The 72,089-nt window shown below is 45.4% G+C and overlaps 1 protein-coding gene across 1 annotated transcript; it reads left to right on the top strand.

The window, feature by feature from the left end:
• Window positions 1–44,705: 44,705 nt before the first annotated feature.
• Window positions 44,706–46,850, top strand: LRRN2 (leucine rich repeat neuronal 2). Its single transcript, XM_066625663.1, has one exon. The coding sequence runs from the start codon at window positions 44,706–44,708 to the stop codon at window positions 46,848–46,850; it is 2,145 nt and encodes a 714-aa protein (XP_066481760.1).
• The last annotated feature ends 25,239 nt before the right edge of the window (window positions 46,851–72,089 follow it).

Below are 72,089 nucleotides of genomic sequence, written 5' to 3'. Positions count from 1 at the left end.
ATTAAGGGCACAATCCTGACTTGTGCTGGAGTAGGCAAGCCTGTGCTGCATCCAGCGCAAGTTTGGGGCCGGACCTGGCGCAACACGAGGCAAGGGGAAAATTTCCCCCTTACCCTGTGTTGCGCTGCACTGGCCCCAATGGGTCTACTCAGATCTGAGTCACCTCAGGAGGTGGCACAAATCTGAGTAAAGCAGAGCAGCCAGAGACTCCTCTGTGCCGCTCAGGAGCGGGGTCAGTATCCGGCAGAACCGCCAGATCCTGGCCCGCCACCCACCCACCCACTCCTGGGAATGCACACCACCCACCCTGAAACACCGTTTCCCTACCTCCTCTTTGCCTTCCACACGCCCCGCCTCCAAACCCTGCGTTGGCCAAGCTTGGTCAATGCAAATTTACCCTGCTGGGCCTGGATCTGGCACGGGGAGGCCAGCACAACTCCTTGCGCTGGCCTCTCCGACTCTAAAGTCGACACAGTCGTGCCTTACAGCACGTTTGCAACACCCTGGGTCGGCACAAGTGACTCGTACTGACGTAATCCAGGGGTTAGGATTGTGCTACACGTTGGAATTTGGGCAAATCTTCTCCCACTCAAATATTTTGCACAATCACTGTATTAATCATACTTGGAGCAACCATGGAGTCTAACTTATTAATATATTGTGGTTGGGGAAAAATAAATCCTTTTCCCTAAGGTGGGTCCAAATACAAGTTTGTGGTGCTGATGTTTGCCTTGGAGCTTGCTTGATCCATCTGATCTTATCATTTTAGTCTTTCCCTATCAGCATGTCACCCTTGGTTCCTCCATCGTTGTAGAAGCGGCACAGTATAGTTTGAATAATTATAAGTGAAGTATTATATCAAATCATATATTAGGAAAACTTGGGTTCAAACACGGTTGTGTGTATTCTTCAGATCAGCAGATTCCAAAACAAGTTTCTAGTTTTTATGGCTACAAAACTAAGTTTGCTAACGTGTGTGCACAGCCTTTGAAGGGCTGGCAGAATAAGATTTCTAGGCAGTGTTTTTCCATCCTGAGAATTTCCCTGACCAGCTGGGATTTTTCCTTCATAATATTTGTTGCATAATAGTTGGAGTCAGTATGGTGAAGTGGTTGGTTAACTTGCTGGAGTTGGAGTAAAGAGGCTCAGATTCAAATTCAAAATCAACCATGATGTTTATTGGGAGACCTTGCCCATTACCTAGTTTGCATGGATGCGGTATCATACCAAGTGTGGGGCAGAGGACGCTCCATCCCAGGTGTCACATTCACCTGGGGTATCAAATGCACCACTGAATGGCCAATAGACTTGGCCTCCATTGGGCGAATCTCGAGATGGAGCTCAGGTCTATTCTTTGATTTGAATGGCTGATAGACCTGGCCTTTAACCAAGAATCTTGAGGTGGAGACCAGGTCTACCCGTGGCTTTGGGTAGCCTGCCCTAGGTGTCAAAGACCCACTGCTTGGATGTAATGTATTCCAGAACAGCCTCCCACTAATTCCAGCATGTGTTGGATTTGCTGAGTTTTTAAGCAGGGAGGGATATCTGCATCAAGTAATTATTTGTTGAGTTCTTCAGTAGATCAATACTTTCTCCACATGCTCAGAGCACTGTCAGCTCTGATTGCAGTGAACCTTGGCTCACAAAATTACACCTTGGTGGATGCTTAGATCCACTACACTCTTACGTTGTTGAAATGGAGTCCATCATTTATCAATGTTTCTCCAATAAACTGACACATGAAGGACATATTTGATCTTCAGCATGGTGCCAAAGGTGTTATTTCCACAAACATATGCTCCTGTCAGCATTAACCACAGGTGACTCATACAGTTTGATTGAAATTTAATAACATAGTTGTTTTATGTTAAACAAGAGGGTGGTCATTAAGAACATTTATTCAAGATTAACAACTTGGTAATAGGCGCTCCCATCATCACAACTATGGAACAGCTGATCCAGAACGCATAGGAATTAATCTGGAGTTAAATTCTCAAGGGATTTCAAATTTACCATTCAGCCTGTCTTCTTTAATCAGATTCTGTTTCACCTTGAACCTTGCAAGACTGTGTGCATACATTCTCAATGCATGTCCCACAGGAAGCACACATAATTTGATCTGGCAATATTTTTCCTCCACTTGTACAGTGAAATTTCCTAGATGCGCTTGACAAGCTGAAAAGGGACCCAGCTCTGTCCAAGAGATGGGTTAAACTCAAGAGTTTCCTACCTCCAAAACCAATGACCTTTCCAACAGAGAAAGATACTGATACGAAGCATTGCTCTGTCTAAATTAGTTCCAAATTAGTTCATGTCATTTGGTCCTGCATCTTTTCTCTTAAAATGTCAAGAGCAGCCCTGAGCCCATGATCCAGGTTAGAACCACAGCAGGTACAAAGGGTTAAATCTCCCCCCCCCCTTCAAGCCACAGTCTCACTCTGAATAGGTAAGGATAGGACACAAGAGATAGCAGCTGCTATTTACATTAACAGTGCAATCCTATCTTGTAGTGGAACAGGCAGGCCAGGAGGCCTGCACGGTATCCAGTGCAAGATAGGGTCCCAAAGTGGCTCAGCTGGAGGCAAGAGGAAACTCTTCCCCTTACGCCCAGATAAGTCACCATGGCCCCAATGGGTCTCCTTGAACTTGCACCACCTCAGGAGGTGGCATAAGTCTGAGGAGAGCAGAGCGGCTTGTAGCTGCTCCACGCTGCTTGGGGAACAGAGTTGGGATCTGGCATAACTGCTAGGTTCCAGTCCCGCTGCCCACCCACCCGCTCTCAGGACCACCCTTCACCCACCCTCTCCCCACCCTAGAACGCTTCCCTTCAGCCTCTTCTCCACCTCCTCCCCGTCCTCCCCAGACCTTCCCTACCCCAGTTGTTACAGAGGCTGGATTCAGCCTCCACGGGCCGGTGCGTGTCCCTTTGCCGGCTCAGCCAACTTTGGAGGAGGTGCAAATGTGTTTTACAGCATGTTTGCAACCCTTCTGGGCCGGCTCTAGGGACTTGCACTGGCACAAGGTGCACTCAGGATTGCACCCTAAAAAAAACAGAGAAACAAAAGCAAACCATATGATCAATGCCGTGTCTAGTTTGACTCTCAGCAAGTATTGAGAAATAGCAGTACAGTTGTGTGCCACGATACATTCTCTGATCCCTGTTGTTATGCAATTAGGTCATTAAGTGAACATTCAGTTCAATTTATTGCCTTTGTTGTGTAAACAGACACTCTCTGCCAGACACTAGCTGGCTGCACAGGCTTCTGGAGATGCACGCTTGTATTACCCTAACAAAGCGGTTCTGTGCATGTGTACTTGGGAATAAGTCCCACTATGTTCATTGTGGCTTACTTCCAGGTAAATGCGCATACGATTGCCATCTACTTACATTACAAGACATTTTAGGGCAACATGGAGCCAAAGGGTTCCTTTACTTTACAATGGGCATTGTGGTTCCTCACCAGATTTTCTTAGCTGAGGTTAGTTAGCACTGTGGGAAGGCGCTAGAACCCTGAAATAGTCCAATGTTGGACTATCAATATGAAGGACTCTTGCAAATCCTTAGCAACAAAAGGTTTACTGAAGCTTTATATCTTTTTAGAATAAATGTGTCATTTCAGAGAATTGTAATTCTTTGTGTTCTCATTATCATGCCATTTCTAACATAGTTGGAGTTTTTACGTCAACCATATCCTGTGGCGCTACCGTAGGCGCACACACATGCCCATGCAGGTATGGGTGGATCCTGGGGGGGCATGGGTGCATGACCCCCCCCCCGCCCAAAAAAAACTGTTGTGCCAGCAGGAGCAAAGTCGGACACCAGGAGAACAACCACTGGGCCGGACATTGGTGGCTGATGGAGCTGACTTGGAATGGGAGCCCAGATATACCTGTCCAATTCTGGATCCGAGCCCAACTCTACCTGCCCAGAAAACAGCCACAGAGGCCATAAGCTTGGCAGGGAGCCCAGATCTACCCAACTGGTAGATCTAGGCTCCAAGTCCAGATGGAAACCCAGATCTACCTGCCCACCAAATGGCCACAGAGGCCATAAGCTTAACCGGGAGTGCAGGTCTAACTGGCAGGTAGATCTGGATTCTAAGTCCAGGCAGAAGCCCAGGTCTAGTTAAGGTAGTGCTCATGCCCCCCCCCCCCAAATACAAACATTGGATCCACCCCTGCATGCAGGGTCTATTCTAGAGGTTAGACATGGCTGCATCAGTGCTGGAAAGTTGTTTAGGATCGGGCTGTTAGTTGTGAATCAGGACCTCTCCTGGTTTTTGACATGTTACACTGCTCACCATGGTGACACTTCATAGATCTCTTGACAGAAATGGGATGGAATTAGCACTTTCTGCATGCACTTTCTTGCAGGATTGCAGAATGGTGGCAGGTTCTCTATCAAACAGGACCATTCCAGACTTATTTCTACAGTCACATTCAGCTGCCATCAGTACAGGTATGTTTCTGCTTCGCTCCAACAAAATTTGGGAACATGTGTTTCCCCCATGGAACCTATGTACTCCAAGAGGGCCTCATTTCATTCACAGCACAGCTGTTCCCAGGTTATGCCAACTGACCTCCCACTCACTCCTGCTGCTGCCTGATCTCTTGGGAAGGGAACACAAGCTGCTCTCTTTTGCACTTAAAGCTGCCAAGCCTTAATGGAAATGATTTGGGCTTAAGTTAACAAAGTCCACTCTCTGTTCTCTTGCTGCCAACACTGATGGGTTACCTGAACCTGTTTCTTTTCTTGCTTATGCCTCATCCCTCCTGTCAGCCTGAGATTAAGATTGCTGAAGAATACCCTGATCCTATCTGAACCAGCCCAGCAGCTGAGATGAGAGCACTTGGATCTCTGGTGTTATATTTAAGATTGGGACAGGAGAGATGCACATGCTCAGTGAGGCCTTCTTTGCTGCACGTTTCTTTAGTTTGATCTTCACATGCATCGCTGGTGGAACTGCAAGGAATTTTTCCCCTCTCTCTCAGAGATGGCAAAGAGAGAAAGAGGGATATATATGCCCAGGGATGTGTTTTAAACTGGAGCTTTCAGAGAGAGTTCTTCCACATGGAAATTTGCAAATAGTTGTGTCATTTGAATGGATTATAAGAGGACTGACTCCAGTGTTGAGATTTCAGTGTTGCAAGTATAACTGTATCCCATACTGCTGATTCTAAATGTTTGAAAGGTACAGCATAAGCCCAAAACTCATAAGCAATACCAACACCCCCTCCTGATGCCTACCTGTTTCGACAGGCACTGCAGGATCCACCGCAACAGTACATGCAAAATGGCCACCAAATGCTCTGTGCTCCATTGGCAGCCATCGTATGTATGTATGTATGTATATCCCGCTTTATCTTCCAAGAGGGCTTTCAGATCTTACACACTGGAATTGACTTCCACTGTTGTAATGGGCTCTCTAGTGCAGCCCAATCCTGTCATAGTGTTTGTTTATTTACCTCCTTGTTAAAAAAAAAAAAAGGATAGTTTTCCATTAGTTTACTTCCATCTGCCAGTGATAGAACTGGGCTGGGAAAGAGAATGCTTAAATCCATGAAAATCAATAAGATTTCTTCAGAGAAAATACATTTAGGGTGGGAGACTTAATGTGAAATATACTGCTGATATTTCTCAAATTTAATGTGTAGAATGAAGGTGCCCATTGCACTTTACCCCTTCTTCGCCCGCAATTGTTTTTACTAAATGCACGGGAATGGGACTTAGGGAGACCATCAGCACAGGGTCCCACTTATTGGCCCACTCTCAGCTCCCCATCAGATAGACATTGTCCGCAAGAATGTAATTTCTGAACAGACCTCATATTGTCACCCAAACTGGAATACAGCACCTATCCGTGTGTAGGTTTAGATCAGGGGTCTCTAAACTTTTCGGCCAAAGGGCTGTGTCAAATATCTGGCATGGTGTGGAGGGCCAGAAAAAAAAATAAATATAAAATTTAAATAAATACATTAGAGATGGAACTTAGATAAATGACTGAAATGAATGAATGAATGAATGAATGGGCTCAAATGTCCAGGATTTCTCCAAGCACCAACACAGCCCAAGAAATAAAGCACACACACAAATGGACCCCCATTCGTCCATCCCACAAGTACAACTCTGGTTGTGTTTGGTCAACTGGGCCAGAGGCTCTCAGGGGATCAGAGGCTGACCACGGGCCAGATAGAGGCTCTTCGCAGGCTGCATCTGGCCCCCGGGCCAAGGTTTGGAGACCCCTGGCTTAGATAAATACAAAGAGGTTGGGGACAGAGACAGTATACATGAGTGAGCTTCCCCCTTGCCTCATCCATTTATCCTGCCTTAATTGGTGGTTGAAAAGGGCTAAGGACATTGAGAGCTCCCAGCAGGGAGCCCTGTGATCCATCACACCATTTCATTCTTCTGTTCCCAACTTCCCACACTCTCTAGTCCTTTCCAAAGAAACCCGAGGCACTGACTCCAAGCAATGGATAGTTTTCTTTTATTTCATGTTATGAATATATCCTTGTCTTGAATGTAAAAAAACCAATCAATAGTGGCTCAATTGTAATTAGTTTAATTCATACCACCTGAATATTATTGACTACACTGGCAGCTGTTTATAGTGGCCTCTGTTGAGCTACCCTTTACATTTCTGAAGACTCTCCTGATGAGACAAAAGTATGAAGTGCAACAAATTATAGAAGTGCTGCAACGTTGTCAATAGGTTTGCTTCCCTTTCCTGGCAGGGCTCCTGGGCCTTTCACAGCTATAATTTAATAGCAACTGAACAGGTGAGGCTCTTTCCTATCATTGTGCCTTTATGGAGGTCTGACACATGTGGCCCACAGTGCAAACGCAGCGTCTCAGGTTATCCTGGGAATAGGTGGTATCCCCAACTCAGCTGGCTGCCATTAGCTTTTCAAGGAATGTGTTGTTCCTTGGACTAGTGGGGGATTTTTTTCCTGTTTCTTTGTGGCCTATTTGTTTGTTTTTGGTTTTTGCTGCATTAGGATTTGCTTTTATTGCTTTCTGTGTTGTAGTTGTGTTAATTATTTGATTCTGTTGTTTTACATTTCTTACAGTATTTTTCAAAATCATTTTGTGAGCCGCCTTGGGTGTCTCCCAATATGGTAAAGTCTTTTAGAATTGTGTGTGTGTGTGTGTGTGTGTGTGTGTGTGTGTGTGAGAGAGAGAGAGAGAGAGAGAGAGAGAGAATATGTATGCACACTTTATAGTGTCAAGTATATTGTGCTATAATTCACACACATATTGAATATGGTGTACACAGAAGCAGTTGCTTGACCCATTAATTAATTAATTAATTATACCAAGTGCTCAAAATGTTCTTCATTGGCATCTATACACTGCTGACATTGTTGACTCAGGGCCCAAACCTATGGGCCGCAGCTCTGCTGGTGCCGCTGACCCGGGTTGTTGCAAAAGGTGCCATAAGGCACTTTTGCACCAGCAGTGCTCCGATTGCGCTCTCGGTGCTGAGCCTCAGTGCCCAAGAACTGACACAGAGAGCTCCTGGCAGCAGGGTTTTTCAGGGCAGGCGAGTGGGAAGGGCAGACCTGGGTGCGGGAGGGCAAGGGGAGAGGAGGAGTGGACCCGGAAGGGGGCAGAGACGATGGCAGGCTCTGCCACCATATACTAACCCCCTCCCAGGCCGGGAAACCTGACATGAGTCTCCTTGGTTCTGCACCCTCTCAGTAGCAGGCGCAGATCTGCCGAGACCCATTGGGGCTGCCTAGGTGTTACACAGGGTAAGGGACATTTGTTCCCTTACCCTGAGGAGACCTGGCACTGCTTCCCAGGCCCCATAGGATACAGCAGTCGCCATTTTGACACTGCTATGGCCTTGGGTGCTAGGGAAGCTTACGATTGGGCTGTTAGGGATCTACAGGCATCCACCGTGTGTGCTGCAAAGGTTCCACGCATTTCTTCAATTGCTTCCCTCAGATGATCAAGTGTGGCAGGTCTTCTACAATGTAGTGTATATAAATTAGAGCTCATTAAAATCTATGTATATTTCACATACAGACACACATGTGCATGCTCGCTTGCCAACTCATGTGCACACATACACCTTGTCAGAAAGAATGGCAGTTGCCACTTGAGGTATTGCTGCTCCTGCTGCTGCCTGTAACAGCAGCACAAAGGACAAAAATAAAAACATCCAATCGCCTAGGTAAGCTGCTTCACAACCTTAGGCAGACCTATGCCTGTAGGAGAGGCCCTCTGGAGAACACTCACTAAGAGGTCCCTCAAATCTGAAGTTTCTGCCTCCATGCCAGGCAAAGTTCCAGTTCTGGAATTTCTATCCATCACAGAACTCTTAACAGCACAGGAAAAATATGGTACACCAATTCACAGTTCCCGCTCATGTCCTTGTTAGGGAGGCCTGGATAAGTAACTTCCAGTTAGCGTCATTCTGTTAAATGGGAACACCTTATAGGTTTCAGGGGGTCAGACCTGAGAGACAGCGCTACCTCAGGCAGCTAGCAATAGGCAGGCTGAAGATTGGTGGTTTCGAGGCCCACAGGGAAGACCTAGTGGCTTCCCTCAACAACATATTGCCTAATCTGAAGTAAGGAAGCATTTGGGAGACGGTGGCAGTGGCACCTCTAGTATCACCTGGCTAGGAGGAGGATGGGCCATTGTGTGGAACTGTCTGTAATTCCCACCTCTGACCAGCAATTCCAGTGGTTCAGGGAGCCAATATCCAATCTACTGGGCTATCCCAGTTCAAATTCACAACAGGGTTGTCGTGAGGCAAAGCAAGAATTTTGCACTTTGGAGGTTACTGATGGTGATGATGATTTTATTTCAGGGGTACTGCATCTAAATACTAAGAGAAATGGACTGGAACGATCATAGATGTCTAACATAAGGCCCACTGGCCAAATACAGCTTGGGGAAACTTTTCATTTGGCCTGCATAATAATTGCGCTCTCCCAGCACCATCACCAGCTGCTCTATCTGCTGGGCTGCAAAGTGATGCGTCGGCAGAAGCAGTAGTGCTGAAAGAGCTGGGCTGGAAAGCCCAATTGTCATGTGGGTCACCCTTTCAGCAGCACTGCCTCTGTCGAGGCGCTAGGAAGTAGAGAGAGTCTGTGACATCTGGGGCGCTGCCGCTCCATCCCAGGGGGGTAGGGTGCATCAAATGGGTTACCATTTGACATCTTGCAGAAGGGAGGCTTGCTAAGGATGAGTGATGAATGCAGAGAAGATGCTTTATTCAGGAGCAGAACAGTCAACAGCCAGAACAACCGTCATTCACTCCCGCCAGTGTAGGGCTCTGATGCCTGGGGGAGGCATGGAAGGGGGCGGAAGCTGACTTCCCTGGCTGCCTGTGTACTTCCCCTGGGCAGGGCAGGGCAGGGCAGGGCAGGGCAGGGCAGGGTGCTGATGCCTGCTTTGGGGGGGGGGGCTGGCGGTTCCTGGCTTAAAAATAAGTAAGGACTGGGGAAGGTGCAGCTGGTGGCTTCCTTCAGCCTGTCAGGTGGCATCCTCCAGGGCAGAAGCTGCAACCAAGACCCTGGCTCATCAGGGATGTAGCTAGGATGGGTGTGGCCAGGGCCAACCATCAGGAGTCTGGTGGTGTGGCCAGCATTCTCCTTCCTTGACGCTGAGGCCCGGAGGGTGAGGTGCTCAAAGAGTGAGGCCACAGCTTGGGACTAGCCGCTGGTGTTGCTTCCTCCTCCCTGCACCTCCCCACCAGCCTTAAGTGCACCCAGCTTCCATTGCTCAGGGGCAGATCTTCCTGGTTGGTAGAACCATGCTCAGAGTTACCAGGCTCCTTGCATAAAGCAAGTGCTCCCATCTGGTCCCCAGAGTGGGAGCTCCATAGTGTGGCATCGCCTTGACAGAGGTCTCAGAAGGTGAGGGGGAAGAGACAGACCAAGAAGGGTGAGAAAGAGAGAAGGGAGACACAGCCAAGGCACTGGGAGAACCCAGTGATCACGCAGGCCGCCCTTTCAGCAGCACTGCTTCTGCTGTTCACTTTGAAGAGTACCTCTCAGATGCTGAGCTGTGAAGTGATGTCTTGGCAGAAGCCATGCAGCTGAAAGGGTGGCCCACGTGACAAGTGGGCACTTCCAGCACGATAATTGGACTCTCTCATATCTTGAAAATATTATTTCTGTCATTTGCAGCTAATGAGTTACTAGGTGAAAACAAACTGCTTGTTTTTGGTCATCACCTGTTTAATGATGTCCCTTCCAGCCCACAACAGATGCCATGAACACTATTCAGCCTGCTGTATGAAACGAGTTTGACATCCCTAGTCTAGATCTCTCAGTGTGAGAATCTTTTGTATAATCCATACCACAAGTAGAATTTTCTAATTTCCTCAGAGCTTCCTCTTTATTCATTACTAATGCCTATAATTAATCTCTGTCTTCTTTGTAATATCCATGAGCTTCTATTTAGCCTTTTACAAAGTGATCCCCAACTCCAGTTTCTCCTGATGGGACAGGACATGTAGGGCTTCAATACCCTTCACGGGACAAGTAATCAGATCATGCATTGAGCCATTTACTGAGACCAGATCCGTGTTTCTCCAGCTCATGTTGCTTTCATGTAAGAATACTGTGGCATGTGAAACGGCCTACAGAGTTGCCTGGGGTATTGTACCACACCTGTCATTCCTGCAGCCAAAATCGCTTCTGCACATCAAGGCAGATTTTAGCCTTGAACTGAAATTCACGCTTGAGGCAATTGGCATCTCAGTGCTCGGCAAGTGGATTTGCAGCCACAGGTCTTTGGCTCCCTCCCACTGTCATGAATCGTCTCCTTTGCGGTGCTGACTTTCTTTGCTATGCATCAAACTCTCCCTTGCAAAAAAAGAAAGAAAATAATAATAATAACGCCCCTAATAAAATGCTTGGAAGCCATTACAGTCCCTGATGTTTTATTTGAACATTGCCCTTCTGTCCAATCTGAGTAATGCTGCTGTTCCTCAGACCAGCCAGCCAGCACTTTTGCAGTCAAGGAAGTGACAGACCCTTCTCGCTGCAGTAAGGGAATGAGAAAAAGAGAGACGGGGTGGAGGGGGGGATCGTCTCAGACTCAGCTGCAGCCATTTATCTCCTGAAGCTGGGCTATTAGACAGATGACAGAGGGAGAGAAGCAGCCAGCGCAGGCACTGAAACCCAGCTCCTTCCAGTTGGTGATTTATCTCCTAGCTTCATCTGGCAAACTTGCTGATGGAAGGACTCTTCCTTTCTCTGCGCCTCATCAATTCTCATTCTCATTGCATTTCCCCCCCCCCACTTTAGAAAAAGGTTTCCAGTTTCTTTTCATTTAACCACTATCTCTCTCTTGTTCTTTTTCAATCTCTTATTATCTTCCTACTTCTTTATCTCCGCTCATTTTTTCCATTCTGCTGCTTCCCCCCCCCCAAATCCCTCACAATGCTGCTCTCCTTCAATTCCTTCTGTGGCTCTGAAATGGCGAGCTTGGTCTCTTCGGCATATCATGCGATGCCCAGCATCTTGTGGCTTTTGAACCTAAGCCCTTCCCGTCGAAGGAAATGCAGGCCATTTCCACTCCCTCAAATAGCTCTGTCCCTTCTCCCTTAGTGCCCTTATGCCTGGAACTCCCACCCAAATCACCTGTGGAATGCTTCCCCTCTTATTTCCCTCAAATTCCTCCCCCACGCCTTCTTGTCTGAGAAGCCTTTGGTACTGCTCCCCAGTTCTTTTACTCTACTGTAGTGGGTCTCAAATGTCCCACTTTTTAAAATGACACTATTGGAACCCACCTAGCTTTACGAGACTTTTAACAAGTACGATCTAGAAAGAAATGATCTATTTTCAAAAAATACGGTACCCACAACTCTGATCCATTTCTCATAATGAGGCAGCACTAATGAATAGCCTCAAGACTTGAGGGGCTTATTTGTGTGACCCAGACTTCACCTGCCCCCACTACCTGTCATTGATGGACTTGGAGAAAAAAAAAAAACCAGAAAAAAAGACACTCAAACATTTATCTCTCTATGTTTACACAAGCTTGCAAACTGCAGAAGCTCAGCGCCTTGCAAACTGCTGGAGCTCAGCTCTTTGTAGGGTAGTTAGCAGCTCTGATACTTGAATATCTTCAGGGCTTGAGGCCCTTAGTTATCTGACCTTTCCATCTTCCATGTTTTTATAGGAGGCTCTGTGGGACCCACCAGAAATCAAGTCACAGTCCACCAAGTGGGTCTAGAACCAAAATTTGAGAAACACTGCTCTACTGCATCTAAGCAAAAGGTTGCAATCCTGTACACACTTACCTGAAAATAATCCTCACTTAACTCAATGGGACTTCAGAGTAGACGTGCATAGGAGTGCACTTTACGTTAAATAATTACATAGCCTTTTTGCTGCAACTATTGCCTTCCCCTTCCTCTGTTGTCTGTCTGAGCTCCAGCTCACAACAAATATATATGCCTGCTGATCACCAAGATAGTCCACTTAGGTCTAAGCAGGATCTGTCTCAGTGAAAAAGTATAAGCCTAACTCCCCAAAAGCAGCAACTCTCCACATTCTGATTTGGACATCGAGGCTCAGACATCATGCCACCTCAACCAATCTACCCTCAAGTTCCAGTACTACTCTTGTAATAATCATCTAGACCCGACATGGGCAATTGTGAACAGATGCTTCCTAGGTCTTTTTCAGAAAAGCAGCTGCAGTGGCAGAAGGGCAATTTGAATCAGGGTAATCTCATGGGGAGAAGAGCATTAACCTTTTCCCCTGCACCATTTCCCTGATCTAAATTGCTTCCTGAAGTTGTCATTAACCATGCGTGGGCTTTGAAGATAGGTACAATATAACTCCGTGATTTTCAACTACTGTGCTGTGGCACATTGGTGTGCTATGAATGATTCACGGGTGTGCCACAGAAGTTTGGGGGAGAGTTATTTATTAGTAGGGCCATTGGAGGATGTGAGATCCCCACCAGCAGCATGGTGTGCCTTGTCAAAAAACTAATGATGTGCCATGACAATTTTACAACCTTGTCAGTGTGCCATGAGGTGAAAAGGTTGAAAATCACTGATATAACTAAAAGCCACTTTGTAGGGAAGGAATTCAAGTCAGGAAACAGTAAAGGAGGAAAGGCTTAACGCCCCCATGCTGTGGTCCTATTCAAAGTCAAGTTCCCACATGGCTGCTTTTAATCCAAAGGCAAAATACAATGGGAGATGCAATCATGGTTGTCACATATCGTAACAATATCTCTCACACTTCAACCTAATTATACCACTTGTTTTGCAAAAGTTTCTACAGGGGTCCTTTAGGAGCATAACACTTCACATGGGTAAAGGGATACAAATAATGTCTAGCAACTGGACCCAGACTTGGAAATGGCTAAGCATCGGTTGCAAATATGCTGAGCTGAATTCATTCCCAGCTCTCCCTTCATGCTCAAGGTCAAGGGAGTCAGTGCACGTACTCTTTTGGCAAGTGGCATGTCTGAAGCTGGCCACGAGGTGTAGTTAATGAAGTAATTATGATGGCAAGCACAGAACAGAAGGACTCAGCCTCAGCTGAGACATGAGGAGGAAGTTGTGTTACTTCTCTGAGCTTGTTCTCTTCCGTCATCTCAAACACTTTTCTTCTAGGCACAAGACTTTGGGCCATCACAAATGTTCATCCTACTGTCCAGATGGAATGGGCAGTCTGTCCATGCTGGAGCTCCTTTTCTTGGCACATTAGACCTCCCATCTTCCATGCATCTCCACTTGTAGTGGCAGCACAACTCACTCGGATGCCATCTTCCTTAGTGTAGGCTTTTTGCTGGGAGGGCCTTTTACATAAGCCCTTTGCCTGGCAGTGTCCACTACAATCTGCTGCTTTGGCTGTGCTGCAGGGCGAATTCTGGCTTTCCTGCCTAACTAACCCCCTCCAAGCTCTGAGGCCTGGTGCTAAAACCATATGGCATTTTGCAGTTAGGGCTAGATAGATATATGTATTTATACATTGAAATGCTAGAGTCAAATCTATTCTTGCAGGCATAAGAACCAACAGAAGGGTTTTTAGCTGAGTACAGAAGCTGCCAGGCTATTTCAAAGACTCCCTAGAATAAAATATACGAGAATAAAATAATCTCGTAACTGCAGATTTCAGAAGAGAGATTCTTTTGTGGACCATGTGGGCAGGCTCTGGGGTCCAAAGTTTTTAAACATGAGAGTACATTTCCCACCCATTTTACTGGCCTGACTCCTCTTTTTCCCCTCAGCGTTCTGTTCAGTTCAGTTCAGCAGCCTAACATACAGAAATGCAGTAAGTGAAGCTTTTCTCAGCTTGAAGAAGAGTGATGGGAAAAGTTTTTCCAATTACATTTATTCCTCCCCCCATGTGTCAAACTGATGGGATGAGCACCTCCAGGTCTCTGGACTGCCAGGAAGCCTACAGATTATTGCAAGATCAGTGTTACAATCCATTTTACATTCAAGATAAACATCAGCGACAAGAGCTGATTTGGAGTTTCTGTCTCCTCAGTCACAGACCTTGAGGGGATGGGTTAGCTGAAGGCTAACCACACACGGCTGCTGCCAATCTGCATTCCTACTCTATGTGTCTCCCAAGCAGTGGCATAGCGAGGTCATTTGATGCCTGGGGCCCATAAATTTTTGTCACCTCCCCCATACTATCTATCTATCTATCTATCTATCTATCTATCTATCTATCTATCTATCTATCTGATTGATTGATTGATTGATTGATTGATTGATTGATATTTTTCACATTTTTATACCACCCTTCCCCTAAGGAGTTCAGGGTGATGTGCATGTTTCCTCCCCTTCTTTTGTCCTCAGAACAACCCCATGAGGTAGGTGAGGCTGAGAGATAGTATTAGTCATGACATGAAATGAATGCAAGTTGAGTCTCGTTGAGTGCCTGTGGGTTGTGGGTGCTTGGGCGCCTCACATGGCAGAGGTGCTTTTCGAAGGACTCTGGTGAAGAGGCTCTGCCTCACCTGCCTCCCTACCCACCACATGTTCCTTTACCATAACCAAGATGGTGTGTCTGTGGGTCAGTGCTAGCAAACAGACAAGATATCAGAAGGTGTGGATTTGTACCAGATATGGTTTTTTATGGAACAAACTGGTGGATGAACTTTGCTTCCTTTCACGATGGGTAGCACCTGAGCAGTGCATGCTATGCCAGTGCAGAGGCTGCGCTGGATTGGGCCATCAGTGAATAACCTTGGGCAAAGTAATCTGAGCTTTATTTACTTGTCTGTAAAATGGGGATAAGGACAACTTATTTTCCAAGCTTGTTATGATGGTGATCAACAGCCTAATCTTTTGGGCTCATAGCACTAGCAGAACAAGTACGTACTTTGATGGGGCTGCATGCTATGGCAGGGATAATCATAGGATTGGGCTCTAATTCCTCATTTGATAATTTATCAGAGTTCAGGCACCTTCATCCCAGAAGGGTTTTTTGGTGACCTGAGCAGTATTTGAAATGAAAGCAGCGTGTGTGTGTGTGTGTGTGTGTGTGTAAAAGAAAGATAAGCATATACAGTTCCCCTAACAGCAAGCTTATAGAGCTCATATAGAGATGTTACAAGACATTTATTAATTTGCCAATGTTCTGTGATTCCATTTTGATTCATATATCAAGAACATATGATTTGGACACTTTGGATAAAGGATTCATCTGAACCATCAACAGAACAGAATTTACAATCTGTGTGTATGAAAAGTTTGGGCTATTTATCTGTCCTTTAACACCTGTGGACTACTGTGTACTTTTTAAGAGTATGTTAGCCAGGAGTTAAATCAGTTATTCATTGCATCCTTTTCTCTCAGAAGCTAGTGCTAGAACTCTTGTTTATTCTCTTAGCTAGACTCAGTTGTGACACCCTTATGGCTAGTCTTCCAGTCTAAAACCTCAGGTATCTATTATTTGCTCTGCCATTCACCTCACCCTTATTGCCTATAAGTGTGACCATTGCTTTCTTTGTCTTTCCTTTTTAAACTGTTTTTCTTTTGCTTATCGTGTTCATTTTAAAATGTTACTTTTAATTCTTGCACTTCACTGCATCAATTTGTCTTTCCTCTGTAATTTCTTCTTTACTCCTACCAGAGCTCTGCACTTCTCCGGTACCAATCTTTCAGATAGACCAAAGATTACATCTCAGACTTCCGTCCATTTTCTCTGACAGCGCCTTATCTTCAGAACTCATGGTTTCCATAGATACTCATGTGGTTCAGTCTCTCTCAATACTGAAGTGCCATAAGATATACCTGTTTTTCCAGACCTTCTTTAATTCACTGAGATTTTAACTTAAGCCAGACCAGCTCAGCCACGAGGCTGGTTGAGCCCTTTGGCTCAGGCAGTAGGCTGGGGGAGATGGCAAGCTGGTAGGGCTTCCCCTCCTGCTCACTTCATCCCTTGGTCTTCCATCTGCCCAGCCGCTTGACCTGGCTGCCCATCCTCTTCCTGCATACTCACAGAGTACACAAGAAGAGGGCGAGGACAAGAGGGCTTACCTCATCTGCGTACCTGAGTATACTCTTATGAACACTGGGACACACACAAGGCTCCGTCCTCAGAAGCTAGAACCCCAGAAAAGCTGATTCCCAACTGCAGGGAGAGAGCCCTACGTACGTACAGTTGTATGTTTCTACATGCCAGACAGAAATTCCAAACACATGTTGGTCACCCCTCTGTGTGCGTCTACTCAAACTGATATGTTTTGAAATTGGGCTTTCCAGCACATACCTATGCATGTCTACTCAGAAGTGAGTACCACGGTGTTCAGTGGAGTTTATTCAAAGGAAAGTGGGTATAGGATCAGAGCCCTAGTGTCATTCTTCCTCTATGTTTTTTCCTCTCTCTTTCTTCCCCCTTTATTCTTATAGTTCTATTTACATTGTAAACTTGTAGACAGGGTTCTGCCATTATTAGCTCTGCGTTTTGTTCTCTACTTTATGTCATTTTTAATTGATGATGATTATTAGGTGGTGATGACAATGGTGGACAGTTCTTGCAGAACAAAGTTATCCATCCTTGTTTTCCATCCCTGGTGCTGTCCTAAAGCCCTCACCTACCCTTTGCATAAGAAGAGCCCTCCTGGAACAGGACAAAGGCCCATCTAGTCCAGCTTCCTCCATCTCACTGTGGCCCATCAGATGCCTGAGGGAGCACACAAGACAACAAGAGACTTGCATCCTGGTGCCCACCCTTGCATCTGGCATTCTGAGGTAGCCTACCTCTTGATTTCAGAAATAGATTACCTCAGAATGCCAGATGCAAGGGTGGGCACCAGAATGCAGGTCTCTTATTGTCTTGTGTGCTCTCTGAGGCCTCTGGTGGGCCACTGTGGGCCACTGTGAGATACAGGAAGCCGGACAAGATGGACCTTTGGCCTGATCCAGCGGGGCTTTTATGTTCTTATCTTCTTATTGTTATTGCTGCTTCTGCAGCAGTTGCAGTCCATGCATCCACTGGTGAAAAAATGCTTGGAAATATTTACATAAGAACATAAGAACAACACCAGGGCAAAGTGGCTGGGAATAGGCTAGCCAACCGTGGGGCAAGCAAATGCAAGGCAGGAGCAATGGTGAGAAGAAAGCAAGCAGAAGGGTGTGTAGGGCTTGCAGAAAAACTCCCAGGCCTGGTGTGGTCTGCAGGCTGCTTGCTGGGGAATAGGAGGCTAGAGGACTTTCCTCTCAACCTCTTCCTAGCACCCTCCATGTCTGAGGCCTGCATCTCTGCAATTGCTGGCAGAAGCGAGCAAGGCCTGGAGGAAGAAGCTGCTGAGTCCCAGCTGAGAGTCGCTCGTTACTAGCGAACACAGCAGGCCTCTCCAGTTCCTACTCACATCACGTGGCGCAGACATTGAATTTCTAGTCACATCGCAAGCACTTTTTCTCCCTCGCAGACTCCAGCGTGCAGCACCGTAGGCTGAATCTTTTGAACTGAAGATCATAATAATAAAAAAAACTCTTAAAACCCCAAATCTGAGCCCACGCTTGCCTGAGCAGAAGCAGCAACAGATTGCAGGCAACATGCAGCAAATACGTGCACTACACGGGAACTAATGAGCAGGGGTCCTTTTGGCACACCGTTGCCAGCAGAGAGCTTTGTCCGGCTCCTGTTGGAATCTGTCCATTGATTTTAATGGCAGCAGGAGCCAAGCCTCAAACCTAAATAATAGCTTGTTTTTCTCTACCCCTTTCATCTCCAAGGAATCTTGCAGGCTTTTACAGATGGCTTCCTTGCCTTGTCTTGCAGATGCAGATGTTACCTGGGCCTGCTGGCCAGCAATAATTTGATTACTGTTTTTGCAAAGTATTGAAAAAGCAAAGGGTTTTTGATACACTGGTGTAAGGGTTCTTGATACACTGGTGAAAATGGAAACTTAATGATGACAGTTAACTAGAACAAGGCAATTAACAATCACTGTGAAACTGCTGTAAAAAGGCCAGTGTGATTTTTCTTCAGAACCATATGCACAATGGAACTCAGGATAGGAAAAAACTTACTTTATGAGTAAAGATTAAAAGCACTTGGCTTTGTTCACCTGCAAAAAAAAAAAAAAAAGAATAAAGCAGTTTAGATGTGGGATATTATAGCACTTTACGCATTTATCAGAGGGGGCAAAAGGAAAGAGATAGAGGGAAAAGAGTCATTTAAATTAAAGGCAAAGCTGAGAAACTAATGGTTACAAAGTGGACATTGATAACTTTAATTAGGAAACTAGAAACTTTTTCAAATAAAGGGATAGGCTTTCCTGTGCTGTTGTATGAAGCTCCTTTCATAATCAAAGAAATCAAATCAATTCCTTACTGCTTGTTTCGTACTTAATGATTAGTATTTGTTATTGTTTGAGTATGGTTTTTGTTGTTTTATTAGTCAATGATTGCAAGCTACCTTGGGCTTCTCAAATGAGAAGGAAAGGTGCAATATAATTAAAAAGAAACAAGCAACAAACAAATAAAATCCATTTACCAGCATTCAGCAGAGAGCATGATTTGAATATTTAGAGGCAAGATTATGTGCCTGTGAATTCATGCAGAAAGTCACTTTCTTCAACATAGGCTTGTCCCTTGTTTCCATGTTATTAAATGCAGATAAATTAAGCTGTTATTTTCAGAGTTACCATACATTCCTATCAGCTTAAATATCAGGCACAACCTCCACATCCCACAGATGCTGTACAAAAAAATGTATTGGAGGAAAGGTTAGGCTAGACCTGTCACCTTAACGTGCCAGTTTTGCATGCTTTCGGAGGGTATTTTTCTAGCATTGTGAGGGCATGCTCCTGATGAGAGGGAGGATCATCTGGAAAGTCAGTCATACCTTTTCCCAGGAAAAGGGAAAAGCAGTAGCATTGCTGGGAGGGGGATTTGCCTCTATCTGCTCAGACTGCATAAAGCATGCCTTTCTAGCACCTGTCTTCAGGATTTGGTGGGCTGCTGCCCTGTCACTCAAGGAGGGTCTAGGAAGCTACACCCCACTGTAACAGGAAGACAAGAGTTATGAAGTTGGCCAGGGGAAAAAAGGGAGTTGGCAGGCAGTTCTAGCAGGCAGCATGAAGCAGGAAATCCACCAGTACAGCCATTTTTAACCACTGTGCCATGGCGCACTGGTGTGCCGCAAATGGTCCCCAGGTGTGCTGCGGGAATTTGGGAGAGGGTCATTTATCAATAGGATCATTGGGGGATGTGAGCCCCCATTGACAGCACAGTGTGCCTTATCAGTTGTCAAAAAGCTGATGGTGTGCCTTGACCATTTTAGTGCCTTGCCAGTGTGCTGCAAGATGAAAAAGGTTGAAAATCACTGCACCAGTATGGCAGGCTATGAGAAGAGCTTTACGATTGTGAAATTAATGCAGGTGCCTCTCATTTAACATGGATCTGATTTACACATTTTTGAAATAGCATGCTTTGAACATTAATACTGAAACCTAATTTACACATGCTCATTTTTGAAAGAATGCCGCAAAACTTTTGAGAGGTGCCTGTACAAGGAATTAAAAGTTTGATTTTTTTTTAAAGTGTGAGAAAGAATTGTCAACAAATTTGAACCAAGCCATTGAATGTTTTGCAGAAAGAAACTCGAATACTGCTCTGATGAATCCCCCTAGGCTCAGAGAAAGGGAGGCTTTATGCCATCATGTTCCTCCTCCTCTTCCCATTTAGTTTCCCTGGCTGGAAGTTCACCAACTCAGTCTCTTTCACCTCTTGGCCCTCTAATCCATGCCCTTTAAACAAGCAGCAGGCCACATACGTGCAATGATGATCTAACTCCCAAACCAGGCAAGCTGGCTCACTAAAGGGGAGGGGCAGTGTCCTGCTTATCACAGTAGCAAGGCAACTGCTCCACCCCCTTCCCTATAGGGTACATCTGCCTCAGTGCATGCTGGCTACTCCCACTTGCCATCTTCAGGAGGCAGGGCATCCTGACAATGAAGCCTGTGATAACTAGGCATCTCTGTGAATTGAATAGAATCAAGCTGAAAAAAATTGATTAATAATATCTATTAACCTTTTGGCATGCTGGAAGACCATGTGAGCAGGGAAAAAACCAATTGCAATTATCTTTTGCCACTTTCTCCCTCTGAGAAGGCTAAGTATTGCTAAGAATTGCTCAGTAAACATTTAAAATTAGCGTTCTATCTCTGCATAGTTTATTCCCCTTCCCTCCCCACTGAAATAAGCTGCTCAAAACAATAAAGGGAACACTTAAACAACACATCCGAGATCTGAATGAACGAAATATTCCTATTAAATGCTTTATTCCTGACATAGTTGAATGTGCTGACAACAAAATCACACAACAATCATCAATGGAAATCACATTTATTAACCCATGGAGGTCTGGGTTTGGTGTCATACTCAAAATTGAAGTGGAAAAACACACTACAGGCTGATCCAACTTCGATGTAATGTCCATACAGTAAGTCAAAATGAGGCTCAGTAGTGTGTGTGGCCTCCACGTGCCTGTATGACCTCCCTACAATGCCTGGGCATGCTCCTGATGTGGTGGCAGATAGTCTCCTGAGGGATCGCCTCCCAGACCTGGACTAAAGCATCCACCAACTCCTGGACAGTCTGTGCTGCAACGTGGCGCTGGTGGATGGAGCGAGACATGATGTCCCAGATGTGCTCAATTGGATTCAGGTCTGGGGAACGGGCGGGCCAGTCCATAGCATCAATGCCTTCATCTTGCAGGAACTGCTGACACACTCCAGCCACATGAGGTCTAGCATTGTCTTGCATTAGGAGGAACCCAGGGCCAACCGCGCAGCATATGGTCTCACAAGGGGTCTGAGGATCTCATCTCGGTACCTAATGGCAGTCAGGCTACCTCTGGCGAGCACATGGAGGGCTGTGCGGCCCCCCAAAGAAATGCCACCCCACACCATTACTGACCCACTGCCAAACCGGTCATGCTGGAGGATGTTGCAGGCAGCAGAACGTTCTCCCTGGCGTCTCCAGACTCTGTCACGTCTGTCACATGTGCTCAATGTGAACCTGCTTTCATCTGTGAAGAGCACAGGGCGCCAGTGGCGAGGTTGCCAATCTTGGTGTTCTCTGGCAAATGCCAAACGTCCTGCACGGTGTCGGGCTATCAGCAAACCCCCGTGGATGTCGGGCCCTCACACCACCCTCATGGAGTCTGTTTCTGACCATTTGAGCAGACACATGCACATTTGTGGCCTGCTGGAGGTCATTTTGCAGGGCTCTGGCAGTGCTCCTCCTGTTCCTCCTGGCACAAAGGCAGAGGTAGCGGTCCTGATGCTGGGTTGTTGCCCTCCTACAGCCTCCTCCACGTCTCCTGGTGTACTGGCCTGTCTCCTGGTAGCGCCTCCATGCTCTGGACACCACACAAACAGACACAGCAAACCTTCTTGCCACAGCTCGCATTGATGTGCCATCCTGGATGAGCTGCACTACCTGAGCCACTTGTGTGGGTTGCAGACTCTGCCTAATGCTACCACTAGAGTGACAGCACTGCCAGCATTCAAAGGTCACCCAAACATCAGCCAGAAAGCATAGGGACTGCGAAGTGGTCTGTGGTCACCACCTGCAGAACCACTCCTTTATTGGGGGTGTCTTGTTACTTGCCTATGATTTCCACCTGTTGTCTACTCCATTTGTGCAACAGCATGTGAACTTGATTGCCAATCGGTGTGGCTTCCTAGGTGGACAGTTTGATTTCACAGAAGTGTGATTGACTTGGAGTGATATTGTGTTGTTTGAGTGTTCCCTTTATTGTTTTGAGCAGTGTATATCCCATTGGTTAAGACATTAAAACACACTCATAAATGTCTCATCTGCTTCTTCCTGCTCAGAAGGGGCTTCACATTTCCCCTTCCTGAAGCCAGTCTGTGGTGCAGTGCAATAAAACAGTCAATGACTTCTCATGCTACCTCTTGGCATCACTGGCTTCTAATTAAGAAATAATGAGGCAGACTCCATTCTAGACTGCGGAACTAATAAATGACAACCAACGGGTCCCCTGCCCCAGTTTTATTTCTGCAAAGGAAATCATCCTGCCCAGCTCAGCCTCCCATTTATATAGGGCAGGTTTTCATAAGTGGGAGGAAGATTCTTGGAGGCAAAGGGAGGCAAGGAAGCCAGACTAGAATGGAACCTCTCTCTCAGTACACACAGCATTGTTATTAATACTATTATGACACCATCCACATGGTGTCTTAGGAACTACAAATGCAGGTCCCTGGCCTGAGAGGCTTATGATGCAGATACAGACACAAGGGAGGCAACCGATGAAGGGAAGGGGAACAGAGGCAGAGGAAAACAAGGGGAGCACATGAAATCATTTCCGCTACACATACTGAGGCTCAGGGCCCAAACCTATCCAACTTTTTAGCTCCAATGCAGCTGCAATACACCCTCCCCCGTAAGGGAACAAACCTTGACGAGGTTACAAGGTTGCCTCACCTTGAAGAGGCCGCTGTGATTGCCCACCAGTCACACAATGCAGCACATGCCCTAGTGGCACAACTGCATCAGCTCTGGAAATTTGGAAAGGGTTGGCCCTCAGTTAAAGTAGCAAATGGGAACTGAAGCATTTTGTCAAAACCTGAATGGAAAAGGTGGGTTTTTAAAAGGTATTTGAAGGACATAAACAAGGAACCGTCACCTGTTCTAGGAGCCAAGCATTAGGGGCAGCAAAGAGGGAGGCAGTAAATCACTGCATGATTAAAGAGTGGTGGAAATCAAAAGGTCACAGGGAGGTGTACAATGGGATATGAGAGGCGATTCTGTGCAGACTTCTGACCCAGCCTGAGTCTAAAACACAAAGGCTACTGATGGGCCCTTTGATCCTAATATTGACATTGAATCAGCTTGCCAGTCTTATGCTTTATCTACTTACTCTGCCTTCACAATTCATGGGACAAAACTGCGTCAAAATGTGGGTCAAGGAGGTTGGTGCAGAGCTGGATTGTACAATTTGGTTGAGCCGTTTGCACCATTCAGATCTCAACACTCCAGCCCTGTTCCTGCATTCGAAAGCATGGTTTGCCATCATTTGGCCCTCCTCTCTTTTTATTTTGATCTCTCGCCTGTATCCCTCACTCCTGCAGACATTTCACTGTCTGTTCTTCTTTTGTGATACTATGCACTGTCCTCCACTGCTAAAACTAACTCTATACTAGCCATCTTTGCTCCACTGCAATTCATACACAGTCACTTTAGAACAAAATGGCTGTCACACAGAAGTGATTGTGTGACTGCTCTGGTGTACACATAAACTTCCTTTCCATCCATGTTGTGTTCTTTTTTAAATGAGGGTTGATCAGTGGTGTGCAAAGCTCAACTCAATTTGTGTATGTGCTGATTTGACCTTGTGACACCTCGGCATAGGCTCGTAGAGTAATATATGCTCGGGTAGCCATCCTGGATCATGAAGTCTACAAGCGAAAATGCCTCTTTCGACCTTGCTCTACTTATCACATTGACAAGACTTAATTCTAGTACAAAGTATTCTGGGGTATCACATGAGATTCCAACTACTTGCTTCCCATAGAAGTGGTACAGATAAAATAGTGATATGAGAAGAGGTTACTTGGGTTAACACATGCATAAGACCAGCAGTGTAACTGTACCAAAACTTCACCGGGCTGACGTGAATTGATGTTAGACTTCACACTGCCCACTGGATGCATTCTTACCTGGGGGTAAGCACCAATGAACACAGTGGGTCTTACTTCTGCATCAACCTGCAATTGATTTTACTCTTAGTCCAGGAGTTGCCTTTCTCATTCATGGCAAGCCTGATATTGCACAAGATGCACTTTCCATCCTTCTGTCTTCACACCAGGTCTTCTGCCTGCATGACTCAGTGGTCATGACTTAGTGGTCTGCATGACTCACTGTATCCCACAGTGGTGGGCCACTGTGAGATACAGGAAGCTGGACTAGATGGGCCTATGGCCTGATCCAGCAGGGCTGTTCTTATGTTCTTATGACTCTCTTCGTTTCCAACTGTGATGGAGGGAGAGTGTTTTCAAGCACACACCTTAGCTACCAGGAAAACAGTGCCTGGCAGTTTAATGGGCCCTGGTTGAAGTATTGCAAAGGTGAGTTGCCAAGAAACCTCTACAGAGCATTTGTCACAGTAAGAGCTGCAGTCTCATTTACAGAGTAGGAAGCTCTTCTTTTACACACACACACACACACACACACACACACACATTTGGATGGAAGCTTTCTCCCTCTTTCCTTTTTCCCCTTTTCTTAGGTGCAGTTTATCTTCTTGCAAGAAGACTGAAGTTTATCAAAGTTAGATTGCATTATGCCAGCCATATGTTTTCCAAGGCTCAGCCCAGCACAAAGCAATGTGAGGCTGTTGCAGTCAGCACAACGTAGCACTGGGGTGATCCATCAATGCTCAGGCAATCTGTAATATGACTCTCTGCCAGCAAGGGACTCCACAGCATTAGTGGCAGCTGCAACACTGCACAAAACTGCTAGCACATGTCCAAGGAGACCCATTGCAGGTTGGGAGATTTATAGAGGTGCAAGGGGATTTAAATCCCCTTTTGCCTCTGAAGCCTCCTAATACACTCCCCCCCTCCCCGTTGGATACAGCACACCCATTTTTGGCACAGCTGCACCAGCAGGGGGCAGGGAGAGAATAGGATGGGATTGGGCTCTAAGTCCAACACCAGAAACACTATACCTTCCTGACTCAATTCTCTTCTTAAGTACAATGATGATGTGGCTGATTTATTTGCGTGCACACAAGAGACAAGAGGTTGCATTTTTAAAATGTTGTTTATAGCATCATAAAACACAGCACCTCTATATTATTTTGCACAGTGAAATTCATAAGAAAAAAATAAATAAAATGAAGCTCACAAGTATTATTACAAAAATAAAACATCTTCTTATGTATTTACACTTTGTCTCAAAATTGTTCCATAAAATATGACAGGGGCACAAAACTTCCAGTGTGACTCTACCATTATCCTTCCTCATCATATACATCAATTTTCTTGCAACTATGATTCTAGTTGCCATGAAAAGATATCTTACTGAAGTCTGGTGCTCTGTATTGACATAATTTTAATGAACATGGAGTAATGACTTCTGGCAGCGAGAGAAGCTTATATCTAATAATTAAATGGATGTTATCTACCAATGTTTCTCTCATTTGATCTTAGAAGACAACCAGTTATACATTGGTAACTGGGCAGAGGCAGAAATCCTACTATGCTGTACTATGACAGACCAGGAACTGGCTAGTTTTCAACTGATAAAAGCTTTGCTGGCTTGGACACTTTTCCTGCCACTGCTGGTGAACGAATGCACCTAACCAATCAACTTGAAGCAGGAGCCAGAGGGCTGGGCTAATACATTATTGTAAAAATACTCTTGGCCCTGATTTGCTTGGTTTTCTCTGAGCTAAGTAGCAGTTGCCAGGTGGAGGGGCAGGATCTGGATTGGGACCACCAGATGGAAGCAGGCTGTGCCCCATCACAATCATGATCTGCATTGGACCCTCTTGTAGCCTGGTGGTTTTTTGCCTCTAGGAGTCCATATTCAGTACCTGTTTTTCTATGGGCACTGCCATGGGAGTGTGTAACAAAGACAAAAAAAATGAGCTGTCAAGAGTCCAATTCTGCACATGAAACAGATGCCACATGGAAGCCACTTTAAATGACTCCCCACCATGGCTGATTCCATGTGGCAAGCCAGTCATGTGCCAAGGTTCACCAAGTGGAATGTGGGATTTTTCACCATGCCACTATGAACTTGTTTTTTCTCTTTGCAGTAGTGTGATGGGCAGTGTATAAAGGCAGCTTGCTGCATGGAGACAACTGCCACAGAAAGCCATTTAAAGCATCTTCCATATGGTGGCCATTTTGTGTCAGTCTGCCCCGGGCGAATCTAAACTAGGAAAGGGCTGATCCTTTTGCTGGCACTTCTTCAAATCTATTTTTCAGTGCATTAACCAATGTTCTCTTAACAGCACTGCAGCCCAAGGCAGGGGCATGAACAGCATACAGCCCACGGGATACATGTGTCCTGCCAACTCCCAAGTAAACGAACTTTCTCAACAGTGCTTTACTCCTCCCCCTCCCCTTCCCGGAATGACCTGTATCTGGGCAGCACCGTGTGGGACAAGGGAGTCTGAACCTATGTGATCACATGCAGTATTCTTCATGCTGATGCCTTCATTTGTCTGCAGCAGCACAGAGAGAAAGTAGCACCTAATCAATGGAGATCAAACCCTACTAAATAATAGATGCACAATGAAGTTGCATTTGAGATAGAATAAGCTCTTCATCAAGGGAAATTTAGCTCAAAAGCTTCTATTCATAAGCTTGGCTTTATAGCTTTTGCTTCCAAAAGGCACTCTGTGTCTTGGCAGGTTGGATGCACTCAGCTGTTCTTGTTATGTTCTCTCCCTTAGGGAAACTGTTTCCTGGCAGATCTCCCTCTTCATGATTCTGTTCAGTTCACATTTTCATTATCTTTACTGTTCCACCTTAGTGGTCTATTCCTTCTGAAGCTTGGAGCTGTACACTGGGCATGGGGGGAGGAAGGCAGAGAGAAAACAGGTACATTACCCCATCTTTCATTCAAGCCCCTTCTTCTATTATGCTGATTCTAAATCTCCTCTTGCGGTCAGGGAGAGCCTATTGATCCTAGCCTAGGAATACAAACAAATGCCTTTGATGGTTCAGACAAGATTGCATGGAGGAGGTGGCTGCTAGGAAATCTCCTGGGCAACCAAGCTCTGACTGAAGCACAGAACAGGAAGGAAATCGTCCACCTCAATGGTTAGCATTGTTATGACTGATGTTTATACTGTGGCAATGCAGTGTTAGAGACTGGTGTTCCTATTGGGAGAAACTTCTGTAGACCTTGGCTTTTGTTCTGCAGAAGCTTTGATGATGATGTCTTGCCCACAGAGTGCAAAATGGTATCTGGGCACTCAACCTAGTCCTTTTGGAAAGCATAATTCTTACTGCTTAAATGAGAGCAGGCTCCTAGTCAAAATGTGGATGCAGTGCTAGGTGCTAAATATGGGGGGGGGGGGGATGGTCCCAAATCCTGTGAGTGGCTTGCTTCAAAATGCCATATAGATGCATGCTAACAAAGAATAGAAACTTGGGGTGGGGTGGGGAGACCACAGCCTTTAACTGGTAGATTAATCAACTCAAACTTTAGTTGATTAACCCATCTCTTCCCAATCCACAGATGTACACACTGATCCCTGTTGCATGTATGCAATGTTGGGCAGAAATGGCTTCATTCATAGAGGCCTGTTTTAATTGATTGTGCTGAGATGAGAGTTAAGGGTACATATTTTATTTGTAAGGCTGTTTTGATGTGCTGCTTTAATAGAGAATGAAAAAGAAATGGTAAAAGATAGCCTTTTCCTCCAACACTGATCGGTAGCCTTTGCTTGCCTTACATTCCTGTCAGTGTTTTTTTAAGGTGTCTAAATGGTTTGGTGCAAGTTATATTTGTTTAATTGCTTAATTAATTGGTTGAAGACACTGGAGAAATCAACTCCAAACTCTTTGATCCCTTGCTTTGACTGTGTTTTCTAAATTTCCTAAATACACCAGTCTTTGGTAGCATAAGCAGAAGGCTGTCCACAGCTTCTGATACATCATCTACAAAGTATTTACCACAATCGTTTCCTGTATTTTCTTCCAAAGAAAAGTGAAAATGGAGTTACCCTGTTTTACTTTGACAACACTCCTAAACTGGTTTAAACTGAGATTGATCAAAGTTGCCCAGTATCCTTCATGGCTGAATGGGGATTTCAACCCAGGTTTCTCTGATCCAAAACACTATCCACTATATCACACTGGCTCTCTAAAGCAGCAGTTTTCAACCGCTGTGCCATGACACACTAGTGTGCCACGAGGCAGCCTCAGGTGTGCCGCAGGGCCAGAGGAGGCTGGCAGCAGCTGCAGGCGGGAAAAGCAGCAGCAAAAAAGGAGCACCTGTGGCTGCTTTGCATCTCCTGCTGTGAGCAAGAGGAAGGCTGCAACCCGATCCTTCTTTACCTAGGAGTAAAGCCCCTGACTATTATGGGGCTTACTTCTGAGTAGACATGCCTAGGATTGGGTATCAAGTCCCTTGTCTGCTCTCCGTGCTGATTGGTCAACCAGAAAAGCCTGGAGGAGGTCTGGGTGGAGTGTGAAGGTGGGAGCCAGGGGCAGGGTAGCAGGTAGGAAGCCAGTTGCTGTGGCCACCAGCCTAAGAATGGGCTGGCTGAGGGTCCACGAAAGTTCCTTCTCCTTGCCACGGTTGCCTGTAGCTCCCCAAAGCAACCCTCCCTGCCTTGCCTTTGCCTTTCAGCAGCCACAATCCTATCCACACTTTCCTGGGAGTAAGCCCCATTGACTATAATGGGACTTACTTCTGAGTAGACATGCCTGAGCTCGGCTGGGCTCTCAGGTTCCTCTCCTAGCCCCACTTTCCTGGGAGTAAGCCCCATTGACTATAATGGGACTTACTTCTGAGTAGACTTGCCTAGGATTGGGCTTTTGGTCGCACCTTTTTCTGAAATACAGGAGCAGGCAATGGGGGGAGAATGTGAGGCAAGTGATTTTGGACCTTTGGAAGGTGTGGACCAGTGAGGGGAGGGATAGTAGGAAAGGTGCTAACTGTAATTATGAGATGAGGGGGGAATGTCCCTGTGGGAAGGGGTGGGGTGGGTGAGAGGAGGAGAGAGAAGTGCCAATTGCCTACTCATGTATTTGAGAAAAAAGAGCGCACCAAAAGCCCAACCCTAGGCATGTCTACTCAGAAGTAAGTCCCACATGTTCAGTTTGGTGCAACTCTGTCTGCTGTCCAGAGGTGGCAGGATACTGTCCTGAAAGGGTTAAGCCGTGGCCCAGTTGACCCTACACTTTTACCTGTCCCCTTTGGATGACCTATGTGGGGGTGTGGCCCAGACACTATAACCTTCCCTTCTGCTCCGAGCATGCCCTCTCTTCCTCACTGAACACTGACCTGACAAGATGGGTCACAGCAGGGCTCTGCTGGTGAGGCCATCTTAACCACATGGCACACAGGACGAGGCAGCTCCAGGGCCTTATTATCTCAAGCTTAGTGTAACCTCTGATCTACTCAGATGCTGTAACATATGCTTCTATAGAACCGTGAGTAAATGACTTCTTTTGCAACTTCAACCAGCCATTGTAGTTTGTCTTTTATTAATTGGCAGTTAGCTGGGTGTGGGAGCTTCCCTGGGGTTGATTCCCAGCAAGAGGTGGGGTCTGCTGCTGAAGCTACTCTGCTTCCCCCCTAAAGAGGAAACCAAATTTTTAAGATTTCCTCCAACACCACAGGCACATTCCCCTCCAATGTCCGTCTCCCCAGTCTTTAGCTGCAATCATAACCACACCTTCCTGAGAGTAAGCCCCACTGAACAAAATAGGGCTTACTTCTGAGTAGACCTGGTTAGGACTGTGCCCTTTGTCATGTAATGATTTAATTGTATTAATTATATTAATTGTAATGTAGTAATTTAATGTAAGTAAAAAAAATGGGAGTGTGCCTTAATAATTTTAGTGCCTTGACAGTGTGCCGTGAGCTGAAAAAGGTTGAAAATGGCTGCTCTAAAGTATATAACTGGATCATATGTAACACCATTTGGTCTTCCATTAAACCACATCTTGCTGCAATTCCCTGGCAGTTGGTTCTGCTGTGGATGTGTTTGATGCATATCCAACCCTCATCATCGGCTTTGTGCTTGACCGGTGCCCATTTAGGCTGTGGTTGGAAGTGATCATAGTGTCAGCACAATGAATATGATCAACAAACTGCAGGGATAATGTTGGCATGGCATTTTATGTGATTCCTGCTTTCTCGCACTCCACATCAGCTTTGGTCATTTATAGTGATTAGCACAACATGTGAGCAGGCAGTCATTTCTGCCTCTGCATCAAAGGAGTTCAACTCCTGGAAGGACAACTCATTGTCATGTGCAGCACGCGGCATTTCCTCCCACAGCCTGGTAATGCTTTGTGCACAGGCATGGAGTCAGGGCAGGGGATGTGTATGGTCGTGAAATATCCATGAGACCCAGCATCAGGGGCACCACTCTCCCCTCCCATGTGTTTTGGAGCCTACTATTAGGCATCATATGTACCCCATATCCAGTCAGGTGAAAGGAGAGATTGCATTCGGTGCGTATCACATCTTTACTGCAAACAGATGGGGCCATTAAGTTAGATTCCTCCTTGAAATGCAGACTGGGCACAAACATTCATTTTTAACTCTCATTGAGATACTGCTTTCCAACTTTCCCCTCTCCTTCCTTTGGCAATAGATGTGATGGCTGAGTTGGAATGTGAACCTCAAACATAGAATTGTGTCCTGAACATGTATGCCCAATTCAGTAGAATTATAATAGTATCTAACATATATACAGTAATTCAGTAGAATTGTGAACAAATTTACAGTCTGAATGCCAACTGGGTCAGTAGTTGAAATACAGATCTTAATTTGCTCAGCCTATAACTGAGACTGCATACCTAGTTGGAATGCATGCTGAAGGCACAAATAGTGTGTGTGTGTGTGTGTGTGTGTGTGTGTGTGTGTGTGTGTGTGTGTGTGTGTGTGTTTAGCATCTTAAGGAAAGGATGTCAAACTACTTGATCTTTTATTGTTATTGTTACTATGCAGTCTACAAAGAAACCACAACAAATGCCCTTGGCAAATGCTGCTTTTGTGTACAATTTCACTATGAAAACATCCAAGTGGAGGCCTTTGAATCGCACTGTGAATCTTACCCTCACCATCTGGGCTACAGAAAAAGGGAAGCCTGAAGGTAGCTAGAGGGCTATAGCATCATACAGGCTATCTCTCATCGGCCTTGTCAACAGAGAGATTGCTCGCACTCTCTTTTATTCTGGGATAAATCAGGGAGGTGGGCGTGTGTCTATGAAATGCTAAAAAGCACAATCTCTAGCTGTCACCTCAGAACACTTATAAAGTGTTAAAGAGAATTGAGATGAGACGAACAAGGAGTCCGCTACTAATGAGTTTAACTGCTCTGCTCCTGTGAATACTCATGCTTCCCTGCTGGGGTTAGTTAGAACAAGGCGCAGAGTTAAGAAGCCCTGATATTGTGTGAGCTTAGTTTTAATAGGCTTCTTGATTGTTCTGATTTGCTACTTTCTAGACGGTTGGATTTGCTGCTCAACATCCAACAAGAAAGCGGAACTGACATGAGTTGGAAAAGCTGGGGTGGGGGTGTTCAAAGTAGGAGATTTAGCTCTACGGATATTAGGCACTCTAGTCTGTGGAACTGTTCACAACACACACAGTTATATTCTAGTGCAGGGGTTGGCAACCCGCGGGTCCAGAGCATGCGGCTCTTGCAGCCTTTTGCTGTGGCTCCCAAGTCTGGGTGAAAGTGGCAAAGGGGTTGACAGGAGGCACCTGTGTTGGGAGGGTAGGCTGTTTCCCTCCGCCCCCTGAGCTCACCGCCCTCCTCTCCCTTCACCCTCACCTGCCCCGCATTGGTTTCCCTTTTCAATTTTGCCTGCTCTGCAGGCTTAAGCTCCCTGTTTTTCCCTTCCCCAACTCTCCTCCTCAGCCATTGTGAGCCCTTGCAGCCCGCCTTTCCCTGAGCAGCTCCCCACTCAATGCAAGGAGAGGCTTTTCCTCCACAGCAGAGGAGACATCCTGTGTGTCTACTCAGTAGTAAGCCCCATTACAGCGGATGAAGCTTCCTCTCAGGAAAGGGTGCCTGGGATTACAGCCTTGGCACCTGCTCCTACGCGTGTCTACTCAGATGTAAGCCCCATTACAGATGATGAAGCTTCCTCCTAGGAAGGTGTGGAGAGCTGCAACCTCAGCCCCCTCCTATGCAGGTCTACTCACAAGTAGTCAGTGAGGCTTCCTCCCAGGAAAGTGTGGAGATGACTGCAACCTGAGAGCTCCAACCAACTTGTCTGCTCAGAAGTCCCATTGTAGTCAATGGGGCTTACTCCCAGGATAGTGTGGAGAGGGTTGCAGCCTGAGTGAGGGAGGACAGGCAGGCAGGGCAGAAGCTGGCCTGTGGCTGCCCCCCCACCTCTGGCTTCTTCTCTTCCCCACCTCTGGAGTCTGTGTCCTTTTTTCCTTCCAGCAGGTTGCCTCTGGAAGGTGGGGGGAGTTCTTTAGTATCCATGTAAGATAAGCTGATATCATAACCGCCATAGAGGACCAGGCGTCTGAAAACACAGGACAAGAATGTATGACAAAACTAACTAAAAGCTACAAGAGGGGGCTACATTATAAAAATGGGACCTATAAGAGCATAAAGGTAAAAAAACTATACATGCAGTGTTATCTTCATTTTAGATGTCAAAAGGGTTTTGTGGCTCTTTTCTCCAGAAAACGAGTCCAAATGGCTCTTTCAGTGTTTAAGGTTGCCTACCCCTGTTCTAGTGTATATATTTTCAGGATTTCACAATGGGAGGGGGTGCCTGTGAAAATAGGATGAAAGAAAGACAAAGCTCTTGTTGTCCTCGCACCCTGGTCCTAAAAGCACATCAATGCCTTACAAACCAACAGGACTTTGTTCCAAATAAAAATGTTTTAGGGAAGAGGTTCCCAAAACTCCTCTAAGGGAGTTGGGAACCTTGCAAATAGTAGCAGGGGCGAGGCAGGGATAGGGTGGCAGCCCCAACAGGCCAGCAGTGATCATGATGCCATGGGGGTCCAGGGAAATTCTGACATACCTGGAAGGGCTCCTGAAACCCCTTGACAGTCCTGGAGGCTCTCAGTCCTCTCTGAGAGCCTCCTTGGCTGCCCTGAGTTCTGATCACCTATCGGAGGCTTCAGGAGCCCGCCCCCCCCCCAGTATGTTAGAATGTTCCTGGGTCCCTGTGGTGCCACAATCATTGCTGCGCCATCAGGGCAACCATTTCTGGGCCACTCCCCTTAAAGGGGAATGGTCCATTTTTGGTTCCCCTGGTGGGTTACAACTGTTCCCTGGTTGGGAACCACTGTTTTAGGGTTATGGTGGAAACAAGGCTTGATACTACCTGTATTTTTTACCCATCTTTTTTGCATGATGAACTTCTCTTTTAAATGTAATAACACGTGCTGGGGCAAGAGACTGGATACCTGCTCCTAGGCATGCTTACTTTAGAAATCTTTCAGAGCTCAGTGGGACTTGCTGTCTAATAAAGATGCCCTGGAGAAGAATAGAAAATGGATCTCTAGGCTATGGGAGTTCTCACATCTTGCTATAAAGAGAATATTCAGACGAAATCATTGTGCAGAAATGAGAAATAAAAATTCAAATCTTGGTGACCACATTATGAATATAGAAATTGGACGAATTCCCGATCAATGGAATTTGTATTCAGGAAATGTCTTTAGTATCAGTGGGTGAGAGTTTGTGCAGGTGGTGCACATGTGCTCTGGAGGTCTGTCATATCATCACACTTTCCAATGTATTTAGCCTCATTCTTAAGGGCAGTGTTAGAGACTGATTCCAGTTTTGTTTGATGGAAGGATGGGGAAATCAGAAGATTTGTATCATGGGCTGGGTACCATGGGGACTTTTGCACTTCCATTCATTTGACAGCATTCTGGAGCAAATTGCCCTTTAGCAGCTGCAGCTATTAAACAAGACATTTTGTAAGCCACACCTTTGCAGTACAACAGCTAATGGGTACATGTTTTGGCTGTGTACTGGCACAAGATGGTTCCCTAAGCAATCTGTCTTCAGCAGCACACCATGCTCAGTGGACACAGTAGTGTGAGTGCACAACCACAGTAAGCTGTCCTGTTTTAAAGCCATCACCTAGTTGTGACTTATTGACTTGCTATTTTTTCCAAGGCTCTTTGCTCCCAGCCTCCCCCATGTTAACTTTTTTTTAAGCAGGAAAGTGAAAAATTCAGAGTAACGCTTGATGAGAAAGATTCTTCAAAGCGACTCAGATTCATTAGGGTAGAATTGTGTAGAATTGGACAGGTGTCTCTGGATTTACTATTGTGCGGTACTCAGGACCTGGTTAGAGATGTCATTGTTACTGAGCCATTGGGGAACAGTGATCATGCTGCGATCCGTTTTGACATGCACGTCGGGGGAAAGAATACCGGGCAGATCTCTCACAAAAACCCTTGATTTCCAACGAGCGGACTTACCTCAAATGAGGAGGCTGGTTAGAAGGAGGTTGAAAGGGAAGGTAAAAAGAGTCCAGTCTCTACAGAGAGCATGGAGGTTGCTCAAATCAACAGTAATAGAGGCCCAGCGGAAGTGTATACCGCAAAGGAAGAAGGGCTTGACTAAGTCCAGGAGGGTGCCCGCATGGCTAACCAGCCAAGTTAGAGAGGCCGTAAAGGGCAAGGAAGCTTCCTTCCATAAATAGAAGTCTTGCCCTAATGAGGAGAATAAAAAGGAACATAAACTGTAGCAAAAGAAATGTAAGAAGGTGATACAGGAGGCCAAGAGAGACTATGAGGAACGCATGGCCAGCAGCATTAAGGGGAATAATAAAAGCTTCTTCAAATATGTTAGAAGCAGGAAACCTGCCAGAGAAGTGGTTAGCCCTCTGGATGGTGAGGGAGGGAAAGGGGAAATAAAAGGAGACTTAGAGATGGCAGAGAAATTGAATGAGTTCTTTGCATCTGTCTTCATGGCAGAAGACCTCAGGCAGATACCGCTGCCTGAACAGCTCCTCCTGACCAAGGAATTAAGTCAGATAGAGGTTAAAAGAGATGTTTCAGACTTCATTGATAAATTAAAGATCAATAAGTCACCGGGCCCTGATGGCATCCATCCTAGAGTTATTAAGGAATTGAAGAATGAAGTTGCAGATCTCTTGACTAAGATATGCAACTTGTCCCTCAAAACGGCCACGGTGCCGGAAGATTGGAGGATAGCAAATGTCACGCCGATCTTTAAAAAGGGAAAGAGGGGGACCTGGGAAACTATAGGCTCGTCAGCCTAACATCTATACCGGGTAAGATGGTGGAATGCCTCATCAAAGATAGAATCTCAAAACACATAGACGAACAAGCCTTGCTGAGGGAGAGTCAGCATGGCTTCTGATTCTGGAGACAGGGTTGAGCAGTGAGGTGACTAAGTTTGCAGACGACACCAAACTTTTCTGAGTGATGAAGACCAGAAGTGATTGTGAGGAGCTCCAGAAGGATCTCTCCAGACTGGCAGAATGGGCAGCAAAATGGCAGATGCGTTTCAATGTAAGTAAGTGTAAAGTCATGCACATTGGGGCAAAAAATCAAAACTTCACATATAGGCTTATGGGTTCTGAGCTGTCTATGACAGATCAGGAGAGAGATCTTGGGGTGGTGGTAGACAGGTCAGTGAAAGTGTCGACTCAATGTGTGGCGGCAGTGAAGAAGGCCAATTCTATGCTTGGGATCATTAGAAAAGGTATTAAGAACAAAACAGCTAATATTATAATGCCATTGTACAAATTGATGGTAAGGCCACACCTGGAGTATTGTGTCCAGTTCTGGTCACCGCATCTCAAGAAGGACATAGTGAAAATGGAAAAGGTGCAAAAGAGAGCGACTAAGATGATTACGGGGCTGGGGCACCTTCCTTATGAGGAAAGGCTACGGCGTTTGGGCCTCTTCAGCCTAGAAAAGAGGCGCCTGAGGGGGGACATGATTGAGACATACAAAATTATGCATGGGAAAGATAAAGTGGACAGAGAGATGCTCTTTACACTCTCACATAACACCAGAACCAGGGGACATCCACTAAAATTGAGTGTTGGGAGAGTTAGGACAGACAAAAGAAAATATTTCTTTACTCAGTGTGTGGTTGGTCTGTGGAACTTCTTGCCACAGGATGTGGTGACGGCATCTGGCCTGTATGCCTTTAAAAGGGCATTGGACAAGTTTCTGGAGGAAAAATCCATTACGGGTTACAATCCATGATGTGTATGTGCAAGCTTCTGATTTTAGAAATGGGCTATATCAGAATGCCAATGCAAGGGAGGGCACCAGGTGTGCCCCTTGTTATTTGGTGTGCTCCCTGGGGCATTTGGTGGGCTGCTGTGAGATACAGGAAGCTGGACTAGATGGGCCTATGGCCTGATCCAGTGGGGCTGTTCTTAAGTTCTTATGTTCTTATGTGTTTTGTTTTTCATGCTGCATCAGATCCATGCTGTGTGTGGTGGGACTGTTAAACATGAAAAGTGTGGAACCACAGAAGGAGACAGGAAAAGATGCAGAGGAAAGAAACAGAGTGAACTTTGAACTTTAGACTTTCAGGACTTTGAAATGCAGTAGTGGGATCGTGAGATGAACAGAGGGAAAAATACTGGAGACTGAAATGAAGAAATGAACTAGACAGCAAAAAAAATTTTTTTTTTAAAAGCTGGTGGAGAGATAAGTTAAAATTGTCTTTACTTGCCTCTCCTGGGCTGCAGTACTTCATGCTCTGGGCTGGCCCTGGATAAGGCTGGAAACAGATACAAGCAGATACATTTGTTTTAGGCTGGATATTGAAAAACTGAATGCCTTGGACTTCCAGACTGCAAATATCCAGGGATGCCTTGTCAGTGTCAATCCCCAAATAATCCTAAACTCTTTGGCCCAGCAGGTTGTTGTTGTTGTTGTTGTTGTTGTTGTTGTTAATAGTATTTATATACCGCTTTTCAACTAAAAGTTCACAAAGCGGTTTACAGAGAAAAATCAAATAACTAAATGGCTCCCTGTCCCAAAAGGGCTCACAATCTAAAAAGATGCAAATGAATACCAGCAGACAGCCACTAGAACAGACAGTGCTGGGGTGAGGTGGGCCAGTTACTCTCCCCCTGCTAAAAAAAAGGAGCACCCACTTGAAAAAGTGCCTCATGAAGCATATAGTTTACATATGAAATTCAGTAAGCAAAGTGCTATATAATACATACTTATTGACCTTCACAATGGCTTCATGAGTAGAAGTGTGTTTTTCAGTGATAACAAAATAAAGAAAACATATAATACACTTCTCATTTTTGTAAAAAATAAAAACAGAAAAACCCCAAATCAGTGAAAAAATGAAACCATTCTCTAACACATCCACATATTCTCTAACATAGTGATTTTCAACCTTTTCCATCTCATGGAACATTGAGAAGGTGCTAAAATTGTCAAGGCACACCATCAGTATTTTATAATTGACAAGGCACACCATGCTGTGTTGGGGGTACTCACATCCCCTAATGGACCTACTAATAAATGACCTTCCCCCAAACTCCTGTGGCACACCTGCTGACACCTGCATAGCACACCAATGTGCCATGGCACAGTGGTTGAAAATCACTGCTCACATCTCCATATGCATGTGCCAGCATCTGACAACACTATACCACCTATATCACCTACTAGTACACTTTTAAAGCAATTATAATTTATAATTGTAATAATTTACATAATTTCTAATTATAATTTTGTACAAATGTGCCCTTGGAATAAAAACACATAACACTGCTTTCTGCACTTCTAACTTTGGAAAACACCAAAATCCATGAAAAATACAACCATTTTCACCCACCTCTACCCAAGAGATAGGTCATTATTTACATTTTACTAATAAGGAGCTGAGGTCACCCAATGATCCATGGCTGAAGTAGGGTTTGGACATGCATCTCCCAATTTCAAAGCCAATGCTCTATTTGTGCAAAATATTATCACCATTAAGAGCAGGACATGGACCAGAACTGAAACTTCCCCAGGCAGATAAAGATTGGGAATAAAGCAAACCCTGCCACCTTCACCAGCTGGCCCAATCAGCACATGCATGCAGCATGACCAACAAACCGAGCTTGGAAGAGCTCCAGTAGGGCCAGTTCTGGGCTGCTGTGTGGATAAACGTGCCTAAGGACTTAGTAGGCTAGAAGTGACAAGAGAGGAAGCGAACAGCATCTACACTCTTTATCCAGCATCTCTTCACAGCATCATTGCAAGCAATTAGGATGTCACTTGGTAGCAATTATAGCACCATAAGGTTCCTATGCACAGTGAATGTTAATGATTTGGGTTGGTTAAGTTGCAAGTGTTCCAGAGTTCATGCCTGTGAAAAAGAGACACCCAAGATTTCAGCACTAGCACTTGGTATATTATGGGTTGCTATGTGGCACTGGCAAGTATGCCAAGTGCTGCTAATTTCAGATGTTCTTGCACTATACCTGTTAGTGCCACATCCTTGTCCATTCAAAGTGCAAACTGTGTTTTCTCACACACAGTCTGCTGAGTGCACTCATCAGACCTCACCCTTGGCAGTGAATTGCCTATGAATATCTCTTTCTCATGACGCTGACCTCTTATTCATAGTGAACAAGCCAGTGAAACACAGGACGCAATCCTAACCAACTTTCCAGCAGCTAGTTAAGGTTAATGCAGCTCTGCGGTAAAGGAACAAACATTCTCTTACCTTGAGTAGGCTTCTGTTACTGCCATCCAACTGCAGGATGCAGCACCTGCCCCCTTGGCACAGCTGTGTCAGTGCTGGAAAAGTTGGTTAGGATTTGGGTCACAAACAAATATTTCTGAGAGAAGTGGGGGGTGATTACTTATGTCCTTTACTTACTGCTTGGGAATTTGGGAAGTAACCATATCAGTCATCTGATTCATGCAACTGCTTCCTGCACGCATTAGGGGAGCAACATGAATCTGCCATAAAATGACTCCCATACTCAGGGTTCACCTATCCATAAGGCCAGCTGATGAGGGTTGCATCACCAGCATGTTGTGAGGGGTCCGAGGGGTTGGTAGATTCAGGGTGCCTTTCACCATGACCTTTTCAGCTCCTTCAAAAAACCAAACGAAAAACACCCAAGCCTGCATAACAATAAATAACTATTGCTAGGCCCCTTCAAATGCCTGCTGGAGAAGGAACGTTTTCACATTCATTACAAATTCCCCTTTGAAGAAACTGGATGACCTTCATACCACAGAGCTGACTTGAACAGTCCACAGACTTAGAAATAGCAGATGATGTGGTTAAACTTCGTTCTGTTCTCTGGGTTGCAGGTGGAGGCTCACAGAACAGTACATATACAATAAACCTCACTGCATAGAGAATACTAGTATGTCAAAGAGAAAGCTCAAAGCCTAGCATTTTAGCCTTCTCCTTGACACCCTAGCTTTCTACTCGCATCTCATATGGAGAAGCATTCATTCTCCGAGAACCTCCACCTATCATCTGAAGTGGTACATCCAAGAAATAGGTTTGCTTACTCTCTATTTTGTTTTGTATAAATTGGCCTTCGTTTTCTCTATATGCAGGGGATTTCTGAGAAAACTAATCAGAAATGCTGAATGTCATTTACAGCACAATCCTAACCCTGCACTGGGACATGGCAGTGCGTGGCCTGCACTGTATCCAACGCAGGATTGGAGCAGACTGGAGGTCACCTTGAGGCAAGGGAATATTTTTCTCCTCATCTGTGCTAGCTCTTTAGCTGGCGCATATCCAAGTTGTCCATGTAGGTCTGTCAGGCCTTGGAGTGGGGACTAGGATATGGTGTGCATTGCTGCTGCCTATCCCACCCTCTCCCAGGCCCAATCCTCCCCTGTGCCACCCTATCACCATTCAGAAAACACCCTCCCTCCACGCCCTCCTCCCATCCCCGCACCACCCAGAGCACATTTAACCTGTGCTGGTCAGTGCAGGGACTGGACCCAGGGCCAGCAAGCTGGCATACAGGGCCTAGGAGAGGGGGTAAAGGGGGTAATTTGTACCCAGGCCCAGGGTCAGAAAGGGGGCCCAGGAGCCAAAGGAGGGGGCCCAGAAAGTTCCTGGGTCCTGACATTTTCCTATCTAACCTGAACTCACTGCCTGCGCATGATGCCGTGGCACAACCATGTGCATGCAGTGTTAACTGCTGCTGCAAGCCATGCACACCAGGCCCAGGAATGCATCAATGACCCTCCTTAACATAGTGTCAAATCTGGGAAGAAACTGGCCTGCCACAGTAGCTCTTTGGCTTGTGGATCCCATAACCATGAAGGAGTGTATAGAAGCTCAGGGACCCAGCTGTGGGGCTGCAGCTGCTGCAGAAGTTCATTTTTGGTCCATTCTAGTGTGAGCCTAAATACCATGGTGCTATTTTTCTGCAATGGATTTTCTATATTTCAAAGATTTTAGAGAGACTTAGGAGTGTGTTTGGTTTTCAATATCTAGCTAATGCTGCATGGTCGGGTAGACCTGGGCTTTACATCAAGAAGCCTAGTAGACCTGGGCTCCAAAGACTATTGTGGCTGTCAGCACCCTCCCCCACCCTATTTTGCCCCCTGGTCTGCCTGCTCCCATTGCCCCCCTCCCCCTTTGGGAAGGGGCCCAGAAAAAGCTTTGTACCCTCTGATAAAATTCCTCGCACAGGCCCTGCTGGCATATATGCTTGTGCTGGCATTGTCGCCTTTTGAATTGGTGTAAATGTGCCTTATGGCATGTTTGTGACACTCAGAGCCAGTGCAGGGAGGCCTGCACCAGCTCAACTCCACCATTGGGTTGGGCTGTGAGATATTTAGAACTGCAAACACTTTGCTCTGCATTGGGTTGCCAAGTTTTTCCCTTTGGCACAGCTCCTGTGCCTTTTATAACTGTGTGGCAGAGATCCAGGGAGCACATTCTTTTTCCCAGTTGCAGTATTGTGGGAGAGCTTCACTTGCTGAATTTCTGTCTTGCGTGCAGCTCCATCTGAGAAAATGTGGCAACTCTGATTGCAAGCCTGGCCCAAACGGGACATCAATTCCAGCAGGACTTGGAATAGGGTAAAAACAAATAAGCAATCTGGCACCAGGAAACAGAAACCCAGCTGAGAGGAGTTCACCAGGGCAAAGACTAGCCCCGGGCCCTCTGCTAATTACCTTTGTAACTCCTCTATTAGGTAAAATTGCTAAATCCATAACAAGAATTGACCAACCCATATGCTATGTGGCTGGTAACAATGAATGGCAGGCAAGGAATCAGTAATAATGAGTAAGCACCAATTGATTAATTGGAAGTGACAGACAACTGTCATTCTGCACACTTCATTGCTAGAAGCCTGTCTTTTTTTCCTCCTCCTTCAGCACAGCTATTGACAGAAGTTCACATAGGCCACAGAACTCAGTGGGGTCCCATAACAGATTTCCAGGCTGAAAGATGTGGATCTGACTGCAGCTTTTCCATCTTGCTCACCTATGAGAATTCACAGGAACTGTTAGCTATCACACCCACACTGGAAAAGAATGATTTATTTTGTTGTCAAACATGTCTCTCATATCACCAGTGAAAAAAGGCAGAGACAGCTTTCCTTCTCCCCTTCCCATTTGTTGGTCAGGCACTTGCATATCTTTGGATCCAGATCCATGACATGGAAGAAGATAGCCCTTGCGTATCCAGAGGATTACACAGGCCTACAAAATTGAGGGTCAGCAAAGTTTTTCCCAAACTTTATGGTGGTTTGATATGAACTTGGGTGCTGATTCCAAAAATGGCATCCGTTTTGCCCTATCACGTCTAGTTTTGTAGATATAGTATAGCCTATTTAGTGAATGGTTCAAGCACCTTCCTCATGAGGAATCCATGGTGTAGGCTTCCTCATGAGGAAGCTGCTTGAACCATTCACTAAAGAGGCTATGCTGTGTCTCCAAAACTAGATGTGATAGGGCAAAAAGGATGCCATTTTTGGAATCAGCACCCCAAATATACCCAGGAATTGGTGTAATGTTTAAGGAAGCAAAATTGGTGTTGGCCTGTGTTATCTGCCTCCCCAAGAGGTAAATTTGCCTTGAGGATGGACTGAATACAGAATGTTCTCAAGCACAGTCCTTGAAGATGTCATTCATTTTTGTCTCACTTTATATGCCCAGCACCAAAGGGAAAAGACTGGCGTCTCTACTTCGGTTTACCCTTTCCTCAGTTACCACCCTTAGGCTGCAATCCTAGCCACACTTACCTGGGAGTAAGCCCCCATTTGCCATAATGGGACTTACTTCCAATTAGATATGCCTAGGATTGGGCTCTCAATTTTGTAAGGCCTGAGCAAAATTCCGAGTCACTCCAGTAATTTAAAAAACAAAACAACCAATGAAACCCTACTTAGCAATGTAGCACTTCAGCTTCCTGTTTACATTGTAATTTTAAAACTGTTGTGACCTTATGGTTATAATAAACAATAAACAAGGCTTGACTTGATTTGGACCTGTGGATCAAAAATGAAATATGGGCTTGTGACTTTTCACCTTCATGCACTCCAGAAAAATTAAATGAAAAAGGCTATGGTTTACCAGGGCCAAGATAGTTACTTATCGGCCCCGTGCTGACTCTGTAAAGGGTGTCTGGGTAAAGATTATATGCCACTACCTTGCTATGGTCCAGAATTGATCCTTTGCATTTATGCCTCTGCCTTCCAGAAGGTCTTTGGCTTTTATTGCACAGTTTCCCAGAGGAAGAGCAATAAAGAAGGGAGGGGCTATATTGATTTTCACATCCTTTTTGATGAACCTTCATCTTATTCCCACCCCCCTGTGAATGTATCTTATTATATAAATCTTATCTGGCAAAACATTATATTTTCCTCTTTAAAGGAAAACAAAATAAGATTCCTTCAGTTTCTTAAATGATCCTTAAGTCTTCTTGATCACTTGGAAAGTGATCTAGGACAGATTCCTCAGGAAATTCATGCAAAAGCTTATCGTCATTATTAAGACTGCAACCCTGTGTGCCCTTACAAAGTTGTGTAATAGCCCATTGAATTCAATTGGGCTTACTTTTGAGTAGACATGTATAGAATTACAGTGGGGCAGCCCAATCCTAAGCCCCAGGGCTGCCACGAGGAGCAGTGGTGTCTAAATGGTTACCACTGCATCCTGTGAGGCTGGGGCAGCCACTGGACTCTCCTTGGGGTAAGGGCACAAATGTTCCCTTACCCCTTGTCAAGCTCCACAGCTGACAATGGGTCTCCTTGGAACTGCACGCATTACTTAGTAGGTGCACAACCAAAGAGGCCCATGTTGGGCTTTTCGGCTTGGGAGGTGGAACAGGCTTTGGCCACCATCTCCACCTCCTCCCAGGCCCAATCCTCCCTCTGGCCGGCCCTCTCACCGCCCAGTTCTGCCCCCTCCCAGCCCTTTCCCCACCCTGAAAAGCCTCTCTGCCAGCAGGCAGTAGTACATACACTGGCCATGCTCCACTGTCATCTTCTCGGTGCTGACGCCCAGAGCTGACTGGTGCAGGCCTCAGCACCAGTGCCGCATCTTCTCCACCAGTGCAGGAGTGCCTTATGGCACTTTTGCAAGGGCGGTCACTGAGGCAGTGCTCCACTGGGGCAGTGGATTGGGCTCTAAGACTGTTTCACATTTTTTGTGCTTGCTCTTCACACATCAATAACTAAATGTCAGGAAGAAAAGTTATAGACTAAGAGGGAGTTGCTTAAAAAAACCCAGGGAGTGTTTGCTGAATTCCCCCCCCCCCAGATGGTGCAGGCAATCATGACACAAGCAAGCCTTCCCACCAAGCAAAGCATGAGATTTAGCCTACAATCCTCTTCATACTTTTCCTGGGAGTAAGCCCCATTGACTGGAATGGGACTTACTTCTGAGTAGAAATGCATAGGGCTGGACTCTTGAAAGCTCACCATTCCAATTGTGAAAGAAGCAGGACAGCTGGCAACAGGAGGGCTGAGTGCAGAGCGGAGAGGAGGGGATTGAGAACAGCTGCCTTAGTTTCCTTCCATCCGGAAGTGTCAGGCTGCAGTGTGTTTGTGTAACTCGATGGAATTTAGCACAACGCGTTTTTTGTTAATCGCGCCAAGTCACGGAACGGAACTAGCATGGATAAATAGGCTCCACCTGTAGTTTATTAAAAGTCTAATGAAAATTGAACAATATGGGGAAAGAAAATGGAGTAATAAAAGTACAAGCAGGCAGGTGGGAAATGCCTGTGCTGTTATGCGAACTGTAATCTCCATAGAGCTGCACTAATTTTTGGCTGCCAAGCGATGTAACGAGTGCTGTTCTTTTCTCACACAAAGTCCCTCATTTTATCTCTTTCAGGTGCAGTCTGAAGGAGAAACTTCAACAATGCAAGCAAAAGAAAAAATGAATAATTTCTGGAGGAGGAAAAAGAGAAGCTCTGATTAGACTGACAAGTGTCACTGGGCACATTATGCTCTCCTCAGCTGGGGAAGGCTCTTACCTCTAGCACAACAATCTCTCCCTCGGGGAACAATAACATCTGTGGCAGCATCTGGGGTGGGGGGGCAGAGGCTGTCTGCTCTTACCCAACCTGTTTTTGTCCATGTTGAGTCCCAAATGTGTCCTGTAAAAGTTTTCACCGTGCATGGAAGTTGGTCTTGCCTGTTGAAAATGAGACACTTTCAACTGAACTTGCTTCTCATCTGTGTGGCAACCACCACTGCAATTCCTGTCGTGCCCTGGAAGGTCAATTGCCCCCTGCAGTGTGTCTGCCAGATCAGACCGTGGTACACGCCCAGGTCTGCGTACAGGGAGGCAGCTACTGTTGACTGTAATGACCTGTTCATTTCCACAGTGCCTGATCGCTTGCCAGAGGGGACACAGATCCTTCTCTTGCAAAGCAACAATATTGTCAAGGTGGAGCAGAGTGAGCTGGATTATCTGAAAAACCTGACAGAGCTAGATCTGTCACAGAACAGCTTCTCTGACATTTTGGATTTCAATCTGAAGAACATGCCTCGGCTGCTGAGCCTTCACCTGGAAGAGAATCAGCTGGTTGAACTACCCGATAGCAGCTTTTTGGGCCTGGACAATCTCCAGGAGCTTTATCTTAACCACAATCAAATACGCAGAATCTCTCCTAAAGCCTTCTTAGGCCTCAGAAACCTCCTACGGCTCCACCTCAACTCCAACTTCCTGAGGACAGTTGACAGCCGCTGGTTCCAAGTACTGCCCAGTTTGGAGATTCTCATGATTGGAGGCAACAAAGTTGATGCCATTTTGGATATGAACTTCAGGGCCCTATCAAATCTGAGGAGTTTGGTTCTGGCTGGAATGAACTTGAGAGAAATTTCAGATTATGCACTAGAAGGACTGAAAAGTCTGGAGAGTCTCTCTTTCTATGACAACAAGCTGGTCAATGTTCCCAAGCGAGCACTACAACAAGTCCCAGGTCTTAAATTTTTGGATCTGAACAAAAACCCACTTCAGAGGATTAAGCAGAGTGACTTCACAAATATGCTGCACCTCAAAGAGTTGGGTCTCAATAACATGGAGGAGCTGGTTTCCATCGACAAGTTTGCCTTGATCAACCTGCCTGAACTGACCAAACTGGATGTGACCAATAACCCCAAACTGTCCTACATCCACCCTAGCGCTTTCCACCACCTCCCTCAGATGGAGACCCTCATGCTCAATAATAATGCCCTAAGTGCCTTGCATAAGCAGACACTGGAGTCCCTACCTAATCTGCAAGAGATCAGTATCCATAGCAACCCCATCCGCTGTGACTGTGTCATCCGCTGGGTCAACAGTACCGAGAACCGTATACGTTTCATTGAGCCTCAGTCTACATTATGTGCTGAGCCTCCAGACCTGAAGAAAAAGCACATCCGGGATGTCCCCTTCCGGGAAATGACTGACAGGTGCTTGCCCCTCATTTCTGAGAAAAGCTTTCCTTCCCACTTAGAGGTGGCAGACAGTGAGGACGTCTCTCTCCACTGCAGAGCTCTGGCAGAACCAGAACCAGAGATCTATTGGGTCACACCATCAGGACTCAAGCTTATACCCTACTCAGAAGATGGAAAGTATAAAGTGTCCCCTGAAGGGACAATAGAGATCCACAAGGTTACAGCACAAGAGGCTGGGCTTTACACATGTATGGCTCAAAACCTCATTGGTGCTGATACTAAAAGCATCCGTCTGATGGTCAACAGTTCCTTCCCTTTCAGCGAGGACACTCTGGAGCTACTGGTAAAGGAAGTCCAGGCTTACCATATCCTGGTTGCCTGGAAACCTCATCTCAACACAGTTTCGTCTAACCTCACCTGGTCTGGCTTCAGCCCTGACTCGGACGTGACGAGTGTGGCCCGTATCCCAACAGGCACTCACGTGTACAACATCACGCGACTGCATCACAACACAGAATATTGGGCCTGCCTTCATGTAACCTTTGTAGACTTGCAAAGCAAGGTGGCCTGCATCAATGCCAGGACTAAAGAGGCTCAGTACCGCTACCTGGAAAGCAGGCAGAGTGTCCTGATGGTGCTGTCTCTCTGCCTTTTGTTGCTGTCGATTAGCCTCATTGGCAGCTATGGCTCTTTCAAGACACAGGCTGGGAGCCAAGGGACCTGCAAGCCATGTAAAACTGGCTCCTCTTCGGTGCATTTAGTGTACCCTCCTTTCATCCAACACTGGGATCAAGGACAAAAGAGTGAGAAGCTCCTAGCTGTGGAGGTACAAGCCACACCACTGGACTCTTGAAAGTTGTTTTTCTTTTTTTTCAGGGTGGTTTGGTGAGAAGATCTGGTGGATTTTTTTTTTATTTTTTTTTTTTTGAATTACCAAATACAAAATGCTTTTAAAAAATGCTCGACTATGACAACAGTAAACATGGAGGATGGAGAGGACAAAGGCCTGGTGTGTCCCCTACCCACCCCTTTGGCCAAACAGATTGGTCTTTTGTGCGGAGGCAGACAATCCATTTTTGTGAAGTTCCTGCAAAGACAGGCAATGTCAAGAGTAGGTAGAATGAGCTGAAAGCATGGAGCTTGGCACCTGACCATCCCTCCATTCCTTCCAGGCAACCTGTGGCTCCTCTGGCCCCCTGTCATATCAATATCCTTTTTAGCTCAGTGAATTGCTGATCCCTTGGCAATACAAAAAGGCCTTTCCCTTTGGGGTTATCTTTATGTGTGTCCGTCTTTTGCCATTGAGAAGCTTGAACCTGATCCACCAAGCCTTTCTTTTTCTTTTTTCCTGTGGGCTGCATGGTTTGCCTCCCAGGGACCGCAAAGAAGAAGAATGTGATGGGAAGGCAACCCTTATTAGGCCATGTGGAATTGCCAATGACACTAATGATCCTCAATACAGTGAATGCATCTTTGACTCAATTAGCAATGCCAAGGGGGGAGAAATGGATTGGATCTCAACTCAAGAGCTTAATTTCAAGGCTATTTTGTAAACTTTTGTGAATAATGTTTAAAAAGAAAAGGAGGGGGAGGAAATTCCTGCTTTTCTGTTTTTTGTATAAAAAAAGACAAAAAAAGAAAGAAAAACTCCTTTGTATACCAATCTACCATAGCTAGAAGGCTTTATGCTAGGTCAGCATTGCTTCAGCTAGGAAGTGGGCAGTGGGGGGAGGATGGGGGGAGATGATCTTTTATGTGAGAGAGGTTTCAAGGAAGAAGAATCTCTTTGTTTTGAAGTGGCTGATCTCCAGGCTGCATAACTCAAAACATCCCAGGAGACTAAAGCAAGGTGGAGTGGGCAAAGAGTTGAGGAAAAGGGGAGCAGATAAATATTCCATTTTCTAACGCTGTCATCACCTCTTTGTCTCTGATAAGCCAATTAAAATTGCAAATGAAATATACCCATGGACAACGTGCTTTTCCCCAGCCTCTTCTTAGTTACAACAACATCAAAAGAAGAGTTGCAGATTATGGGTTGGCGGAATGCAGCATGAAGGGAAATATTGCCACAGAGCCTCTCCTACTAGGACCTTCAATCCAGCAGACATTACAGGGCAGGAATGGAGCAGAGAAGTGGCTGGCTCATCACTGTGCAGATATTTGGGTTTGGGGATGGGGCCATAGCTCAGTGGTATTCTTTGCGTACAGAGGGTCCCAGACATGATCCCTAGCATTCAGGTAAGGCTGGGAAAGATACCTGTCTGAAACCCCAAGGAATTACTGCCAGTCAGTGTCAGCAGTGCTGAGCTGGATGAACCAAAAATTGGACTCAGTACAGTAAGGCAGGTTAATTCAGTCATATGATTGACTGGGCATTCCCAAGAGAACCATGGACTTCAGCTGCACTTGCTGCCAGGCATGGCCAGTCACACATTTGCCCAGCACTGACCCTGTTGCCCTCCTGCCTCAGGTTGCCTCCCAATGTCCAGTGGGACACAGGCCCCTCTTCCACAGCAATGGCCTTTCCTACATGTTGCATCCCCCTGTAAGCCATAAAGGAGGATTCCACTCTTGGCATCTCAGTCCATATCTGAAGCAGTACCCAAAGGCATGGTGCAAGTGACACAGTTCTTGGGTATTTTTTTTTAATTATTTGTGTCCACCATAATAGCTATCACCATTTTAGATGTGCAAGTACTGTTGGAATTGGCCCTACCCCTACAGAGTCACCAGCAGTTATTGTAACTGACAAAAGTTATGCCCACCTTAGGCTTTGCTATGTGGAAGCTCCTAAAAATGGCTTTATCATTTCTATTTGCTTGTGACCAGTCTGCAGTATCCATTTTTTTTTGTTTTCTTTCATTCTGTCTCTCTTCTATTAACAAGGGTTGCAAAATAATTGTTAAGCCACTGTTTCCAGTGGGAGGCAGAAGAGATAAATTTTGTGGGGGACATTGTGTCTGAAAACAAAATCAGTAAAGTACAGAAAAAGTGTTAAAGTAGCTATGACTGGTGTGCTGATCTAGTGACATCATTGCTAACTGGAATGTGGTAACTATGGACATAAAAAACATGTTTACATGGTTGTTCTGTCCTGTGCACTGTGGACATGTGAAAAGTCGGTATGTTCCGGACCCAGGCTGTTGCCATCTGTACCACATAAACAGTCTTAAGGTGGGTACACAAAGAGATGGCACTGGTGGGGAATTGTCCCTTGCCACAGTGTTTATTGTTGAGTGCCTCCAGAGTGCTTCATTCGCTCTCCACAGCACTGTGGGACATATCCGAACCCCCAGGCTATCCCCACAAGCACAATGAAAAATGAGACCTGCTTTTCTCTGCTTGAAATGAAATTGTCAAGCAGACCAGGCCATCTCTCCTCAACCTCCTTTGAAATGCCTTCACGATGGTGTTGGGCATGCACACGAGGAAGAACAGGGTGGTACTTTCTTCTTCTGCTTGAAGATGCTTCCCCTGCTGTCCTAAGATTTGCTGAGTTTGGGGCCAAGAACAGCTTATTTTGGATAATATAGAGAAGATTTAGCTTGATCTTAGCCAAAAAGCCAACAGTATTGATCCAAAATTCATTCCCCCAAATTCACCACCTGCTACAAATTCTACGTGACATGAGGATTTTGTGCTAGCTGGCTTGGGTGCTCCCATCCATCCAGGATGGGTTGATCGTTTACCAGTTCCTGTCACTAATGTGGGCCAGTGGATCATCAACACAGGTTTAACGACAGGGGTCAGAAACAATGCATCAATATAACATCCAGTTCCTAAAACTATAACAGATATTCCATTTATTGCTTGCACTCTCATTCTTCTCATGTCAGAATGAATTTGAGCACCAGTACATATTGTGGAGGAAGGCTGCTCCACATGGGGGGGTGGGGCTAACTCACTCGGCTTCCCCCCAGCGCATATGAGTGACCAGCTGCAGCTCTCTTTCTACAGGAAAGTAGTCATCAGTGCAGAAATGTCCCAAGTAGCACAGTTCCTTGTTTAAATTTAAAACACTAATGTGAATGATTAGCCCAACAGAAGTGGTGTGTGCATGTGTTGCTGGTTGGTAGGGACCGAAACTCCCATAGCATAGGAGCTTGGGGGCAGATTCGACTGCAGAGAGTGCTGTGGCATAAGAGTTAAGGCATTAGCCTAGTTTTGCAGAGGAATGTTGCCCAGGGCTTTCCTGTGGTGAACCTCTTCTCTACAAAGATTATAAATCCCTCCTCCCTTTGCTTACAAACTCAAGACTGTTTTATCAATTAAAAATTAAGCTGCCGGTGGGGAGATTCCAGGCAGTTTTCAGCTATAATCATTTATATAGATTATGCTGCATCAGCAAGTTAAAAAGGCCCAGAGATCTTTTTCATATGCCAGAGCATTGTAAACATGATAATGCTAACCCCTTTGAGGAAGTGGGGCCTTAGGCTTTGAGTGGATCAGAAAGACGAAGATCTACAAGAGATCATCTTTCTCTTGAAAGGTGGAAGCCAAGTGCAGGTAGAAACCGCACATAACTATTTCACTGAGGGTACAGTAGGAGAAAAGGCCTGCTATTAAAATGCAAAGGGAGAGATGCAGTGCCACCCTGACCCACAGCAATCTGCCAGCCCACTGAAAGGGAGCAAAAGGCTGGAAACAGGTGATTGTGTACCATGGCAGTTCCCTATCAGTTAAGTATGAATTGCCTGCACCATCATAGAGAACTAAAGCTGAAATTCTATACCTGAGTCCCACTCAAGGCAGGCCACAATCCAATGCCCACTTATATGAGAGTAAGCCCCTTGGATATAAGGGTACTTCTATCTGAATAGACATGCATAGGATTGTTCTGGCAGTGGGACTTAATTTTGGGTAGCCAAGTATTGGATTGTGACATTAACATATTCAGTGCTCAAACCGATTGAGACTGGGTGGTATTTTCTGCCATCCAGTTTTGAAGCCGTAGTACAATTGGCTTCATCAAGTCTGGTCAGACACTACAGAAGACTGACTTGCCACAGGACTAATGGTCATTTGACTCTTCCCAGTCCATCATGAAAATGTGTGTATGTGCCATCTGGGTGGTTGCTTGGTCATGGCATGACATTGCTCACAAATTGGCTCCCTGACCATAGGGTGCTGGTTATCACCAAGCTGAATGGCGTGTGCATTGATCATATCCTTGCTAACCGCATTACAATCACACGCAAGCAAAATCACTTCTCATTACATATGATGGTGCCTGCACACAACCGGCCTACTTAGGCAGGGAGCAAACACATATGCCAATTTCAAAGCTTTTCCAATTATTTCCCTGCTTCCCTTAATTGAAAATAACAGTGCTTAATAAACCACAGTGAAGACCAAGGCAAAATCTAGACTGTACTTCTCAAGGGGTGGGGGGGAATTCACCTTCAAGTCATGTTTCTGTTACAAGTCTGCCTCTTCCCACAGAAAGCAAGCCTCTTCTTCTGGGACTAGCCCCTATAAACCTCACTGTATTTGGCTAAACGTTTCCTGGGAGACATTTTCTCAGCAGCAGAAGTAGGGATACAGTTTAAGACTTCAAGCTGTTGGTTTTAGGGGCCTTCCTGATGGAACGCTTGCTCTTGGCAGTCCTGATGTCATTGAACACAGCACTTAATCTTCTGTTTAAACGTAATCATGTGCTTTAGCTCCATTGAGTAAATGGTGCTTAATTCCCATGTTGAAATTAACTGCATGCTTAAGTAACTTCCTAAACGAGGACTGCTATCATGAAGTGAGTCTCCTTTGATCTATGGTACCCTTCCAAAGGAGTGAGTCTGGGCAAACATGAAGAATCACATCAGCATTTTTTGCTTTTATGCTACTAAATACTGGATTCCCAAACTCTATGAGCAGAACACTATATGCCAAGTCTTGGTCAAGGATATGGCATATATGTGCAACAAAGCCTACTGTTCTTTGGCGGGTTTTGACCCGATCTGTACAATCTATATATCCTGTTAAGCCTTCCAAAAGGGAGATCATCAAGAGAAGGACTCAGGGTCTAGGGCTAATGGCAGGTGAGCTTTGCCTATGGGTATCAGATCCCCACCAGGTGGGGAGAAATCATCACTGGCAGTGATCTTCAGCTCCAGTTGTGGCTCCTCTTCCTCCTCAATGCAACTGTCTCTGCCTCCAGTCTGGCACATGGGGGCGACATGGAGTTGCAGGAGTGGCAGCCAGACTAGATTATGTCATGTATGAACAGATGTGTGCTCCCATGAGGCTCTGGCAATCAAAAACAACAAAATGGTGGGGGAAAGTGCAACATTATGAACATAATTGGCTGTGCAAAAATGTTTGAACAGTTGCCAAGTCTTTCCAACACAAGATTGCACAGATGGGCTAATTCAACATATTGTTATTGTAGCAGTGGTAATGTGACAGGGCCAATTTTACCCATAGTTTTGAATTTCTGGTCCGGTGCCATTAGCCACTAATGGCAGCAGCTATTGCAAGTTGTGCACCTAATTAGTCCAGGTGCTCCACAAATGGCAAGCAAAGGTTTTCAGCATTGCCATTGCATTTTTTATTTCAATTTTGCACCTTGCAGAGTCTACAGTATTTGTTTTAATTACATACAGCTTTTGTTAAATAAGTAAATAAGGTAAAATGGCCCTCACAGATGAGTGAATTGTGTAGTCCTGGATTCAGGCAGATGTCGGAAATAGAAGGAAGGAGGAAGCTGAGGGCAATGATTTTAAAGCCGTGAGGATCTTTTAACGTTTGGGTTTATCACTTTGTCACTGCAACAAGCTTGCCTGAAAGACAACTTGTTATTATAAAAAAGCTGTACATAGTACTTCTCAGCAACAGTGCTCCTTAGGCAGTTTTCCATAGACTTCTTATTTGTCAGCTCAAGATCTAGCTCATCTCATTTCAAACACTTGGAGTGGATCGTACTAGTTTTAAAACAAATATCTAGATTAAAAGATGAGAGTGCATGTTTACTCAGAGGTAAGCTGCATTGTGTTCAGCAGGATTTACTACCAGGAAAATTTGCACAGGATTGCAACCTTAATGAAACACAAACTATGTACTGTCTCTTAGGTCAATCTTAGCAAAGATAATGGCCTAGAGAGCCAGGATGGAGTACTGGTTCAGGAGTTGGACTTGTAGTGAAAGATCCAGTTTCAAATCCCCACACAGCCTTGAAGCTTCCTAGGTGACCTTGGACCAGTCAGTAGCTCTCAACCTCACCTATCTCACAAGGTTGTTGTGAGGACAAAAGGAGGGGAGGAACCATTTACATCACCCTGATACAGAAGTGGTATCAGGGTGTGGAAGTGTGGAAAGACAGACAGACAGACAGCAAATTTCTCAGTTTGCCACCTGCAGAGCCTAATGCCTCTTCCTGGCTAAGGTCCTTTGGAAAAACATTTCAAAGGCAGTGCCTGAGTGCTTCTGCTTCTGGCATCACTCTTCCTACTGTAGAGGTCCCAGAGCTCTGCTACCTCAGCCTCAACCACGTCTCTGTTGAGGGCATGCTCTCTGTTCACATGGGACAGTCATGAGATTCAACAGGTCTAGCCAGTGCCACAGGTGAACTGTATATGTATGCCATAGAAGATATCCCAGCATCCTCTAGTCTAGTGAACAGGAGTTCTGTGTTAGACACTCAGGGCTTTCTCAGCAGACAAGTCAATGAGAGAAGCATTTCTTGAAAGCAAAACATTTAAGAACATAAGAACAGCCCCACTGGATCAGGCCATAGGCCCATCTAGTCCAGCTTCCTGTATCTCACAGTGGCCCACCAAATGCCCCAGGGAGCACACCAGATACAAGAGACCTCATCCTGGTGCCCTCCCTTGCATCTGGCATTCTGACATAGCCCATTTCTAAAATCAGGAGGTTGCACATACACATCATGGCTTGTACCCCGTAATGGATTTTTCCTCCAGAAACTTGTCCAATCCACTTTTAAAGGCGTCCAGGCCAGACGCCATCACCACATGCTGTGGCAAGGAGTTCCACTGACCAACCACACGCTGAGTAAAGAAATATCTTCTTTTGTCTGTTCTAACTCTCCCAACACTCAGTTTTAGTGGATGTCCCCTGGTTCTGGTGTTATGTGAGAGTGTAAAGAGCATCTCCCTATCCACTCTGTCCATCCCCTGCATAATTTTGTATGTCTCAATCATGTCCCCCCTCAGGCGCCTCTTTTCTAGGCTGAAGAGGCCCAAAATTTGAAAAGGACTGAACTAGAAAGAGAGGTTTGAGACTGCAAAAGTACAGGAATGAGATGTACTCTAAAAATTTATATTATAAACATAATATAATTAAATATAATATATAATGCACTATAAAAATAATATAACACAAAAGTTGGAAAGAAGGATGCTTTATGGCATGTTCAGGACACACAGGAGCCAGCACAAGAGTTGCGCTGACTCAGGAGCAAGCTTGGATTGCTCTATTAAAATTTTAACATTCTACAAGGGTCGCCCAGAAAGTAATGCACCACATTTTTTTTCTTCAACAATTATTTATTGAACACAATGAAGCTTACACACAAGAAAGAATGATGTTTCTTCTACACTCCCTATTTTTCCACGTAATCTCCGTCCAGTTCTATGGCCTTCCTCCAGCGAGACACAAGGGCATGTATGCCCTGTCTGTACCACTCCTGGTCACAAAGCCATTTCTGCACTGTGCGAATCACCTCTTTATCATCCTCAAAATGTCTTCTGTGAATGGCATCCTTTAATGGCCCAAACAAGTGGAAGTCTGAGGGAGCTAGGTCAGGGCTGTAGGGTGGATGGGGTAACACAGTCCAACCCTGTTTAGTGATGTGTTCTGAAGTCCTCAAACTTGTGTGAGGCCGAGCGTTATCATGTTGAATCAAACATTCACCTGGGTTGTTATGGCGCCGAAGTCACTGGAAGCACTTCTTGAGTTTGGTTAATGTCTTCACATAAGCTTCAGAATTAATGGTGCTGCCTCTTGGCATCACATCAATGAGTATGACGCCCTCACAGTCCCAAAACACAGTGATCATTACCGGCGGAAGCAGTTGCTTTGAATTTTTTCTTCTGTGGAGATTGAGGATGACGCCATTCCATCGACTGTCATTTTGCTTCGGGCTCAAAATGGTGAACCCAGGTTTCATCACCTGTCACAATCCTGGACAAGAACGCTTCCCCCTCATCTTCAAAACGTTTCAGCCACTCAGAAGAAATGTTTTTTCTGAGAGATTTGTGGTCCACCGTAAGAGAGCGCGGAACCCATCATGCACGCACTTTTGAGTAATCAAGAGCACGGATGATTGCATCCACACTTCCTTTGCTGATTGACAGCTTCAGCGCCAACTGCCTAGTCGTTATGCGTCGGTCCTCGCGAATGAGCACATCAGCAAGCTGCGTCTTGTCAGGTGTGACAGCCGTGGATGGCCGCCCCGAATGCTGCAAATCTTGGAGCTCTGCCGAACCGCCTTCTAATGGCCTCACCCTCTGTGCCCAGCGACTAACAGTACTTCTGTCGACTGCAGATTCTCCATAAACTGTACACAAACGTTTGTGAATGTTCCCAACAGTTTCTTTCTCCGCAGTGAGAAATTCAATGACGACACGCTGCTTGTAACGTACATCACTTACAGAAGCCATTTCGAAACACTGCTGCAGCTACGCTATCTGTCTGAAGAAACCAAAAATTTGTGTACGCCCTCCTGAAAATTCAAATAATGTATATCTAAAGTTTCGCATTCGTGCCATTACTGTAGGCTGAGAAAAAAAATGTGGTGCATTACTTTCTGAGTGACCCTCATAAATATGTAAAGAAGTTCCTTATTAATTCAAAAAAGGATGCAGTTGGTTCTTTCTCCTCTGCCAACTGAAAAGAGCCTCTGTCCACTCTGAGCAGCTGTCTGAAAGGCTCTAATTTTGTAGTGGGTCAGAAAGGAAATGGGATAATCATTATCATTGCTTCTTATGTGGATTATACATCAGTTGCCTGCCTTTTGTTTGCTTTAATCAAAGGTTATTTCTCCAAGACTGGACATTTAATTATTTATCATTTCATCTTTTCTCTCCCTCCTCTGTGCTACATACAAAAACACAGAGGTGTTTTTAATCAGCCTTGAGGATCTTCATGATATTTAGAGAGCTCCAGAATATCAACAGAGAATGTAGCAATAACATTTGATGAGACTGGCATTTGCTTGGCACCAAGTTCCCCCTTTTTATCTGTTTGTTTGGAGATGCTAAATGTTCTCACCACACCCTAGAGGGCAAAGTGCTTAAACAAGACAGCTTGGAACATCAACAAAGTGTCTTCCCTATGGCCAGATTTTGGTACAAGAAGATGGGCATAAGTGTCTTCTACAGATCTGGCTTCTAAGATAGACAAATGCTGTGTTCCTTGCTGAATATGCTCACCCACTGTGAACAGAGCTGAACTGTATTCCACCAAATAGGGTAGAACTCCCATTATTATCAGAAGAGTATAGAAATAAAAACACATTTGAACCCAAAGAGGTACAACAACATCCGTAGGCACCTAGTTAAGCTCATTGTAGGTTTAAACCTGATTCTGCAAGCAAAGGAAATAGCTACGCAGGCTATGAAACTAGCAAGGCAATCCTAGAAATGTCTACTTAGAAGTAAGCCCCATTGTGTTTAGTGAGACTTGTTTCCAGGAAAGCAAGTATAGTATTGCAGCCTAATTTTTTTAAAACCATGGTAAACCATACGTGTACTATACAGCTTGAAATCAAGCAGCTAGCAATCAAACTCTGTGCAGCTCAGAGCTCAGTTTTCCCAGAAGTCTGTTGATGACATATGACATCATCACTGTATGTCTGGAGATGCTGCCACACTGCTGTGCAGCCACAGAAGGGGTCTGTGCAGATCCCTGAGAAAGAATACTGGCCATAAGCAGGCAGAGTTCTGTGTGTGTCATTGCCCATCACATACATGGTGTCAGCAGTACTGGGACATCGCAAGCAGGAGCTGCCACATTAAGAAAGAGGCTGTAATGATGTTGCCTTCTTGCTTGCCAGGAGGCAAATAAAAGCATGCAACAAGTCTATCTTCAGACCAAAGGCAAGTCTATCCTCATGAAAACCATCGTGCTACCAATTCAACAAGTTGCCCATTGATTTCAGAAATGTAGGTCATTATTGTAAAATGAACATTAATTCCAGCCTTTAAAAAATAACTTCTCTTAAAAGTCGCATATTTATTCCTTGCTTTACTAGAACATAAGAACAGCCCCACTGGATCAGGCCATAGGCCCATCTAGTCCAGCTTCCTGTATCTCACAGTGGCCCACCAAATGCCCCAGGGAGCACACCAGATAACAAGATACCTCATCCTGGTGCCCTCCCTTGCATCTGGCCGTAGAAAAAACCAACAATATTCCCACGGTCCTTGACATCTAGTGTCTGTTTTCAGAGGCCAACAGTAGATGGCTACCATGGATGAGCTACCCAGTCACATACTTCTTGAGCAATACTTTGGCACAGGGATGGGGTATGACCTATCACAGATCATCTAACGACATGATTAAATGTTCCTTTGATAACTTGCAGCGGATTGTGATTTCACTTGTACCTTGCAGCTAATGTAGCTCAAGAGGACAGCAGCCTAAAATAACTCAAACATTCCTGTTTGAACGGAGAGAGAGCTTCAGCACTGCAATATCTGTGTAGTGAAGTGGATGGTTTTAGCCCCTTGGGCCAAGAATTAATTGCACTCAAAAGCAAATCTTCAGAAGATCTGAGTGTATGACAAGGCAATGGCTACACTCAAGGGAACCGAGAATAGGTAGGAACCTAAAATGTGGTGGGCTCTTGCTGTAAAATCCTTAAGGAACCAGTTTACCTGAATGCAACCACTGCAATTTTGGCAAGCAACAAAAATCTAGACTGACAAGGCATTACTGCCACAGCATCCAGTTGGATTCTTTCTGGTAACCTAATTCTATGGGAATCTCACTCCATAATGGGAAAACACTGCCCTCAAAAGCCACCTTAAGAATATACATATTCTGTTTCATCAGGGCTGGACATTCAGCATTGCATCTGATCTGTGTGCATAAGAGAGAGAGAGTGCAGATTGGATGCAATACTGAATATTCAGCACTGATAAAATCCTAGTGGGGAACTGCATTACCTTGACATTTAGTGTTGCCCTTTCATTATGTTGCTTTAATCTGGCAGAGCTAATTGTTGATCTTACCCTGGATTGGGAGAAATGGCAATTGTATAAAACTTCTTTTCGATGTAGTCCTTTACTCCCTCGCCTTTATCCCCTCGCCTTCCAAAGAGAGCGGTACTCATTTCTCTGAATAACTCAGGCAAGGGAGACTGCCTGATGATGGCATCTGGTTAAATGAAAGTACTGTCATCATAATAAGCTATTGTTGAAGTATAAGTACAAAAATTAGAAAAGATGCCCAGCTGTGCAGCTGGGCTTGCGCAGAATACTGTAGCCTTGGAAACACTCCAACACTGGAAGATAGGATTCCAGGCATAGTTAGAGGGAAAGCAGCTCTGGAGCAAGGCCTAATGAAAATAATGAATTGGCCTCCCTTCTCCAGCAAGCAGGCAACCCAAGCTTTGCAATTTAATTTGCTTGGATCACCCTTTCTGTTTTAGACTTTCACCTCATCCAGAGCTGTCCATTTAGTGCACTTAGCATTTGTTTGATCTGGGGAATTATGAGGAATGTGTGTTATTTTGAACTCAGGCACATGGAGCTAAACCCAACTGGATCCAGTGCAGCTTGCCAAAACAGGCCCTTCCATCTTGGAAAACAAAGCACACATTTAAAGATAAAATATATATCAGTGTGCCCAAGCTATGAAGTGGTGACACTCCAGGACAAGAGTAGGAGGTCTCATGGGGTTGGTTATAGCATAGAGAGATGTTCATCTTTCCCAGCATGCAGTGCTGCTGCTGCTTGCTCGCTGGCTTGAATGACTAGAAGCAAAAATCACACCAAGGCACAGGGACCCAATGAATACCTGAGTGTGCACTCGAGTAGCACCTTCTCATGCTTTGGACCTGACTTGTGGCATACCCACCCAAAAGCTTGACCAGCATATGTAAAAAATGAACTATTCAGTATTAGTAAGGATTCATATACAGCAGTGTTTCTCAACCAGTGGCACTTGAGGTAGTGTCTGATGGTACTCGTAGGACCCAAGAACCTGTTGCCCAGTGGCAAAAACAGGAACATGACACAACAAACAGCAGTAGGAGGCTCCAAAACAAGCTTTTTCTGCACTCAAAAAGCCCTCCTGTCCATCTTATTGGTGCTTGTTGCATCACAGCTGACTTCCCTACCCAGAACTGGCTGTGATGTCATCACCAGTTACTTCCGGTGGTACTTCAAATTGATGGACCATTTGAAGTGGTACAGTGGACAAACGCTGAGAAATACGCATATATCTATTAGCAAGGACTCATGAAAGAGCTGTGGCATTCTGCATGTAATATACAGTCAATACACATAAGTTCCAAGGGGTGGGAGAAAACTTGATCAGCATCCAAGCTAGCCTCTTTCTTACAAGTGCAAGTTTGATGAATGCATGTAGACTGTGCTTGGGAGCTCAGGATGCTAGAAAGGAAGGGCACACTCCTTAGGCATAGTAGGCGCATGCACCCTTTCTCACACCTGACTGGGGCTAGAGTTTCAAGTTCTAATTGCTGCACCAGAAATAGTGTTGGAAGCCTCCAGCCATCACTCCCATGCTCATAACAATCAGCAAGCTATGAAGAAAAGTAGCTCGAAGCCCTCCACATATACAAATCAAAGCATCATTAACCCATTGACTGCTGCTTCAAAGCAGTCAAGCACCGAACTGTGTTAGCCCCACTATACCATTCTTGAGTGGTGGCAGAAGAACTTTAAGCACTCTCTAACATGCATGTGCTTAAGCTATAAGGGAGGATCTGCATTTTCTGCCACAACCCCAAAACAATTAGAAGTACAGTAGAAGGAAAATTACAAGGTATTTTATGCCAGACTAGTTTGCGTATAAGTGCACGCCAGCACCAGCGGTCCATCTGAAGTTTTATAGCGCAGTCATTGTATTTGTGATTGTGTTGTGCTGTAGCAATGCTCCATTGCACAGCCAGTATTCAATCAAGACTCAGAATGGATCACAGTGTGTCACTGATGTTCTTCTAGCCAGCACAAATGTTTACTTGGTACTCAGATGATTTGTCTTAGTGTGGATCAGGGCCATAGCGGGCATTGTACACCCTGAGTCAGCAGTTTGCACACCCTTGCATTTTTGAAAAAATCAGTAAGGAAAAGGAGTTCTGAGGGCCGGGGAGGGACGTATCATTGGCAAATGAAAGGCTTTCAATAAAAGTAAATACTACGTGCGTGTCAGTGATGTTTTACTTTTGTAGGGGTGCAATATGTGTGTTACACTGGTGCGCAAAATGAAAGGATAAAATGCATGTTATTTCTATGTAGACAATTACATTTCACATTGCATACTGAGATGCATTTATTCCCAGGAGCCCAGGTTTATCCACCCAGCATACCTCAACCACAAAGGTTGATAGATCTGGGCTCTAAGTCTGGGCCAGAGTCCAGGTCTACCTGCCCAGCAAACTGGTCACAGAGGCTAAATTCAACTGGAAACCCAGGTTGATCTGCCTGGTTGATCTGGGCTCTGGAGTTAAGGTAGTGCTCATGCCCCCTCCCCCCAAATACTGGATCTGCCCCTGATTTATTCAATGCAGGTTGTTACATTGCTTTACAGATGATGAATGCATCTTTCAACCCCCCCCCTTCACGAAATTTGAACAGACATAATTGTCCACCCTGAAAAATATAGTTGCCCACTCTCCTCTAGAATCCTGACTACAGGCATGGTGTGGATGTACCTAACAAAAAGAACCTGTTGCTTGGCATTGTGCAGTTTGATACACTATTGTGAAACACGATTGTACAGTTTGGTACACAAAACTAGCCCTGCCCAGTGAAGACTGGCAACACTCTCCATCCCACCAGTTTTCAACTCTGTCAAGGGCTCTGCCGTAGGTACATCTTTCCCTGTTTGACAGTATCATCAAAAACACGTCCCAAACATGTCATCAAGGGTGGCCAAAGGGTGAGGTAACTTGCAGCTTGCATCAAGTGATGAGCTGGAGGAAGCGGCAAAAAGACTTGGGGCAGTTTATACTGCTGCATCCTGCCTACTGAAGGTGGAGCCACTCCAATCCACTTTTCAGCTTGCTAACAGTGAGCAGGAAGCAAGTAAGAGGGCAGTGAGCCTGCCCTCTATCCCCTCTTATACCACTGGTAAACCTTGCAGTCACAAGAGTAGTGCACTCCAGCACTGGGAGGTGGAGTGCACAGCCATCACTGAACTACTTTTTAAATGCTAAAGAACAAAATGCAGAATTGTTGTTGGGAGAGGAAACTTACTGGCATTTTCTAGGCAGTATCACCAACCCTGTGCTTGAGCAATACAATGGCAGTGTCTTCACCACATAGAAGCCTTTTAGAAAGCTCATAAATAGCATAAATGGCAAAAGGCGAGTAGAGTCACTAATAATATTATAGGCACAATCCCACCAATAACTTTTGTGCAACCACATTTCATGCCACATTCAGAATTGCAATGGGCATGTCGTTTAAGTGTTGAGGGACTGTAGTACCTCTGCAAAAGAAGTAGTATCTTGAGGGAGGCTGTCTGAATTCCCTGCAAGAATTGTGCAGGCATTGCACTAAAAACAGTAGTGAGATGGGCACAGACTGCTCACTTGGCTCATCTCATTCCTAACCTGCAGTGCCCCAAGCTTCTGTTCCATCACTGAAAGTAAGTTTTCATTTTGATATCTCCTATGTAATTTTGAACAGTATGAAGATCTCAGCCTTGTTGCCCCCAAACACGCCTTGTTCTGAAGAACTCATGACTTGAAAAAAGCCACAAGGCAAAAAGGAAACAGAAGGGATCCAAAGAAAAGTCTTTCAGGTTCACCTGTGTGCAGGGAGACAGAAAAGTCACAAATCAGCAAAGCTGTGAAGCTCCCATTAAAGTCAGCCTAGCCTTGCCTTCATGAATCACTACCTTGAAGGTGGCACCGTGATAACATCACTAATCAGGAGGGAATAGTCAGAGGATGAACAGTGCGCTGTGAATTATAATGGCTGCAGAATTTTATAGGGCTTGCTTATTGGGACTTATGGGCCGCTGTAGAGCTTGTGGCTGAATCCCTTGAATGAAACAGTTCTGCAGATATACAAGTGGTGTATTTTTGACTGCCAGACATAAGTCACCTCTGGTTGTTGTCTCGTGAGAATGAGACAAAATAGCTCTCTGTAACCTAGTTCTCTCTCTTTTTTTCACTCTTTGCAGAAGTCCGTCACTGGCTGGGCAGACACTGTCAGCCTTGACGCCGATGAGGACACTAACACGCCCAGTATGGGTGCAGCACCCCACCTGCAACACTGATATGCCCCACCTAAAAAGCATGCCAGGCCTTTTGTTTCTGGCGTTTCCATTTCCATTTCAAGAATGAGAGTTTGTCTTTATAATAGGAATGTCATCGTCCTCCCCACCATGATTTACTTTAAGGAAGTTGGTCATCAAAAAAACTTGTTTTAAATTGTCACATCAATACTTTTACAGAGCAAACCATTTAAGGACATTTGGGTTTGGCAACAAAGTTATCTGTGCTTCTGCTGGTTATGAAGAAATCTCTGGCATTCCATTTATTTCTGGAATGAATGAAAAACATAAGCAACGGGGACTCACTAGGGTCATTCGTCATTTGTTCCAAAACCAGCGCCAACTGGAACAAAGAGGTAATGAATCACATTTGCGTTCATTACATCTTCATTTTCATTTTGTGTTTTGGGGATTTTTTAAAACTTTTTTTTGGCCGGCACCGGTGGCAACAACAAGAGTGCATCTCTTGGCAGCTGCCATTTTCCCCCCAGAATGCCCTGGGCATGTAATTTTAAACAACTGAACCCACTAGAATGTGGTTTCGTGGCTGTAAAAAATATTGTTTAAAAACCCGTATTATATAAAATAAAAGGAAAACAATAAGAAATAAGCAGAGCCCTACTGGATCAGGCCAAAGGTCAATCTCATCCAGCATTCTGTTTCCCACAGTGGGCCACCAGGTGCTCTGGATAACCCACAAGCAGGAGATGTAGGCCTGCCTCATCCAATCAATGTTCCCCCTGCAGCTGCTGTTCAGTGGTACATTGACTTAGACCAGAAGTGTCCAGACTTTTTGGCAGGAGGGCCACATCATCTCTCTGACACTGGTGGGGGGGGGGCAGGAAAAAAATTTTAAACGAATAAATTTACATAAATGAATATATTAGAGATGGGACTTATATGAATGAATGAAGGTCTCGCAATAGCTCAAGGCTTGTAAAAGACCTTGTGCAAAGCCTTTCCTTTGCTGCCACTTTACAGAGGTGAAACAGCAAGCAGCGGAGGGAACCCTTGGCCCACAGCTCACAGGAGAGGTCAAACAGTTGGCCCTCTTGCCAAGAGTAGTCACATTGGGTCAGCACAGGCTCCAGCAAGTCTCTGGAGGGCCAAAGTCTCATTAGAGACTGGGGGCTCCCCACAGGTCAGATTGGGGGCACCAAGGGCTGCAAATGGCCGCTTGGCTGGGGTTTGGACACACCTGACTTAGACCCTAAATAAACACCACATTCTCTCATAGTTAAGCTTTCTTCAACAGTCACTCTCCATGTCATCAGATTTAAATTTCATCATGTTTTGAAGCAGCTTATTTTTTAGTTATACGGGGCTAGCCTGTCCATGCGGCCAACCCAAGCAGTTGCCTCAGGCAACAGACTGGCAAGGGGTGACCACCTCTGTTCAACCACTCACCACCACTGCTCCTCCTCCACTTCCCACTCCCTGGATTGGAAAGGAAGAGGGCAACACTAGTGATGTGGGACCAGCAATGTTACTAGGGTTTGCATCATTTGGTGCGGGAGGCCAGCATGTCACCCCCATGATGGACCAACTCCCTTACAGTGGGTGGGACAGTGCCCCCGGTGGTGGGCATGGTGTTGCACCATTGCCCTGCTCCTGCTGGTTTTTTGGCTATAACTTTTGATAACATAGAGATGTTTATATGTGGTTTGTTTTGTTGCATTCTGCAAGACATTACACATCAAATGATATATAACATGATGGTATAATTTGAAAATGCCAAGGTTTAAAAAATTTTGGTCTGTAGTGATGTCACACACACCCCCGTGCATGTCACCCCGTGCGGCCCACACCCCCCCTAGCAATGCCACTGTGTAGGACATCTCTAGTCCTCTATAGCCCAGTGGTTCCCAAACCTTTTAGCACCGGGACCCACCTTTAAAATGACACTCCATTGGGACCCACCAAGCTTTATGAGAAAATCTTCCTTTTCCAATTCAGGGACTGGAAGGATCAGTGGCTGGCACGTGATCAAGTAAGGTGGGGGAGAGACAGAATTTGGCACCAGGGGGCCTCAGGCCAGCCCAGTAACTTAAAAATGTGGTTAAACATAAACCCAACCATCCAAGGAGTTCCTTCACAGGAAAATTTAAATATGAAAAAATGACAGGAAATAGTCATTACATTGATTTGTTCCTGTCTAAAATTATTTTGCCAATTCATTCTAACCTATATTAGAATACAAAGTCTGGCATTTTAGTACAGATCAGCAATTCCTACGCAACTGTTGTATTGCAACCCACAATTTTGATTTGCTTGTTTTTTGCAAAACACCACCTTTCCCTATTTATGGCCACTATAAGGAAAAGCACTGGGAAGAGTTCCAAATTCAAACTAAATTCCTTCTGATCCAGCTGTACTGAATGCAGAGGATTCAGGGAGTAAATCTGTTGCTAATTAATGGGTACCTATTGCCAGGTATGTACACATTTCAAATCACTGAGATACTGGTCAGTCAAGATAGCACAATTAGAGTTTCTTAAATCTAGTGACCCTAACCCACTACCTACTAATTTTTTTGAGTTTGTTTATTTCTGTATTTATATACTGCCAGTTTGTTTATTTCTGTATTTATATACTGCCTTTACCATCATCAGATAGCTCATCAGACTTCTCCAAGGCAGTTTACACAGGCAGCCTCTTATAAAACCCTGCAGTGGGTTTTACAGTTCTATTCATATAGAACCCTTCATTCTCCAGATGTTTTTCTTCACAGTGTGGGCATCTCTCTGGCTGAACAGCACATCCCTTTGTCCCATCAAAACCTTTCTCTGGAGATATGAGATCCGCGTTAGGATAATTAACCTCCCTTCTTCCTCCAAAAATAGTCCTAGTTCTGGAGAAAGCACCACTGGACTCCACCCCCCAGGGTAGCTTGCCTGTAGACTCCAGAGGTCCTCCTTCCTCTCTACTCCTCTCATTATGTCAGAATGCCAGATGCAAGGGAGGGCACCATGATGAGGTCTCTTGTTATCTGATGTGCTCCCTGGGGCATTTGGTTGGCTGCTCTGAGATACAGGAAGCTGGACTAGATGGGCCTATGGCCTGATCCAGTGGGGCTGTTCTTATGTTCTCCTGTCAGCAGCTTCTCCAGCCACAGCAGTAACACGTCAGCTCTCAGCAGCTCCTGAACAAGGCAGCCACATGCCCCAGCCAATCCTCCTACTTCCACACCTCTTGCAATGACTCTTTCACCTTTATCCTCAAAGTCCTCAGTATACCTACCAGATTGCAGCTATAGGTCACACCTATTGCAAGCCAAAGTTTTAACCCTATACTGTCAACACAAGGGGCCACTGCTGACACCATACCCTATCTCTTTGAGGGAAATCTTCCACATTTCCAATACAGCCTTCCAGCTTCCACAGATAGCTACAAATCACACCAGGCAGGCCCTCAAGTTGTTATTGCTCTTGCGGAATGACTGCTCAGCATTCCATTCCGCCCTCTCATTGCAGCATGCCAGCGACTCCTCTCTCTCTCTCTCTGAAGGTTATCACAACTTTGTCAGTGACTTCCAGCCCCATTCCTGTCTCCCTTCCAGAAACAATCAAGCTGCTCCCATTTAGCTTTCTTTGACAGAGAGGCAACTCAGGGCCCAATCCTATCCAATTTTCCAGTACTGATGCAGCCGTGCCAATGGGGCGTGCGCTGCATCCTGTAGTGGAGAGGCAGGCACAGAGGTCTCCTCTAGGTAACAGAACATTTGTTCCCTTATCTCGGGGCTGCATTTCTGCTGCACCGGTGCAGGAAAACTGGATAGGATTGGGCCCTCAACCTCCAGACAGTACCACCAGTCCTAATGCTCCCCTTTTCCTTCTTCTTGTACATTCAAAGTCACCTGCATGGGAGTGTCGAATACAGAAGACACTGAGTTTTCTTTCAGGGTTCATCACTATTTGCTATGCAGATGCTTTCAGCATTTTCATCTTATTTTTTCATTGTAGTCATGGGGACCTACAAGCAAAATTACTATGGACCAAGTTTAGGAATCACTGGCCCAGATAGATCATACCATGTATGTCAAATAGATCTAAACACAAGTCATAGGACTTAAGGCACACCATGCCAATACACGTACTCATATCAAAGAGGAACGTCAGGGAGGAGGCAGGAAAGGTGGGCAACTGGCGTGTGTGTCAAGGGCAGGAGGGGATGGATCTAACAGCAGTGACTTCTACCGGATCCTACCTCCCGTTCTGTGCCCAACACATCCCCTGGCTCTCCATGGAGAAGATCCACAGATGATCAGCTATATGTAGGAGAAGATCCACAGATGATCAGCCAACCTATCAGGAAGTATTTCTACTAACCTCCTGCAAACTGTCCAAACACTCCACCCTCTCACCATAGCCTGCAACACTTGCTTTGTTGGCATGGCTGCATGCTATAAAGTGGCAGGAATAGGACTGGGCTGTTAATGCTACAAGTTGAGGTGGAATAATATTTAAAATGCTATCAGAGTAATTGATGATTGGTACTATGATCATGCCCAAGGAAAATTATTTTCAAGATTATGGATTCAACCATACGATTATGTGGGCAAGTGGAGCTCCAAGCGCTAAGTGACCACATGGAGCTACAATCATTGATCCACAGGTGCATTATGCATTGCTTTGGTCCCCACAACTGCACAGTGGAGGTCACTATTTGCACACTACAGTAAGCTGTAGGGCCTATTTTCAAGATCTGCCCATAAGTTGTGGGGGAAAAGTTACAGTCACCACAACTGCACATGGCGAAGCAATCATGTTCATAAACTCAACAAGCATCGCTTTTGGTATATTGTTGCAAACAGAGAGTAGTAGCCTGACCAGCGTTTTGCCATTGGGAGCTCCCTCTGTGAACCAAAGGAGTGTTCTGTTTGTACACAGAACCCTTCCTTCCACTTGTGCAAGTGGAATTCTCCTTCATTTAATGGAAGGAACTACAATGATGGAAATGCTTTTGTGGATGCCATCCATAGATACTGCAGCATTCAAAATGGTGTGTCAAGAGCCAATATATATATGACTGCAATGGGGAGATCTGGATGAGTATATCAGTTCTTAGCTTGCCAACAGACAGTCAATTGCAGGAGCATTTGCAAAAAATACACTGTAGTTCAGCCACAGGTTAATGCTCCTGATGCAAGAATTATGGGTGAATTTCTTGGCTTTTGATCCACAGAAGATTAGAAAACTCATGTTCACAATGGTTCCTTCTGACCTTAAAATCTATGAACCTGATATGGGGAAAAGTTTACACTGTACTAAGTCTCCCTTCAGTAAATAACAGACATGTTTGAGAAAACAGATGGGTGGGGAAGTGACCTGCTTGAAAGTGCAAAGAGGGATTGCTTAGTGCAGCGTTTCTCAAACTGTAGGTTGGGACCCACTTGATGGTTCGAGACCTGATTCCTGGTGGGTCCCACAGTGCCTCCAAAGAAAACACAAGTGATGGAAGATTGGATAACTAATTGTCTCAAGCCCTGGGGCTATTCAAAAATCAGATGGCTTCTAATTGCCCTACAAACAGTTGAGCTCCTGCAGTTTGCAATGAGCTGAACTCCTGCAGTTTGAAAGCTGGTTGAGTTATAGGGAGATGAAATGTTTGAATGTCTTTTTTCTGGTGTGTTCCCCCCCCCCCCCCGTCCTTCAATGACAGGTAGTATGGGCAGGGGGAGGTTGGGTCACATAATTAAGCCTCTGAAGCCTTGAGTTTATGAGGGCTGCCTCATTACAAGAAATGGATTGAGGTGTTTTTTTTCTTCTTCAAACAAAGAAACAAATAAAATGTTACTTGTAAATAAATAGGTAAATAAATAATTTCTTTCTAGATCATCCTTTTTCAGTCTTGAAAAGCTAGGTGGGTTCTGATGGAGTGTAATTTTAAAAAGTGGTTCCAGGTGCTAAGAAAGATTGAGAACCACTGGCATAGCGGATGGTTTCATTTGCAACATGAAAGGCCAGTTTCGAAGAGTGTTTCTTCCTTGTCTTGAGGTATCATCTCCCTCCTGTAAACCAGAAGCCTTGCGATGTGCTTCTTGTTTACCATCCCGCCTTTTGCTTTGGGAATAACAGTCAGCTGTGTCAGGCTCTTCCTTGGTACCCTCTGCTCTTTGGCTTCCCACCCCCTTCCTTTATAGTGTAAACAGCATTGTGAATTTCATATGCAACTTATTAGCCTCTTGAAAATCTACTTGAGGACATTGTGTGCCAGATTCTATTTTAGGCACTTAATAAAACCCTTTACAGAATGAACCCACTGCTGAACCATTCTCTTGCAAGAAAATGGTTATTGTTTGAATTTTAGCTTTCAGAAGCTGCAATCAAGTGCGGGCTGGTCACTGCTGTGCTGCACTAGGCTTTGTTCAGACGGAAGAGTGAAAGTCTGTATGGTAAACAGAAGGGAAATTGCGGGTAGAAGACTCTGCTGAAGCCTGAAGGAGAATTCTAGGGATCACTGAGAGATCAAAACCACATGGATGCTTTTGAAATTGAGGTATAACCCAGGGCATCTCAAGCAGGAGAGGCAGTGATATACATGCTAAAAAAGGTAGATACCCTAAGATGCCAACTTTGCTATGTGCAAACAGCTCCGTTTAGCCTTACCATGAGTTCTGTCTGAAGATACAGCACTTTTTCACAATGCCATGAAATGGGATCCAGGTTTGAAGAAGAGCACAACTCTGGAGATGGTGGGCAAGGGTTTGGAATGGGTGAGTTCACGCAACCTAAAATATCTCAGTGTGAACTGAGCATCATGGCATGGGACCACTGGCTTCACTGCACAATGGACCAACACAAACTGCATGCTATCATGGGTGAACTGTGCATCAACTGTATGCTTCTCAGTCTACAATCAAGCCATAACATCTGGAGCCTGTGCAACTTCTCTGCTGAAGTCAGCATCGGGTTCAGAGTGGCAACGCTGCTGTCTCATCCGGTGCCACTTTTCCTACTTTAAGTGATTCCAGGTGTGTCAGAACTCCTCTCCCTTCCCAGTGTATGCCATACACAAACAATAGAATGGAAGGTACTGGTGGTGCCTGAGTATCAGAAAATGCCTAGTGTGCAGAGAGGGAATACTGATACATAAAATGCTCATGATAATGTTTAAGCTCTGAATGGGAATTGGGGACAGGACTAGCCTGCCCCTACAAACATAATTGGACAAGGTCTCATTCTCAAAGGAAGGCCTTACTACAGGGCCCAGCTTGATCTGCGACCAGGGGGAGTCAATATACCCTGAGATAAAGCAATCATGATCCTCAAAGATGTCCCACCCATGGAATCTACAAAATTGAGAGGCCTGGTGGACTGCTAAGTAAATAGCTTTGCGAACCTCTTGTTGGTATGTTACCAACCTTAGGTTGGTAAAGCATAAGGTATGTTTAACTAAAATAATAATAGTCAACCCCAAGTAGAATCAGCCTCCAGCTGCCTCACAGCCCAATCCTGAGCTGCCTGGGGCTGAGCGGCACCGAAAATGGCTGCTGCTGCATCCTATACACTCTGGACAGCCACCAATGGCTCCTCGAAGAAGGGGACTTTCATCCCCTTCCCCAGGGTAAACTGAGTAACCCTGCAATGGGGCTACTCAATTCTCTGCTGACCCAAATGTCAGTGGAGAACCAAGAGCCTCCACATCAGGCAGTGAGTCCAACATGGAGGCTCTGGATCCAGTGGAGCTTCACTTTACTGGTCCCGCCTCCCACCCTCCCTGCTCCCTCCCCCCAGAACACCTCCTCCCTGCCTCCCCCCACTTCCTCTCTGCTGCTTGGCAGTCTGTGCATCTGCCCAGCACTAGCTCAGTGCCGGCCAGTGCTGGGCTAGCACCGACGCTCATCCGGCAGTAGGGTCCGCAAATATGCCTGATGACACATTTGCCTTACATTTGTGACAGTGCACGCTGGTGGTAAGCAAGCGCGCACTGTTCAGGATTGGGCAGTCAATGCTTCCTAATACCCGCCCCCCCCAAAAAAAATTCCAGCCCAGACCAGAAACCATTGCACTCACCTGGCAACTTGAGGCATCTGCCTAAGGTTCCTCAGTAGAAGGAATCCTTGATGTACATTCAGGTGTTTTGTCCCACTTCAGTCAACCAAGCTAACTATAAAAGCCATAGTTTCCCCAGTAGTTTCCCTGCTGTTCAGTTTCCTTGACCTTTCATGGTTTTGTTGAACAGTTCCTTGGTCTTTCCACTCTCTGACCTCCTGATAAACCAAGCTGGCTTACTTGAACCACACCTTTGTCTAACCCAAAGTTCAGGAATGGGACAGCTGAACTAATTTCATAAGCATGCTGACAACTGGATCTCTCTTTGCAGCCTTCTATTATCTGGCACCTCCTTCCTTCAGGCAATTTGTACACTTTCATGTGCACCTCTGATTGTGGACATCAAATGCTTATTTATTTCATTCCTCAACTTTTAAGAGTTTATCATTAAAGGCACTTGTTCTTCCCTGCTGGAACAAAAGACCATCAAGTTGTGCCTGCCAAATAAAAGGACACTAGTGGGCAGTTTCCTTTTAAATTGTGCATTTGGGGAGTACTCAGGCACAAAAGAAACCACAGAAGTCATTTACTCAGCTATCTAAGAGGTCAGAAAAAGTAGCTACCCCAAGGGCATCGTGCTTCCAATTTGCAATGATCCATTTTTATGAATTTCAAATCTCAGTCATTGGCATTAACCTCTTGCAGATCTTATTAACTAGTATATCAGAACTCAGGTTGAGGAGGCTCATAACCCAGATACTGTACAATGGGAGACACTGGCCATAAAATGGGGGTGAAGGCAAGAAGAACTGAACATGTGTTTTTATGATACAAAGTAAAAACAAAATATGGTTGGTATTTTCATTGTTAATTGTTTGAAATGAAGGATCCCCCCCCCGTATGAATTATTTTTAGAGCTTTGTGATTGTCAGCAGTACCTTACTGAATCCCCTGGGGGCTGGGGATAAGAATAGGCCCTCGGTTTGGCTGTACTTGTCGTAAGAGGCGACTAAACAGCCACCGGGTAGATGGGACTCGTCAGCCTGGGAAGGCAGCTCATCTGAGAGAAGGAAAACTCTGATCCCAAACCTCCACTGCCTTGTGGCTACATCCAGTTATGGAAAAGGCTTTAGGAGTCAACCTTGAGGCAAAATCCGAAGCCGGAGTCCCTGAGGCAGTTCATGGCTGAACACAGTCACGTTCTGGCAACTCCTGCGACGCCGCTGGAACCAACCATATTGGCCTCTGCCTTTCCATTGGACCATTTCAGCTATGTGGAGAGGGGGGATTTGCTGCATGGGTAACAGCCTATCCTCCATACCTACTTTACCCAGGCTTCGCGCACTGGAGAGGACACTCTGTTCCAGAACCACCATTCAGAGCGTGACACCATAGTCTTCTGAGACTGAAGGATGCCAACACTTACTGAACTAAACCAACAGGTGCCAACCAGAGAGACCAGAACACAAACAGAAATTAATACCTAGAAACAGGTAAGTCTAGCCTGTGACATATGTTAGACCATGACAAAAACAGCCTCCTGAGACCAATCCTATGCAGACCTCCTCCCCATTAATGCAGCAATGCCACCAAAGCACATGTTGCATCCTGCAGGGGGGTAGTCCTGGAGATCTCTTCCAGGTAAGACATTCTGGGGCCCACAGAGGCCA

The sequence above is a fragment of the Tiliqua scincoides genome, chromosome 4, assembly GCF_035046505.1.
Source record: "Tiliqua scincoides isolate rTilSci1 chromosome 4, rTilSci1.hap2, whole genome shotgun sequence".
Lineage (NCBI taxonomy): Eukaryota > Metazoa > Chordata > Lepidosauria > Squamata > Scincidae > Tiliqua > Tiliqua scincoides.
This window is presented reverse-complemented; position numbering and strand designations above follow the sequence as displayed.

Excerpts from the sequence above, each read along its gene's own strand:
- LRRN2 (XM_066625663.1), top strand. The coding sequence starts at position 44,706 with ATGTGTCCTGTAAAAGTTTTCACCGTGCATGGAAGTTGGTCTTGCCTG.